Source organism: Salvia hispanica, chromosome 6 (genome assembly GCF_029641045.1).
Source record: "Salvia hispanica isolate PSC_SH4W2 chromosome 6, Shi_PSC_v1, whole genome shotgun sequence".
Lineage (NCBI taxonomy): Eukaryota > Viridiplantae > Streptophyta > Magnoliopsida > Lamiales > Lamiaceae > Salvia > Salvia hispanica.
The window spans coordinates 24,193,756-24,256,439 of NC_142697.1; the positions used below are offsets into that span (position 1 = coordinate 24,193,756).

Here is a 62,684-nt window from a genome sequence, read left to right on the forward strand (position 1 = left end):
TTATGCAGCTTTTTCTAGTATATTTGACTTTTATTTAATACTACTACTACTATTGTTTGTCTTATATATACGTCGAATTATATGGCTCGAATCAATTGACCCACTCTCTTTATATGGTGTATATAAAAAACTTTAATTAATTATTTCATTTATATTCTATAAATATATATACATATAAATTGCCATTATATATATATATATATATATATATATATATACACACACGTACGTATGCTCTAATCGTAGATTCTGACATAAATTTATCCGTTAACAGTGATTTTATTGTTTGATTTTAATAATTATCAATAATTTAAAATTATTAATATTAAAATCTACAAAATAATCAATATTTTCATATTTTTTATTTATACTATTTTTATAGGTGCATCACTCTAATAAATGAGGTAAACTATTTGATATTATTAGACTTCTTTCCCCAAAAAAACAATTATATTAATTAGACTTAGCTGAGATCAAATCGCTATTTCTTTTGAAGAAATAGAACTAGTACATAGTATTATACTTCTTCAAAAAACATGCTCCTATCAGGCTTGTTTCAAATCGAGTGGTTTCTATTAAGAAACGATATAGTAGTAGTACTATTGTAGTAGGACATATAATAATACATTTTCTAATAGATATATTCATCTAATCTAACAGCTAGCTCGATGAGGTAGATACTAATATTTGATACATGTGCACAGACAGAGATGAATTTAATCATTAAAATTGGATAAGCAATTAAATTGGAGTACTAAGTATAACTGAATTATATGATTTTTTTTTTTTGTAAAATGTAATGGTGCTTAACAAACTTATCATAATAAAATTGCCCATGTCAATGTAATCAAATAAAACATATGGAGAGTACTTCATTCACCCACAAATAATTATCCTATTTTTCCATTATGGAATAATCACAATCAATAGTTACTTCTATATTTGTAAGTTTTTAATTATACTGTCTGTTATATAAGATGATGAATCACACTGTCCAGTAATAATATTTCTATCACTTTTTTCTCTGTTCTTTAATTATTTTATCAATTTTATATTAAAACTCGTATAGTCTATTGCCAAGCCAAATGAAAGTATATTGGATTTTTTTTCATTATTTAGCATTATTAACAAGCGAAATATAAATTCTCATTCTATACATTTGGGACGGCAGCTGGGACTTACCCCATGGGTATGTGGTTGATGGAAAAACCAAATTGTAATTAAAATTCAAAACATGAGTTGGATTGATGGAGATGGGTATCAACTTTGTTGAAGCATCGAGCAAATTGACATACAGTTTTAACAAAGAAAAAAAGTAGATACTAGTATATATAATATTGATTGGGGGGTCCAAATAAATTAGCAAGAGTTTGTGATCTCCAAAGAATAGAGATAATGCTCGCCACTTGTTGTACACATTTATTAGTATATTGTCTCCCCGTAGAGATATCATTATCATCTTATCAATTCATCATGGACCATGCATCTTGATATTTACATTCATCACGGATTTAATGGTATTTTGCCAATCATCAAGTTTCTATGGAATTAATTTAATTTGAGGCAACTTTAGATTTAGATTTGATTCCATGTTTTAATAATACATTGTTGGTTTTATAATTCTAGATATATCATTAAATATATATTTTTTATTGAGATCAGAATCCTTTTTTTTGTCATGTTTGGTTGCCACGATTGTATAGGAAAGTAAAATCCTGAAAACAAGGAAGATAGTATAACTTTCCAGCATTCTGAATCCTAACTTTTCTTATGTATTTTTTTCTTAGGATTCTTATATATTTAGGTATTTAATAGAGTGAAATATAATCTTATACAATTATTATTATTAAATAAATATTAAAAAAATAATTTTAAATTATGAATCATACTTTACTTAATTTCATTATAATAAATAACTATAACACACTTTAACTATAATAATAATAATAATAATAATAATAGAATTTTTATTACAATTATTATCTTATTAAATAATTATGATATAATTATTATTAATAAAATATTATTACTATTTTATAAATTAATAATTAATCAATAAAGCCTTAATGAGTTTTGAAATTATAAATCTTATTCAATTATAATGTTAATAAATAATTATAATTTTATACATTTCTTTATGAATATAATAATATAATAGATTAAGAAAATTTTAATTAATTTATTTAAATTATCATTATAATAATAAATAAAATAATACATTATATTATTATGACTATTTTTGAATTAATAATTTATTTAGATAATTTTAATATAATATTAAAATTATTATTATTATTAAATCAAATACAATAAAGTTAAATTCTTGGTATTTTTTCAAACACATGAGAATAAAGTTGTTAGGAATCATATTTCAAGGATTCATTTTCCTAAGAATCATTTTCCCTGCCAACTTTACTTTCTCAGTAATCAAACATGGCTTCTGAGTAAAACAATCTCTTACTTACAAAATATCATTGAATTAAAAGAATGGTGCTAATTAAATAGTCATATTATCACTATTACTAATTCAAAATATGAAAATATTTTATTGTTTTTTATTTTATAAATAAAATTTAATTTTTTATTCTTTAACCTAATGATAATTTAGTATTTTTGCATGTAGGTGCTTTTGGTGGTTATTACGAGGGAAAATAAATTACTAATAGCATAGTACACGTATATCTGTTAATAATTGATGGGAGATGGTGAAATATTTAAATATAAAATCAAAATATAATTATTTTTTTATAAATATAATTAAAAGAATCTTGTGCAATAGTTTTATTGAATAAGAAATTATGAGAAGAGAGACAGTTGTGGGTGAAACTCTTTGTCATACTAGATTTTGTATATTTTTATCAAGTTTAGGTTGTATGACTATGAGAATATATTATTATACCTAGATAAGAAAAATTCGTTAAATGAGGATTTCATTGCCATTAATTAGAAATTATGGGTTGATTTATTTACGAAAAAATAATTGGAGAAATTACTCTTTATATCTTGTTGCAATATGACACAAAAATGATTAAAACATTAAACAATTTTCCATTTAAATTTCGTATATCACATATTCACATAATGAGTATAGATGATTACAAAATGACGTATACTATTACTACCTTGTGGATCACCTGGTTTAGTTATTACAAAACATAGCATATACTAATATAAAACCCCACCATTATGGCGTACATCATATCACGATTGAAATAAAAATGACAATTAATTTAACAAATCATCATAGATTCATTACATCATATTTTTTTTAATAAAATATCATATACTCATTTATATGTATATTAATAGTATTATTAACTGTAAGGATATAAAAGTAGACTGCTTAAAAACTTTCCAAATGTTCTCAGAGCAATACAATTCTAAAATGGGATTCCCACAAACAAAAATTTGACTGATGCTTGATGTGCCATATGGCATATATTTCAATCCATATTATAAAAATCAAGATAAGTTAGATAACTACTCAATTAATATTCTCTGTGTCATGACAATGAAATGAAGAGAAGACAAAAAGATAACATCAATAATTGAATAAAAAAAGGAAAAAGAGAAAAATATAGCATGTGTGTGATGAAACCTATCAACTATGTATATAACCACTCAAGAACATAGCCGCCCATGCCCTAAAAAGCTGTTTCCAGATGTATGTATCAATTAGGGAAAATTTTCGTGATTCTTGTGCTCTTAATAATTTATTTTTTTAAATTATATTTGGCTTCTTTTTTGACCTATGTAGTTTTGCTTTTTTTGGTGGAGATGATTATCAAGTGGGCTCGACTTAATTGAGTGGGAAAGTAATAACAATTTTTTCTTGGATTAGGTATTGGAAGTTTTGAGCCTTTGATTTGGTTAATACAATTTTTCTATGTCGAAGTAAATTTACAAGATAAAAAACATTGGAATATAGCGGGATCATTGATTTCATTTTCTAGTCCTCAATTAAAAAAATTATGTCATAATATACTGTTATTTTCTTAACACTTATAACATTAAAAAGTAGTACGAAATAAATAGAAGTCCGTTTTTAAAAATACAACAAAAACTAGAGATTGGATTAAATAGAAGTCCGTTTTAAAAATTAAAAACTCGATGATAAACAATTTTGGGAAAAAAAATCCGATTTTGTACCGAATAATTTGATGGAGAGTCGCTTCATAGCAAAACAAACGTCTACTACACATTATTGAGACATAGTTGAGGTGACACGTAGGTGTGTTACTCAACAATATCAATCAATTAATAACAACAAAGTAAACCAAAATTAGACGTTTAATTAGTACCCACTATCACACGTCAACTCCAAACTTAGTTTTCCAAATCAAATTTCTAAATATGAACGAGACAGCTTCGGAAAGACTAATAACATCAAATTAAGTCGTAATTTACACGTCCAAATTGGTGTCTATAAATTGGAGCTAAATTTTGGATTACATTCCCAATTTTAAAAACTTAAATATGTAGTAATACCATAAAAACAGCTTTGTACCACACTCCATGTTTGAATTTAATATCTTTACCGTAAATTTCTTGTAGAAAATGAAATATATAATTGTTGCTATGATACTTCGTTTTGTAAAAACCATAGCTATATTAGGATGAATATTAGTCTCTTTCGAAAGATACATACAACGGAATAATGAAAAGATGAAGACTCTTATTGGTCAAAAACTAAGAAAAATAGACAGTATTTAATGAGCAAGGAGCCGTGCCGTAACTGTCATACCTCTAATTTATACCCTCTCCCTCCGCAATTAACAGTCCTGATTTGCCATACTGGTCCGTTCGTTATTAGAAGTCATGATTCTCTTTTACGAGTATATAAAAATGAAATCCATATTTTACCAATTTTTCCTAGACACGTTCATTTATTCTAAAAATATGTGTCCAATGCAACCAGGTCTCCTGATCATGGTAGGATGGAGTCCAAATGTTATTTTGAATATGATCATGGTAGGATGGAGTCCAAATGTTATTTGAATATGTATATTCAAAAACGTAGATTTTGTTTTACATGTATTTTTTGGATGGCCCAACAATTGAAAGTTGAAGAGAGGGTGTAGCCAGCCCAGAAAGCTAAATAATTGTTAATGGGCCGATAAAAACCTCAAGCCCACCTCTTTTTATGATATGGCCACATTTTTAATATTATATGGAAATAAGATCACTAATTGATCCTTGAATCCCTTGAGATAATCTTCTATAATTTGTTTCATATTTTGACATTTTCGTATAGCGTGTGCATTGTATGGTTTTACTTTCGTTTTTATATTGTACACTAGGTTTAGGAAGGTAACATTAATACAAAGATGAGAGCGTTCTCCACACTAGGGTAATATTAATGCAACGATGAAATAGACTAAATTATTAATTATGTTGGCGGCTATGGAATATTTGAATGGAAAACTACCCCATTCTTAAATGGGGAAAAATATATTAAATGTAAATTAATTGTGAGAAACTAAAATGGATTATAAATCTTAAATGCTTAACTTCACAATCGCAAATGAGAAACAAGTAATTAAGCTCATCATCACCAATATATAATATGGCATCATTCTCTCCAAATTCTGAATCACAGCAACCAACAACTAGTAAAATCTATCAATCCATTGCATTAGGTTGATTCTTACTTTTGCCTCAGGTAAACAAAAATTAAAATACATGCACATAATAATTTATTTTGTGGTGACTATTAAACTCTCTAAAATTCTGTCTCACATCGACTTGGTGAAGATTCAATATAATCTATATAAGTGTGGATAACCCTCCCTCTTATAAGGCCTTTTATAGGGTGAGTGGCTCATTTCTAATATGGTATCAGAGCGGGCCCAAGTCGATGATGGTGATCTCTTTATCTCTTATCTACCTCACGAGTGGAAGACCGATGTCCTTTCCGGCCTGCATCGATGATGGTTCTCTTATCTCTTGCATTGCTACCCACGTGATGGAAGACCGATGTCCTTTCCGGCCCACACGTGAGGGAGCGTGTTAAACTGCTACCCACGTGATGGAAGACCGATGTCCTTTCCAGCCCACACGTGAGGAGGCGTGTTAAACTCTGTAAAATTTTGTCCCACATCGACTTGGTTAATAATGACATCAATTTTGGTGAGTGAATTGAATTTTATGGATATATTTTTTGGCGGTTGAAGTTGGAAGAGCTGGAAAATGCCAAAGTGGAGTGGGGGAATGTGGAAATAATATATTTTGTGGTGGATGACTTTCTGGTGAATCATGTTGTCAATATAAGTTTGAATTAAATTATGGGAGTGGAGCCACCTCAACTAGTAGTTCAGTTGTTGGTCCCAAATTGTGTGTTTGTTCACATGATTGTTAGTTTGAGTTTTTTTTAAAGAATAAGAACTAACTTTTCATTTCCCAATTTTTATTTTTCAGCAAAGCAAAGCCAAGAAAAAAAAAATACTCATTTAGATTATGCTCATTAATTCTTTCTCAATACTTTTATTAAGAGGTCGCACCGTACAGGAGCAGGACTCACCTTTATATTGATCTTATTAATAATTACTCCCTCCGTACCACATAATTTTACCCAGTATTCCATTTTGGGACGTCCCACCCATTTTACTTTTACCATTTTTAGTAGTGGACCTCATATTCAACTAATTTATTCCTACTCACATTTTATTATAAAACTAATACTTTAAAAGTAGGACCCACGTCTCACCAACTATTTCAACTCACTTTCTATTACATTTCTTAAAACCCGTGCCGGGTCAAAGTGTGTAAAATGATGTGGGACGGAGGGAGTATAAAACAATTGGTAATTGATAAAATTGTATGCAAATCATAATTATTAGGATATGAAGATTATGATAGATCCTAAATTCTTTGTTAGTATGCTAATAACTAATCTATATCTGTGAACTTCAGTAGAAATTATGAACCCAAATTCTGGCGAAGTGAATCGACGTAGTAAACTCAAGTGTTGCTGATTATGATTAATCGACGAACTCAAAATATGTGTAATAAAAAATAAAATATAAATAAATAAAGCTATGATAACTTTCGGAATATAAATTTCAAAAAGGAAAAAAAAAAGCAGTTGAAATGGAAAAAAGCAAATTGTAGAAACTCAGGTTACAGAAAAGAAATTGGCGAGTAATATAATCCCAATAATATAGAAGGAAAAGTACATTTAAATAAAGAGGGAACATCTTTTTTAGTATATGAACTTTGCCAAAGTATTATTTTAGGTCCGTTAACTTTGAAAATATCATTTTAGGTCTATCAATTATGGGTTAATATCATTTGAAGTACTTTTTTACTATTTCTAAGTTTTTCTGGACGAAAATACCCTCGATACCTTAAAGGATATATATTTTTAATAAACTTATCATATACTTATATTTTTTATAAATATCTTTATAATATATTTTTGACGAATTTTCTAAATATAATTTGACCTTCAATATTATCACTTAATTATGTGACAAGTAAAATTGCTTCTTCAATTTTTATATTAAAGAATTTTAAAATTGAATAAAGAACTTTTCTTTAATAATAAAAAATTTAATAAGGATCTTTTCTTGCATGTCACTTAATTACAAAATTAAGTGATAATATTGAAGGTCAAATTATATTTTAAAAATTCATCAAAAATATATAGTAAAGACATTTATAAAAAATATGAGTATAGGATAAGTTTATTAAAAATATATACCCTTTAAGGTATCAAGGGTATTTTTGTCCAAAAAAACTTGGAAATAGTTAAAAAGTACTTCAAATGATATTAACCCATAGTTGATGGACCTGAAATGATATTTTCAAAGTTCACGGATCTAAAATAATATTTTGGCAAAGTTCGTGGACCAAAAAAGATGTTCCCTCTTAAATAAATTGAATACAAATCGAACATGTTATTGTAACATGAAACGTACGAAATAGTGAAATACTGAGTACAATTAATTATTCTTGACAAACGAGAAGTCCGTTTTAGAACACAAAGACTCGAAACTTTTTTTCTTGACAAACACTTTGAAACAAATCCAATTTTGTAACGAATATTTTGCTGGAAAGTCACTTGATAACTCACGTCTAAAACACATAGATGTTACTCAACTTTATCAATCAATTAAAACAACAAAGTAAACCAAAAGAGTGATACTATTATGGCCAACCACACAGGGTTAATTTAGTCATTTTAGAGGTATAAGAAAATTAGAATTACTAAAATATCCTTCCCTCATTTTTTGATTTTGTTTCCCTCCATCGTGAGTAGGCCTGTTAAATTGGATACCCGCGGGTACCCGATCCCGAATTTCCTAAAATCTAATACCCGATACCCGATCCGAAAATGATTTTGGGTACCCAGATACCCGACTCGGGTATCCAGTCCCGAAAAATCGGGTATCCAATCCCGATTTTGGATTTTAATTTTATTTATTTTTTATTATTTTTAAAGAAAATTAACTATAAACTTTTAATTAAAATTTTAAAATAATAAAATAAATACATAATTTATTAAATTTAATTTAAAAAATCGGGTAATTCGGGTAATTTGGGTATACCCGATAATCCAAAAATCCTATACCCGAACCCGAAAAATCGGATATCCGATATCCAATTACCCGATATTTCGGGTTTGGATATCGGGTATCCAATTCCCGATATCCATTTTGACACCCCTAATCGTGAGAATTTAGCCTCTTTCAAATTTCAAATTTTGAATTAAAGAAGTATTAACTACTACTCCACTTAATTTTAGATTTAATTACTGCAGTAGTATTTAGAACCAAATTGGGAATTGAAGAGAATATTTTGCATCACAGTACAGACTTTTATCTCCCTCTATTCTAACTTGTTATTTTCTACCTATATCATCTCTTTAACATTTTAGTGATGGTACGAGAAACGCCATGTTAGTAAGATTTTTCTTTCTTAGGAGTATTATAAAATTAAATTATACGGAGTACATAACAAAATTTATTTATTAATTTAAAATATATAATGATGCATGACAATATGAATAGTAGTTATAACTTTTTAAAAGGAAATTTTTATAAATATTTGAATTAAAGAAAATCATCCGAATGGAAATGATAATTGAACAATTAAGGTGAAATTTAATTAACAATTCAATAGTGATTAGTGTATAACTTTAATCTAAAATTCATATCTAATAGTGAATTGAAACTAAACACTATTGAATTGTTCAATTTGATCTAAGATTAAATTATATTGAGTAGTATCAACAAAAAAAAATCTAAGTGTCTCAAATTAATCTATGTGCCTTTTATATTCTATTTTTAGTGATTGAGCAATTAAGGTGAATTTTAGATTCAGATTAAAATTAGCATAACATTGTTTTGTAAGTAAGATACTAAATAACACGATTGCTGCATATATGTCAAAAAATGGCAGTAGTATTAAGTTGAGCAAAAATCAAGAAATAGCAATAGTGATAAGTTGAGCAACAAATAATGAACTCAACATTTCATCAAACAAATTCTGTGCTCATATCAATATGCATCTATTCTTCTTTACCTTACAATGAATCTAACCAAGATATTTATAGAACAAAAAAGTTATTATATAGCAAAGTAGAGACTCTTTGTATGCCCAACAATTAATTCTCCTGGAGTACATTTCTTTTGGAATAAACCAAAGTTACTGCATGCTAGTATATTTTTGGTCTTTCTATGTAGATGTATAATTTGTACCTATTTATTTCTTCTAGGGAGACGTTGTATTTAATCTTCAGCATCTGTATTATACATGGTATGACAAATCACATATCATACGCACAAATCTACGGAATTTTTAGTTAAGATATTTCTTTCTTAATAACTTTTTTAATCAAAAAGTTAAATATAAGTGTATTAATAACTCAATTGTTAAAGAAAATTAATTATAATGGGACAAATTAATTTATTATTTTTCTGTATAGGTATGTTTTAAATGTAGTTGAACATTTAGGTGAATTTTAGATTAAAAAATTCAATTGTTACATTTTACTACAATCGAGTGATTATAAATAATGGAATTGTTTGATTTGATCTAAGATTCAATTGAATTGGGAAATAAAATTTAATTTCGGATTCAAATGAACAATTCAAGTAAAGCTAAGCACTATTGAATTGTTCAATGGTTTCTAAGTTCAATTGAATTATTTAGTTACATATTATAATCGAGCGAATATAAAGAGTAGAATTGTTTGATTTGATCTAAGATTCAATTGAATTGAGTAGTATCAGTGAACAAATCTCAAGTGTATCAATTAAATCGATAACATTTTATATACTATGTTTAGATGTAATTGGGCTATAACAGTGAATTTTACATTCAAATGAATCTAAGCACTATTTAGTTGTTCAATTGATTCTAAGTTCAATTAAATTATATAGGTACATCTTATAGTCGATCGAGCGAATCTAAAGAGTAGAATTGTTCGATTTGATCTAAGATTTAATTGAATTGAGTAGTATCAGTGAACAGATTGGATGTGTATCAATTAAATCGATAACATTTTATATACTATGTTTAAATATAATTGGGCTATAACGGTGAATTTTAGATTCAAATGAATCTAGGCACTATTTAGTGATTTTATTTATTTAAAATTGTGGATGATAGATAGCATTTCCCTTCTTTAATCGCAAGAATATGCAAGCATGCTGCCTCAATTAATGGTCTACAAAATCTACATTTAAACTCCCTCTCCTTTTTTCGTTCATTTATTGGTCCATTGTTCAATACAAGCATGCTGCTTCCATTAGTTGTATAATTAGACAAGTATGATATTACTGAAACACGTACACTGAGCAAGTACTCCTCTTCCAGAGAACTACATTTTGTTGTTGAGCATCGGCCTGCTGGGAGCTATTTTGAGTGCAATTGTAAAAAATTTGAGAGCAAGGGTATCTTATGTTGTCATATATTGAAGCTTTTAGTGTAAAAAAAAATTGTTCATGTCAATGAAAGATACATTTTGTGGAGATGGCGGAAGGATGTATATAGGCCACATTCTAGCATATCTTTTGCGGGTGCATATCCACATATGTCCGAAGAGTATAAACAATTTCAAGAGATGGAACGAGGATTTGTCAAATGCAGCGATCTAGCAATTCATTCAGAGGAGAAAATCAATTTTGTCAAAGATAAACTCAAAGAAATTGAAAGAGAGCTTAAGAGATGGACTCCTGCCCGTGCAGCTACTCTTAGACATCAAAATAGTTCTCAAGCAATAGAAGTTGACGCAATTGATACTCCTATTTTAGATCCTGTTGCTGTCACTCGCAAAGGAAGGCCGAAGACCGCTCAGTTTAAAAATCCAGCTGAAAACAGAAAAGGTCATGGTCGTGGTCGTGGTCGGGCCAACGTAGGAGATGTCAGGTCTTAGTACTGCTTTGTGACTTAGTGTTTCTTCATATTATTAGCTTGTGTACTGCTTTGAGCAAGATATGGCAGTAGCATGGAATTTTTCATTTTTCATTCTTCATTTATGTTTTGTGTTTTGTAGGACCTATTTATCCTTGAAGGGTTATCTAGATTATTTGTTTTGTAGGACATATTTATGATGATTATTCGAGTAAACATGAAATTTTCAAACTTGCAAATTTATCTATGTGGATTTTGTCACTGGTAAAGCTGCAAATCTGCACTAACTTGCTTTGGATCCTAGAGAATTTTGTGTTATTTTGTGTATCTTTAACATGTACAGCAGAGACAGAATCTTGGTTTATTTTGTGTTAAATAAGGCAGGCATAGTTGAGATACATCATATGCTAGCAGCAGAAACACTGAGTTCAATGTGTGGATGAGTTAGTGTGTCAGAAATTTGGTGGATGATTTGTAGAAATGGCTGGTTGATGTTTCAGCTTATATGGTTTCTATCTCACATTCTTGCCTCCATAGTAATGTTAGAGCCGGCGACCTCAATTAAAACTGATAACTGCAATTAAGTGTAATTTGTTATACTCCTGACAGAACCTTAGTGTTATCTTCGGGCTTGGTCAGAACTGGACATAAGTTTCTGCTACATTTTGCATGGTAATTCTGATTGCTGTTTGTCATATCATTAAGATTTCTTTTCTGTTGGTCTTTTCTATTGCTGTATGACAAGGAGAAGGCATGACCCTGATGGAATACTTTGGAGATCAACAAAAGGCAGTTGCAATAAGCCAATAAGTAGAGCAACAATAATAAACTCATTCTGACATTTTACCAAACATATAATGTGCTCGTGTCAATATAAATCTATTCTACTTTATCTTACAATGAATCTAACCAAAAACAATAACCAAAATTTACACAAAATCAAAAATACATTCATATAAAAACATTTAAGAAATTCATCCAAATTTTATAGAAAACCAAAAATATCATCGCCACTGTATCGATTGTGAATTTCAGTCAAAACATCAACATTGTCTACTCTTTCTCGACAACTTCTCCACCGATTCAAATTTTGTCTAAACAATGCAAATCGGGTTTTTTGCTACGAACCCTATTCAAAAAAATGTAACTGGGTGACTGAGAGTTGCTGCATATTTCCTTTTTCAATCTCAGTGGCCGATTTGCAAATTGGAGAACTTTTTTTTTCATATTTTTGTGGGAAAGAGAAACTAAAAATGGGCGAGGGTTACATATATTTTCAATCGGCGCTGCTTCATCGATATTTTGTAGAGATGAGAGAGATACTAAACATGGCTCCATATATGGGAGAGTGAAACTAATTCGGCGGGATATGAAATAGAGAAGAGGAAAGAGCGCCAAATTTACCTCTCTAATTATGAAAAGGATATAAAAGTAAAATCAATTACTAACTAAACCGGAAATGTTAAGTTAATCGGTTTTTTTTTACAATTAAACCAGATTATGGCTGGCCATAATGTGGCCATATAGTATTTCCCAAACCAAAATTAGACGTTTAGCTAGTACTACTATCGCACGTCAATTCCAAACATACTTTTCAAACAAATTTCAAATGTTATTGATAAAGCTTCGGAAAAAGAATAACATCCCAAAATAAGTCATAATTCACTCGTCTAAATTGGTGTCTATAAATTTAAGATTCAGTCGAACACGTCCAAATCTTGCTTTAAATTTTCTCGATTTTAATTATGTAATCTAGGGGTGGGAATATGGATATTGGGTATTGGGTTTACCCGTACCCACCCGATATCCGCTGGATATTGGATACTCAATATCCAATTTTATGGGAATCGGGTATGGGATTAGATATTGAAATTTAAGATAAATCGGGTATTGGGTAACCCGAATGGGTATCGGATATTACCCGAATATCCAATTTATTATTTAAAATAGTTTTTAAATTAGGTTTAGCCATTCTAGGCTTCAAGAGTTAGGCTAATTTATTTACTAATTACGACTTACTAAATTAACTTTCTCTAAACTTATATAAATAAATCAATCTCTCTTACTCTAGGTCACGGCTTCTCCAAACTCTCAAGTTTTACGTATTGCTTCTACAATTTAATTAAATGCATAATTTTTATTATTTTACTTACATATTGCATAACCAATCCTCATCAATATAATCATATACTTTAAAATAAAAGTGACCCCTTTTTATAGTTTTATACCACAAAATAAATGCGACATTAAAGATATTAGTCAATTTAAATATTTCTATATTTATATTAATATATAAAATTTGAATTTTTTTATTTAGTTATTAATACATGTAAAGAGTCGGGTATTTGGGTACCCGATACGTCGGGTATGGATACCCGAGGCGGGTATTGGAGTACCCGAAAATATATCAGGTCGAGTTTTGGATAGACATTTAGATGATTTTTAGGTTTGGCTACCCGGTTTTTCAGGTCGGGATACCCGTATTCAATCCCATAAAAACAGCTTTGCACCATACCTCTTGTTCGAATTTGATACCTCATCTCTTTGCACTATAAATACTTAGTTGTTATGAAAACTATTGTTACATTAGGGTGAATATTAGAAGTTAGATCATCTCGAGAGGTATATACAGCGGAATGATGTAAAAATTGGGTGTTACCAGAGCATTTTTAGAAAGTTAATTTATCAACTTGGGCTTGTATCATTTTTTCTTCCAAATCTAGAATTTTATCAAAATGTGAATAGTTAGAAAATTTTGTGATAGGGTTATGTTTAGAGCCCGGAAAGCTCAAGAATTGTTAATGGGCCGATTATATAAGAGCAAAGCGCTGATTTTCAAGTATTATAGGACCATATTTTTTATGCATCACCGATATTATAGTGGAGACTAATAATTGCCCATAAATTTACATCAAATTTAACAAAAATTAACATATTCCCATATGAAATATAGCTGTGATAAATAACAACAATAAAACAGGAGGAGCATTTGAAATGACATCGAATCCCCATCAGCGGTTTAAAAACATGTCTTCTATAACAAGATAAAAATATGCCAAAACTTAAGCAACCGTGAATCAGAATATCTCATGCAAAAATAACACAGATGGAGTTTGCAAAATAGATAAGATATTAAATCTCACTCCTCATCATCCTCATCTCCATCACCCCCAGAGGCCTTCTTTGCAGCTGCCTTCTGGTTCTTTCGCTTCACTCTTCCAGGTCTGCCACCGCCAAATGGACTTGTGAGAGAGAAATCAATGTGCTTCTGGGAATCAACCCTCACAAGGAATGAAGCCACATTAACAACTTGCCTTCCAACTCTGCACAAGTAAATAACATGAATTCAGTGAAACACATGATTTACAATGTTTCTACTGCAGACTTTCCAATAACAAATAGTGAGTGGTTTGGGGTTAGAAATGAATCAACAGAAATTGGCAAAGCAGAGTAGTTTAAACAATACTTTAGCTATGAAGGGTATGTCACCAACATAACTGAAAATCAACTAAAATGCCATACAAAGGCAATGTCAAAGAATATACAAGACATAGGGAAAGAGCTAGATCAAAAATGCCAAAGACCACATGGAAATAAATTCAAATAAGCAAATGAAATAAGATATTCATGCAGAAGATATCAACATGAACTGAATGTGTAGGGAAGTGTTTGAAATTATATTATCATGTCTACCTTATATGCCTCTGCCTGATAAGAACTCTGGCATGATGGATGGACTTGGCCATACCCGCCTTAAAGACAAGAGTTTGCAGACGGCGCTCAAGAAAGTTCTCAACGGTGAGAGACAAGACATAATCAAGCTTGTTCTGGCTCTCATCGAGGAGGCCATACCTGTTCATCCTCCTCAAAAGAGCTTCACCCTCAAAAATACGACGAGGGTCCTTCTCATCAAGGGTCAACAGATTTCTAGCATTGTTCCTGATACGGCTCAAAGCATACTGAACCCTCCACAGCTCCCTCTTACACCTAAGACCGTATTCTCCAACAAGTTTCAACTCAGCATCCAACCGCTCCTTTTCATAGGGACGACGGGGCTTCTTAAAAGTCTTTCCATCTATAAGCATCACATTTAATTATGGCATTAGCTGAAGCATGATAGTGCATAACATTAATCCAATTGTAGAAATACAAGGCTTTTCATGTATGAGCAATTCAAGTTTACACATTAATCCAATTGTAGAAATACAAGGCTTTTCATGTATGAGCAATTCAAGTTTACTGGTGGTTACTGCCTCACATCAGGATTTACTCATATAAACAGGTAAGGCACTAAAAACTACATCTTTGCTAGTATTGTAGATTACTGTAGGTCTTACACATAGAGCAGGTAAACAGCAGGCAATCTGGTTTCATAAACAGGTCGATTAAAGTTCGGAAGACGGATGAATCCTAATACACCAACAATATTTTTTCAAGGGTGCAAAAATTAATCAGATGACAGTGAATCAATATTAAAATAACATCTTCCCACAATCCGCAATAAAAAATCACATTGCATACATCGATGAAATCTTTAATACAGCAGATTGCAGCATAAGAAGAGAAACAGAAACCGAATTGTAAAAAATCAGTCAAAATGTAGAATAAACAAATGTAGGAAGAAACATCCAGGCGTTACCAAATCAGAAAATTTGCAGTGATAGTAAGTGTATGGGAGAAGAAACAACATCAACTTACAGTTGCGGTAAAAGGAAACGTGCACCATCGTATCCCGCTGCGGACGCCCTCACTCCGATCTGCTGATCGAAATTTCAATTGGAAGTCTAGGGTTTAGGCAGAAGATCTCCTGGCCGTTTATATAGCCTCTTTTATGGGCCAAACCCTAATGGAATTCAATTACTCTGAAATGATGGCCTTCTATACATGTTTGTGGGCTCTTGTAACGGCCCAAATCTAATTCAAAGATTTGGCCACAAATTCAGAACTCCAATTATATTACTAGTAATTTTAATCATTTTCTTAAACTATACTTCTCCATCCCATTAAAATAGAGAAAAAAAACTCAGTGTTATTTATATATTATAAGTGGACAAAAGATAAGACGTGGTGAATTTTGTCTTTAGAACTACTACACTAGTGGCATAATAGGACATCAATTATGAACTCTTTCATTTGTGTCTAATTTTGAGTCGATCCATATTTTTTCTTATTAATAAGCATATTATATATGTGTATGTATAAAATTATAAGCAGCTTTGCTGATGAATGTTGAGATATTTCCTAGTGAAAGTCTTGAGATGACCATTTATATAGAACTACCTAGTTTGCAGTCAAAGAAAATGAACTAATGAAGTGAAAGCATACATAATTTAAGCTCATTTGTGAATTTGTCACATTTGGTTTCATCACGTGGTTAAATGCATTTACGGAAAGTTATAGTATATGTAGAAGAAGCAAGATGGTGATATTCTTTTATAGCTTACATGTACATGTCTCTTTCATCTCATTCATATACACGTGTCTCTTCTTATCTTTTCGTGAATTATTTGAATCTATAGTACTACTAGCTAGCATCTATAGTTTGTAAATAACTCATGAAATACTTTTCAAGGCAATATAGAAATTTCAATTTGTGCAATCCAATTAAAACATGTTTTCTAACAAAACCTATTCACTTCCATTAGACTCAAGTTATGGTTATTCAAATACCACCAAACATCAAAATCTATAAATTATGCAATAATCAATAACATCATCCTAAACAATCCTCGAGTATGGCCAATAAAAATCAACTTCGCAATAAACAATCCTCGAGTATGGCCAATAAAAACTTAACATACTTATATTAGTATTTCTTAATCTCCGTGCCCAAAAAAAATTATATTTAGATAAAAAAAATATTACTAGTTTTTATGATTTAGATTAAAACTTTGTTTTGTATACCTTCGAAATCCTTAATATTAGAGCACTAGCCTTCAAAGTACGTATTTATTCAATACTTACACAAGTTTTAATAGGTACTCTCTCCGTCTCAAAAAAATTGAGTCGTATTTCTTTTTAGTCCGTCTCAACAAAGTTGAGTCATTTTCTTTTTTAACAAAAGACAAAACATTTAGTTATTCTTTTTTTATTCCATCATTTACTTTACTCTATCTTGTTTTTCCTAGTTTTTTCATCTCTCTTATTTATCTAATATAAATATAAATTCTTAACCTTCGCGCCCAAAAGTTTTGTCTCAATTTTTATGGGACTGAGGGAGTATTACTTATTATAGAAACGGCAGGAGGCCAACGAGTCCAAATTTATGCTTGGATGCCTTTCTAGTTTCTAGTACTGAATGAGGCATTCAATGTGAGAAAGACTCAAAATTCCTCCAAGGATCAAACATGAATTCAAAATCCCCTGCTTAATTGAAGAGAAGAAAGTACTAAAATTCAAGAAAATGGATACGAGGAACTGCTGCAGTGGATGTGCTGGAGTCGACAACGTGTACTTGTGCTCAAACCCGATTAGGAGGCCGAGTGTCAGCCCTGTTCATACATGCATCGTGCAGCCGGTGAAGAAGGAGGAATCTGTGGTGAAGAAGGAGGAATGGCAAAAGCTACTGTCTTTGTGAAGGCTGTCAAAGTCAATGCTTGATCAATAGCTAATTGAATCTGCTCTTCTAATAAAATTATTTTACTTTTGCCTCTACTTATTTTATGCTAAAAACGATACTACCAAATAAAAGCCTCCTTGAATTGTTATAAACATTGAAAAAATCTTGATTCTCATTTAGTGCTACTACACTAGCAAAGCTGCACAAACTCAGACACCCAAAATCTAGACATTACAAAACCTGGTGTACTTGTCATGTTTTCTAATGGTTTTAGCAAGCTAACATAAAGGCTGCTTGTGATCAAGATACTACGTCGTTCTTATGTTGTGTTGCTTGCATAGCCTCGTCTCGTTTTCAGCCCACCACTTCTCTGCTTGTTCCTCTGTGTACTGTTTCCTACTGTAGAGCACACCATAAATGTTCAGCGTATCATTCCTCAATAGTTCAACCGAAAATCATCATGAAAAACTACCTGAATCGAACTCGTCTGAGTTCATTGGTTCCGTTCTGCAACGGGGCAAGAGTTATGTACACGCCAGGCTCGTCTTGTATAGTCCGCTCTGATTTCTGTGACTGGGCTTCAGTACCATTGGACAGTGGTGCAGACGAACTGCCACTAGGCTCGTTCTTTGGAGAGGTTTTGACAGTCACAACGCTCCCGTTGGATGGACCATTAGAGTCATTGCTTATCTGCTCATCACTATGGCTGCACCCTTGTTTCTTTGGTCCTCTCTCGGCCATATCTTTTAACTGCTCGCGATTTGGATTCTCAGTTTCATTAGACTCTATAGAAATGATATAAGAAAAAGAGAGAAATTGATATTTTATCAGTAGATTCATATCTACTACTACATAGTGAAAACCAACCTGAGCAGTCAGTGACTTGATCACTTCTTTCGCAGCCTGGCTTTTTTCAGCTTCATCGGCTGCCCGTGCAGTCACCTCCTTCAGTTGCTCTGATTTTCTTTCAAGTTCAGATTCTAGAGACTGGGATTTGGTTGAAAGTTTATCCACCTAAAATCCATATCAAGACAAATTATAGTGACCAAAGTTTAAAAAAAAAACAAAAACAAAAAACAGTTGATATCATTGCAAAACGATTTCTTGTTGATCGGTTGGACTAAATTGAAAGCCATAAGAATACACGAAACATGCACCAAATCCACAGTTTCAATTCAAAATTCGATGCTCATAAGGAGTAAGAAGCTTACCTGTTGCCTTAAATCTTTGAGCTCCATGCTTAGGATATCATTGCTACTCTTTAATTCATCGGGAGTTGCTTCAAGTGTTCGAAATGAGAATGATGGAGAGGGTGATGGGGTCGATGACCTCTTCCCTAGTACTGGAGAAGGTGACTGAGAAAATACTCTAGAATCATGCACGATAAATGAGAGAGAGCCCGGTGAAGAGCCGTAGGGGCTAGATGGCGATTTTGAAGAAGTGCTGGGCCTCGGCATATTCCCATTCCGAAGAGGAAACATGCGGTTATCAGCTGATTCAGGCTTCACACTGAACGAGGACGTCCTGTCATACTTGAGTGACTCGGTAAATGATAGTCGGGACATACTTGCTGGCAAACGGGGAATCCCAGGTTCGGGGATATCACTGGCCTTATGTAACGTACTCACACTTTTGACATAAGGAACGCGGGGAACAGATGCATGATCTGAAGTCTTCTGTAATTTGGTGAAACAATCATCACAAACGCGATATGGCTTGTTCATACTGGGAGCTAACGAGGCTTTAACTGACTTCCTAGTGCTGCAAGCTGTGCAGATGCCAAGCCCACAGTTGTAACAGTTGTGGCGTTTCCGCATGAAACTGAAAGGGTTATGACAGCCAGAGCAGACAGAGATATCTGCACTGGATATCCATTTATGAAGGCATATAACAGCAGTGAAATTCGAGCCACACACTATGCTTTTCACATGCTTCTCCTTCAAGAAGGAGACAAGTGTGGGTGTGTTCCTGTCTTCGTTGTCTCCATGCCCGAGTTGGCCATTAGCACCTTTACCCCATGTGTAAACCTCTGCTTTCGACGTCAAAACAGCAATGTGATGTGAGCCACATGCAATCTCTTCCACGCAACAGTTTGCAATGCTACCTTTTATACAAGTTGGAGCCTTTCCATCTTTTCCCATGGTGTATACGTTTCCTGAGGTCGTAAGAGCAACAGTGAGCTTGTTCCCACATGCTACCTGAGAAAAATCAGTGTCAACCAACGAAGATATGCGTTCGGGAACCAGCCTTGGTTTATCATCACCATGCCCTAGCTGCCCGTATTCTCCGTCCCCCCACGTGTAAAGCTTTCCAGCGGAGGAACTGTACAGCCCTTGCCCTGAGGTGGAAGATTTATATACTAGTTTAACCACAGCTGCAGTGTGCCATACACCACAAGCAACGTGCTGCGCATGTAGTCCCTTCAAAGCTTCCACTTCTCGTGGAATGCTGGTTCCACTACGATCACCATGGCCTAATGCACCAAAGGTTCCATCTCCAAATGTAAACATGTGGCCGGTTGAGGTAAGGAGAGCCGTATGCCAAGGTCCACACGAGACGAATGTGATTTGGAAGCCGTCTGTAGGGCCATTGACCCGTTTGGGGATCCAGTGACTCACATCAGTTCCATGCCCAAGCAAGCCACATCCAGAAGATCCATCACCCCAAGTGTAGAGGTCGCCCGAATGTGTAACTGCACAGGTATGATAATCGCCACATGCTACCATTTCAATGGTCTTCCCATTAAAAACTTCAATGAGCTTTGGGTGGAAAATGTCTGTTTCCATGCCATGCCCCAGTCTCCCTCCAGCCTCCTCACCCCAGCTGTACGCCTCCCCTTGTTTTGTGACTAAAATGGCGTGTCTCTGCCCACAAGCAATGCTTTGCACATCAAGTACCCCTGTCGAATCCAAGGCCTTGGGAACTAGAGCATCACTTTTTTTAATAAACGATTCTTTAATTTTAGTAAGACCGCCTCCCATTACTCCGTTTCCAGTGCCTTCTCCCCAGATGAAAACATCACCCAAGTTATCAAAATCCTCATTATACGAACCTTGACTCGATGAACTTAGAGCACTAGAGAGGCTCACCCTGATTGTTTCACTCCCAGAAGTTCGGGCATTTGTGTTTTCTGCGGCTCCAGCTGAATGCGGAGTGAAACAATGCGCAGGAGACTCAGCAAATAGGTGATTCTTGCTTGAACCAGTGAATGACAAAACCTCAGCAAATACTTTTCCTAATCTGCTCTGAGGTGTGCTATCCAATCGTTGGTGGTGCTCGCTCATATCCTGAGCCAACTAAATCAATGAAAATGGAGAGCAATTAGATAAGGACAAAGAATGAGCAGATGGAACACAAGAGGTGGAAAATGGAGCTCACAAATGAACTTGATCGAGAAACCCTCCAAATGCGAGGACTTTCAGATGATGCAGTGTCGCTCCTTGCTTCGTTTCTTACTTTCCTGTGGCTACCACGCTCAATTAGAGCTTTTAAACCAACAAACCAAACCTCAGCTTCGTCCTTGTCTTTACATATCTGTAGAATTTGAAACAACATCTGTATAAATAATTACCCTCATCAAATGCTTAGCATCAAGAGAACAATCAACAACCCAATGAAACTATGCATGGTTTCTACATGTGACAAGATAACAACCTGAAACTCACCAAATCCAAGGATCTGTCATTATATATCAGAGAAAAGGATTGGTATTCCTTCTCTGGCCGAGGATACCGCTGAAATACTGCCTGCAAAGAGAAAAATGTAGATTAGTTCACAATAAGTTATAACTAGAAAACAGATTAGTTCATTTGGGTTGAACAAACTTAAATGCTCCACATTCTGCACATGAGTTATAAGAGTAGAGAAATACTACGGTCGTACTTACAGTCCTCTGCCCGGGAATTATCCGGGAAACATTGCGTAGATCAAGGTGTTTCTCGTCTTTTCCATAATACCATATCAAGGTAGACTCATCCTGAAATATACTCAGACTCAGCTTGACTGAATAAACATGATTAAATGCCAATTAGAAGATCAATATAATCCGACTCAACGGCCTAAATGCAACTAGACTTGCAATGACAAGCAGCCTTCATATATTATGATTACCACAGAAAGCAACAACATACCTCATCTTCACCAAATTCATATGAACAAATGTACAATAATCAAGGAAAGTAGCTCACTGTGGAAAGTCGAAAAGGACAGAACTTTGGCTTCCCTCTCCGACCATACTTCAACAAGTGTGCTCCTTTCTTTAGAGATGTAATGGCCTAAAAAGAAAACACTTTTCCAATATAATTTCACACAAACTTGCAACAATCTCATAAACACAATTATTACATACCTGATCAATGTCTCTTTCAACAACACTAAGCCTCTGCAAATCAGCCATTCACGTTCCAATGTAACTATGTGTAACAGTCCATTTAGACCAAAACCCATTTGAATTATCACAAAATAATGTGCTGTTCCACCTATTCTGCTCCATCACAATCCAATTTCCTCATCTACACAATCAATCCAACACACCAAAAAAAAAGCCCCTCAAAATCAAAATTCCCTCTTCTTGAAATGCAGCTCTAAACAAGTATTTTCTTGATTCATATCACGATTTGCAGCCATGCATAAAATCACAACGGCGAACGAGTGTATTTCTTCTGCAGTGAAACCCAAAATTGTTGTAGGCGTTACAGAAGAAAAGAATAAGGGGTGGTGGGGTTTTCTTGTGTGATGAGCTCAAATCAAATTAAATCAAGAAACAATTTAGGAGATTTCTTGAAATGAAAAGGGTTTTTTTTTTTTGTGAGAAGGGAATTATGGGATTTGGAAAGTGTTGAATTTTCAGGGCGAGAACCCTCAAACAAACGTGCATACATACATTCGTGTTCAATTATCTCTCTGCCCTGCATTTCTAAATCTCAAGAATTCCTATTTTTCCGCGAAACAGCCATGTCAGCAACTGAAAAGTCTGAAAATCAGTTTGTAACTTGGATTCGATGATTGAGATGGATTCACTTTTGTCATTTTCGTTACTCTCTTTATTGTCTTTGACAAATAAAGCCAAAAAAAGCAATTCATTATCCCGATACAACACCTTCAATTTTTGCACTTTGTTTCCATTGTAGGTCATGCTCTGTCTGCTCTAAATAAATTTGTTACTAGTACTATAATTTTAAAAATAAAACTAAATGAGTATTATGAAATTTATTGGTGATGGCACGTTATTTATGGATCCAATCATAGACTGATAGACATGTTTTGGATTGAGTGTGATATAGTTTTACTTGGTCAAAATTAATTGGAATATGGTTGCGAGTTACGAGTGATTTGTTTTTTCTCTAAAATATGAATTGTTTTAACACCTAATTGTAGTTCCCTAAAAAATAAGATAACAACTCATTTTGGTTAAGTTGGGTGTGGATACATTCTACTAGGTTTGGTCAACTGCTATTTGTTTCTATGTTAAATATTCCTATCGAAATGAAAAAAAGCAAGACCATGTTTGGTTGGCAGGATTATGTCTGGGAAAGTAATCTGATTCCTTAAATTTTAAATTCGTGTGTTTGTTTCGGTTTTTTATCAAACTGAGAAAGTAATCGGAATCTGAGAACAAGGAAAGTTCTAACTTTTCTTAGGTATTCTTTTTCCCAGTTTTAGGATTCTTACATATTTAAGCAATATAGTATAATTTTATTAATAATAATATAATAATAATAACAATAATAATAATAATTACAATGTTTTTAAAATAATTTAAAATTATAAATCATACTTAATTTCACTATAATAAATAACTATAATTAAAATTATCATAATTATAACTATATTTTATAATAATTCATAATAGTAATAATTTATTAAATATTTAAAATATAATTATATAATATAAATCTTATAATAAATAATAACTATTTTATTTTATAAATTAACAATTAATCAATAGAGTCATAATGCAATTTTAGTTTATAAAATTTATTCAATTATAATATCCGTAAATATTATAATTATTATATTTATTATTATAATACATGAGTATTGTACTATAATACTCCATGTAACTATAATTATATTATTATATATTATGATGGATAATCCATATTTAAACTATCAATTGTAATAATAAATATAATAATATAATATTATTTTTTTTAATTAATAATTTATTAAAAAATTTATAATATTATTCTTTTTTATAAGTAAAAAAATAATAAGTATATTTTTAGTTTGGTGTTTAAATTAAATATAAATAAGTTGCTTGTTCATATTTAATGACCAAAGATTGCATAAATGACGAATTGTTATTATAATAGTAGTAGTAGCATACATATAGGTAGGCCTGTCAAATTGGGTACCCGCGGATACTCGATCCGAAATTTTCGGGTACCCGATCCCGAAATTCCCAAAATCCAATACCCGATACCCGACCCGAATTTGATTTCGGGTACCCGGATACCCGACTCGGGTATCCAGTCCCGAAAAATCGGGTATCCAGTCCCGATTGTAATTTTTTTTATTTTTGAAAATTAATTACAAACTTTTAGAATTTATTTAATATTATTTAATTCGAATTTAATACAATATTGAAGTAGTTCTAATTTTTAGAAATACTAATTCTTATAGTAGTTCTAATTTAAAAGAAATAACTACAAACTTTGAACAATATAAAATTCATAAGTTATACTTACTACATATTAACATCTTTCATCCATCTACAATAAGTCAATAACCATCAAAATTCATAAGTTTAAACATTCATCCCTTATAAACATCACAATTCAATCATTCATAAGAATCTAGATCTAAAAATAACATCATCAAAGATTCAAAATTCAAAATATTACATGTCAATGAAATTAAAATATAATTAAAAAATTAAATTACATATATTAAACGCTAACTCTTAAGTATTAATTAAAGTATTAAGTATTAATTAAAATATAGTTAAGAAATTAATTATATTTATTTATAATAAAAACATAATTTTTTTAATTTTTTTAAAAAATCGGATAATTCGGGTATACCCGATATCCGATCGGGTAACCCAATACCCGATAACCCAAAATTCTTACTATCCGATCCCGATCCGATACCCGAAAAATCGGGTTTTGGGTATCCAATTATCCGATTTTTTCGGGTTCGGATATCGGGTATCCAATACCCAATATCCATTTTGACAGGCCTACATATAGGTACTCCCTCCGTCCGCCATTAGAAGTCCCATTTATGGACGACACGGGTTTTAAGAAAAATGGGTGAAAAAAAAGTTAGTGGAATAAGAGTCATTTGTATTTATTAGTTTTAAATGAAATGTGAATAGAATGAATTAGTGGAAGGTGAGACCCTATTACCATTTATGGTAAAAGTGAACTGAAACTCCTATTCGCGGACGGACTAAAATAGAAAAACGGGACTTTTATTCGTGGACAGAGGGAGTATTTTGTTGGTAGTTTTTATGTTTTATTTTAAATAATCTGAGATGCTCCTTGCAATTAGGAATATTTTCCACTATTTCCTTTCAAATACGACAATACTATCTTCACACATATATGAAAAATTGAAAAGTGCGTCAATGTAATTAAATTAATAGTAGTATATAGAGTAATTAAGTTAATGTTTATATATTGTACTCAGGTCAAGGCCCAATTTCATGCGGTTGGTTTTGACCCAATCCTTCCTATAAAATTAATAATCATTTATCAAATTTTCACATGGTAAGTTCTTTTTCTATCAGGTCTTAAATCCATATCGATATGATAGAAACAGTCCAAGTAATTTAACAACATTTAAAAATTAATATTACATGCTATAAATGGTTAGTTTATATTAAATGGATATCATAAATTAACATATAGTACTAGTAGTATTTTATTCCACCCTAAATAACATTTACACTAGAGTAATATCATGAATTGAACATCAATAACTAAATACTCCACCCATTCAAAGAAAGTCTTAATAATATTTGCTTATTCGATCGATTCGATTATAGAGAAGAGCTAGAAGGAAGACAGATGTGGAAGCGGCACAAGAATGAGGAGAACGCAGAGGTGGTGCGGCGCGAGAGTAAGAGTCGAGTTAGTGAGAGACAAGATTAGTTAACAGAAAAAATATAGAATTAATTGATTAACAGTTTGCAAATTATAAATAATAAATATTAAATAAAATTTTGGACGTTCACAAAAAAAATTGTCTTATCCTATTTACATTATCCTCGCCTGCATTTCTTTATTTCAGTGTTCCTCCTACCTAGCTAGGACTATTTTGTTGATCGAGAGTATTAATTAACAAACTAAAATCCAATAATATAAATTATATATATGTCATAACTCATAACTGAGAATAATCAGTCATATTTAATTATAAAATTAAACTAAACTAAAACATAAATTGGAATTCCTAAATTCCAATTTTAATACAGATATCGTCAGCAATTAATTAATCCATATCCTTGTTGAGTTTCTAAACTCCAGCTCTCCAATTCACATTAACAAACTACACAAACACTTCCAGTAAATTAACCCAAACATACATGGTGCAACAACTCAAAATTATGTAAAAACCACCAAGTAGGTGCGAAAGAACACAGTTCACACACAACAAATTACAACGGTCAGAATTAGATTAAAAAAAGCTTAATTAATTAAATCAACTCATTAATTAATATTCATAATCATCATGGAAGATCGAGTAGCTGCTCCTCCTGCTCCTCGCTTCTCTGTCAGCCTACTCCAAAAATAATAATCAGATTATTAAATCACACTAACACAACCAATTTAAGAAAATAAAATAAAATAAAAAAATTTACCCTAGCAATGAGCCTTTCAAACGCCTCAGGTCCATTTTCCTGAATATATTTTTCAGCAGCAGACAAAACATCATCTGGCTTGCTAAACACATCCTTTTTTCTTGGGACGTACCACATTTTAATCTGAGGATTTTTGTAGAAAGGTCTGATGAAATTGTCATACACGTAAGCTGCACCGTTGAAGTAGGGCAGCACCAGCCAGCACACGCCCGCCAGCTTCGCGTAAGACCAGATCGGAAACCTGATTCATTGTGTATATATAATAGCTCTATTAAAATAAATAGCTAGGATGAGAAATGTTTGATCATAAATCTTTTATCAATTTACCACTCGATGAGTTTGGAGAATGTGAGCTCGAATAAGGTGATGAGAGAGTAGAGCACCCAATATGTCAGCCATTGCTGATCGTCTATGCGCGATTTAGTCTCGATGGCCTTCACCGAACAATACCTGCCAAATATTTCAATTCATAAATAAAGACAGACCTATTTTGATATTTTTTCAGTTACTTATAGCGATATTTTTTCTATTTACGGACTAATTTTGAAGTTCACTCTATTATACTATAATGGATGTGGAAACAAAGGGAAATGCGACTTACAGAGGATAAACGAGAGAAACCAGAGGCCTGACGAGATCGCACCACGATTATTAGATTGTAAGATAATTAAAGAGAAAAATATAGGTTTGTTGTGAAAGAAAAGTGATACTTACATAGCAAGAACATCAATGTTCTTTGCCACAACAGTGAAGAGATTGTCTCCAGAGCCCATGTTTTGAGATTAATTTCTTGTTGAATTAGGTAGCTTGAGATGGTGAGAGAGATTGAAGAAAGAATAAGTGTAGCAACTATCAAGTGATTGGCTGAGTGTATGGGGCAGTAAAACACAAGAAAAGGTGTGTAATTGCAATCATTTATGCGTGTTTTCTGCATACTAAAGTTTTCAAGTGTGAAAGGAGGGAAAATGTTACTTACAATCCAAATGCAAATTTCTCTATTTTTTTTAAAAATTTTGTTAAACATTTTCGCATGATATATAATTTATTTTAGCACTATGTCTTAAACTTTTCATTTCATCTCCTAATTTTTGTGTTGTTGTTAGTTTCACATGTTTAACTAGTTTAGTACTTGCATGGATAAGAAGAAAAAAGGAAACAAGATCCAAATTTTAAAAAGTGAACTTTGAAACTGCACAAAAAGGTGAAGAAAATGTGGGAGCCAAATTGATGATGGAGAGAATCTTATGCTTCGTCAAGAAAGAGGCACCGAAACTTTGACTTAATGGACACTACAAAGGACTTATGTTGGACTTATTTGGTGTTGTTCGATTGCCATAAGCCCATAATTAATTATCTTAGGTGTCGTTATATTGTCATAACTAATTCATTTTCTGAAAATTTATTTTTTTATGTGTCGCTTCTGTTGCAATAACTAATCATCTTATGATAGATCATCTACAAATTAAGTTATAAGATTATTCTAGTTAGAGGGGGTGACTATGACTAATTATCACATGATTATGAGATTATTCATCTAGGATTAAGTTGTGAATTCAATCTCATAAACCAAACATAATATATGTTTAATCCCGAGATACAATCTTGCTAATTTATCATATCGTTAAGTTAATAGAGAATTTTTTTGGTCATGCATAACTGTTTGCATATTCATATAAGAATATGAAACATTCGTCTAAAGCTGTTAGATTGGGCAAAATGTTCAACGATATATATACTAATAGTAGTTAACTAATAATCTAGCTACCTATATTTAGTAAATGAGTCTCACATTATATGTACTTATTCTCATTCATATTTAATTTGATTATAAAATTAATATTCTCAATCATATTTACTGTAAAATTAAAATATATGAATCTAATTCACAATTCACAACTTTATCACTCATACTATTTCTTTGTATTTTTTAAAATTCATACCAAGCTAAAGAGACGGACTTTAATTGTTGGTAATTAAAATCACAAATTATGTTAATAAGTTAATAATCTATTGGCTTAGAGTTCAAATTGGAACCCCTTCCCATTCCTCAGATTAAAAAATTAATGGACCGAAAAATGCCCATCATTAATTTGTGAGGTAACCCAACATTCTTTTGTAATTCAAATCATGATTTATAACAGAATTATTTATCTATCAATTCAGGATTGTAAACCGGTCAGTATAGATGTATCGCGAAGGAGGAAGAGGCCAAAATATGCTCTTAACAAAACACAAAAGATAATGTGAAGAAGGAAAAAAAATAAAGAGAATATAATTGCTTTATCTTGGAGATCATGATTAATTATTCAACTAAAGAAGAGGCTACTTAAAACATTGTGGGTGAACGGGTTAGGAGAGGACCCTACAAATATAATAGGGAGTAGTATTTTTAATTATTAATGGGTGCCCAAAAAAAGGGAATGCCTAGCAAATTACAATGAATGATGTTTATAGTTCAATTTTATTTAGTGAGTGATAGCGTCACAAAATTAGGAATTTTTGTTAAGCAAATTGGTCCGATTATTGGGTCTCCTACGGAAATTAGTTCACGACTTTGATTACATCTATAATTGTTGTGTTTTTAAATTTGAAGGCGCAATATATCGCAAAAACCTTGTCGTCAAGTAATCTCTCAAGTATTTTAATAAACTAAAAAGAGTAAGTATTTTATTTTCCAAGCACTTGACACAAGTCATCTTCAATTAGATCGAAAAAATTAAAATATATTAAAAAACAAATTATTCTAAAGGTCGCAGAGACTTCGCTCTTCTACGGTTGTCCTTGTACTACATTTGTACCCCTAATTAACTTATTTATATGCACTGCGCAATTAAATTACATATTATTGTCGAATGATGATTAAATCCATTTTAAAATAGGATGAAACGATCTACGAGCCCTAAAATGAGGTAAAGTCAAACAAATGTGTGTTACACAGCATGAGAGAGATTTGTGCTTCCCCTGCGACAAACAATTTTGTTCCCTAAAGCAAAAAAAATAGGTTATTATATTCGTAATGTTCCGTAATTAGTGCTTCTCTTTCTTCTAATGCCCTCCTAATTTACGCAGACCAAGCAAAATGTGTCACTTTTCCATATTTCCTGCGCCAAGCCAAAGGCTAAATCGTACTCGTCAAAATTTTGGAACAAAAAAATCAATTTTGTTTTGTCAACATTGGAAAACGAATATATAAATTGAGACATGGTCCATATTAAAAAAAGACATATATATATATATATATATATATATATATATATATATATAGGGTCTTGTTAGGTTGAGATTTTTAGGCCTAATTGAGAATTGAGATGCAATCTCAGCCACTCATTCACAATTTGCGCGCGATGTCAACTGCGTGTAGTTTATGTCAACAAGAGGGTATTTTTGTCATTTTCGCGCAATGTCAACTACGGAGACATTATGTCAACTACGATGTCAACAACAAACGTTATTTATGTCAACTACGATGTCAACAACAAACTTTATTTATGTCAACTATTATGTCAACAACAACATTTTACAAATAATCAATGTTAACAACAAATATTTTCATGTCAACGACATATTATTTGTGTCAACAACAACGATTTACATATAATTTATGTCAGCAACAAACGTTATTATGTCAACGAGCTATATAATTCATGTCAACGACCTATATAATTCATGTCAACAGCAACGTTTTACATATAATTAATGTCAACAGCAACATTTACGTATAAATAATGTCAATCTATTAGAAAATGCCAAAAATTAGAAACAAATCACAATTGAAGTCTAAATACTAAAATTGAATCTCGTTTCCAATTCAAGAACTGAGAATTCATCTATTCCTAACCTGCGAAGCAGAATGCAATATGATTAAGCTTGATTCCCCAATCGAGTCTCCAACGTGAACTCAACTGATCGTCTTCACCGCATTGACACTCTCTTCTTTTTGTTCTTCCAATTTCTCCATTTCTTAGTGGATTGCATCGATTCCAATCCACAATCTCATTCAACTCACCAATGAGATTTTGATTCCAACTTCACTTCCAATTGAGTTGATTTCTCATCTTCTTTCGGCAAAATCCCCCAATTTTTGAACAAGATAAACCGTCAATTTTCTCACCAGGTCCAAAAGGAGAAGATCTTTTTCCATGGTTCTCATAAGGAGGCAGCAAATCGGGAAGCCAGACGGTGGCTTCTCCTTCACTTGCGATTCTCCGCCGCTGCCCTCCGCCGACAGTTCTTCATCTTCTTCTTCCGCCTCCTCGCTCACCAGTCACCACTAAAGCTATTCGAGCATCTTCGGCGTACAGGGAGTCGTCGCTGTCTTCTGTCTATGAACAGTCGGCTCTCTCTTCTCCGCGCGGTTCTGCTCCTTCCGCTGCTAAGGTGCGATTTTGGCTGATCTGCTCCGAATCTCGCCTCCGCGCCGCCGCTCTGGAGCACAATCTGGGAGAAATCTCACAGAAATCGCCCAAATCGCCAAACACAAGCTGAAAACCCTAATTAAAACATGAAATTACCATTATGCCCTTTCATAATTAATTAATCTAAAAATATTTTGTGTGGCAAAATCTGGACCACTCACTTAATAAAAATGAGTGGCTGATATTGCATCTCATTTCTCAATTACCTTAAAAAATCTCAATTGATTATGGACCTATACAATATATATATATATATATATATATATATATAGATATATAGGGTCTTGTTAGGATGAGATTTTTGGGCATAATTGAGAAATGAGATGCAATCTCAGCCACTAATTCACAAGATTAACTTAATGTCAACAACTATCACATTATGTCAACAAGGGGGTATAATTGTCTTTTTATTAAATTGTATTTGAAATCATTTTATAAAATCCTTTCTAAAACTCTAGCTTCAAATCTTCAAATCTTCAACATTCAAAAATCTTCAAATCTCTTCAACATTCAAATCTTCAAATCTTCAACATTCAAATCTTCAAATCTCTTCAACATTCAAATCTTCAAATCTTCAACATTCAATAAAATAACACTTGTAAAATGTCAACAACTAAAAAATAACACTTACAATTCACATATCAATACCGAGAATATCGAATGTCAACAACTCGTATTAAAATGTCAACAACTAACAAATAACACTTACAATTCACATATCAATACCGAGAATATCGAATGTCAACAACTCGTATTAAAATGTCAACAACTAACAAATAACACTTACTATTCGCATATCAATACCGAGAATATCGAATGTCAACAACTCGTATTAAAATGTCAACAACTAACAAATAACACTTACTATTCGCATATCAATACCGAGAATATCGAATGTCAACAACTCGTATTAAAATGTCAACAACTCGCGCGATGTCAACTACGGAGACATTATGTCAACTACGATGTCAACAGCAAACGTTATTTATGTCAACTACGATGTGAACAACAAACGTTATTTATGTCAACTACGATGACAACAACAAACTTTATTTATGTCAACTATTATGTAAACAACAACATTTTACAAATAATCAATGTCAACAACAAATATTTTCATGTCAACGACATATTATTTGTGTCAACAACAACGATTTACATATAATTTATGTCAACAACAAACGTTATTATGTCAACGAAATATATAATTCATGTCAACGACCTATATAACTAATGTCAACGAACTTGTAAAAATTGGAATTTCCCCCAATTTTCTCTCTCTCTCTCTCTCTCTCTCTCTAGACAACCTAACCATGACTGGTTAATAAAGACAGAGAGTGATGAAAATTGAAAATAGATATCAAAAAATTGCAAAACCAAATTCAGCTCAAAGAATCAAAAGAAGCTCAACTCCTGTTGCAGATTAAGAATTGCAGCTCTAAGTATTAGTGATTCAACTAAATTTGGGGATGTCTCAAATAGATGAATTCGGATTAAAACATGGTAGATGAAATGCAATTAAGCAATTGTAAAATCAACTGAAATAGGGGTAATCAAGGTGAGATGAAATGCAATTGTGCAATTGAGCTATTGCGAAAGCAATTAATCGAATTAGGGCTAACCACTGTAGGTTTGAACTCCTTGATCTTCTGTAATTTCCTGAGCTCAATTTTGAGCTTCTCTTTCTCCGATCTAGAGTCTCGAGCTATTCTCTTTGGCCTTCAACATCTCATCGGTCTGCTCCTTCTCGATCTTCAATTTCTCGAGCTGTTTTTGCATTTCCTGCAGCTGCTTCTCGAAAGAAGACACATTGGAAGGCTGTTGTTTCTCCTTCGTGGCAACAGGAGAGGGCTGCTTCGACACCGCAATGTCGTTCTCGGAGCCGTCGGAGGGGGTCAGCGGAGAGGGCTTGGCGAAGGCCATCTCGACAGAGAAGGCGTCGCCGTCGGACGAGGTCGTGGAGATCGATTTCTGCAGAGCCTTTGTTAGGGTATCGGTTTCCTTGGCGAAGATGTCGGCGATCCAAGCGTCGCCGAATTGGGGGCGGAACATCCATGGCTGCTCCATCGCCATCAAATTATCAAATGCCATTGAAGAGAAACAACTGGATTTGAATTTGCTGCAAACATGTTCAATTATGGCATGAAACAACTGGATTTGAAAATTGAAAAGCGAGATGAGAAAGATTGGGTTACTTTGAGGAGAAAAATTGGGTGAATCTAGAGTGAATAGAGGCGGCAAAAGGAATTACAGAGGAGACGAGAGGCGGATGGGGATAGTAATATGAAATTACCAATCTGCCCTTCCATAATTAATTAATCTAAAAATATTTATTGTGTGGCAAAATCTGGACCACTCATTTAATAAAAATGAGTGGCTGATATTGCATCTCATTTCTCAATTAGCCTAAATAATCTCAATTGATCACAATCCTAGATATATATATATATATAAACGAAGAGTCCTATTAACCACAAATCCACCCTTAAAGACCGAACTAGAGACCAAATTAGGGACACTCATTTTTCTTAATCTAATGGTTATGATTATTTTACAATTAATTTAATATTTTATTAAATAAAAACGTTTTTTTTTAATTTTATTAATTTTTTAAAAAAAAAAATTAAAATTTTTTAAAAATTTTTTTAAATTTTTTTTAAATTTTTTTTTATTTTTTTATTCGATAAAAACTTGCTGGAGTAAATAATGAACTATATTCACTACATAATGAACTAAATGAATGTATATTATGAACTTATTACTTCATTCCGTTAGTTTATTACTTCATTCAGTTATGTTATTACTTCATTTCATTAGTTTACTACTTCATTTTATTAGTTTATTACTTCATTTTATTAGTTTATTACTTCATAATGTGTTATGACATAATTATCTTTCAATTGAAGTAAATTCAGTATATAATGAATGCGAAAAATTACTTCATAACATACATTCATTTAGTTCATTATGTAGTGAATATAGTTCATTATTTACTCCAGCAAGTTTTTATCGAATAAAAAAAATTAAAAAATAAATAAATTAAAAACATTTTTATTTAATAAAATATTAAATTAATTATAAATTAATCATAACCATAAGATAATGAAAAATGAGTGGCCCAAATTTGGTCTCTAGTTCGGTCTTTAAGAAGGGTTCGACATTGATCACAACTCTATAAACGAACGTATAAATATATACTATTTCCTACATGGATAAAATGTTAAAATTCTAATATCTTGTCCCACATCGACTTGGTGGTGATCCTATCTCTTCTATATAAGGGAGGGTTATGAAGGGTTCGACATTGATCACAGCTCTATAAACGAATGTATAAATATATACTATTTCCTACATGGATAAAATGTTAAAATTCTAATATCATGTTCCACATCGGCTTGGTGATGATCATATCTCTTCTATATAAGGATGGATAACCCTCCATATATGGGACATTTTAAGAAATGAGTGGCTCATTTCTAATATAAAACAATTATTTGCGTGTGTGTATAATTGATGTCCGTAATAAATTTGTGAAAAATAATTACACACCCGTCAATTTGTACTCATATTTGACTGACGTTAGAGCTCATTAACAGTTACAACTAATTGACACGTAGATTTTGACCCAATTCTGGAGTAATAAATATCTTATGCCGAAGGTTTTAGATTCAAATATATTATGACATAATAATAATCTTTAAAAATCTGTGTATTAACAAAAATAGATACTACAACCGGCTGGATTAATATCCGTGATGTTAATCCATATATTGCCGCCAGCATTAAGGTATATATTAACTTTATTTTTATCTAGTAGTAGTAGATTATCTATTTTTTTAGGTGAGTGGTGTTGCCACGTACTTATATCATACAGAAATAAATAGACACAAATTATTAAATTAACTATTACTTGTAGAATTCCATGAGAAATCACATCATCAACATCATATAGTAGTATCATTTTCTTCTTTTCCGTGACTCGACATAATAGTACGTAAAATCAAGCCCTATATGTGACACAAATTTTCGAAACATACTAATCATCTCGATTCATAATTCAATTTTGCAAAACAAAAATTCTGATTTCATAAAAAAAGAGATAAAAATGTATATCTCCATGGTTGACGTACACCGGATTCCGCTGCCGGCGGCGCCTATTGATGTCGGCGGTGAAGAATTAATAATGAAGAAAGTAGTAGATTTACAGCTAAGGGCAAATTGGAGACAGCATACATATATAGACAAAGAATCCAAAAAAGCGTACGCTCACATACTATACTAAATAAGTGGAGAAAAGATGCTTCTAAGAAAACTGAGAAAACAAATGGGAGCAGCAAAAAAGAAAGAAAACAGAAATTGATTATTTAGAAGATCATCATCATGATTCAGGACTTAAATGAACGGTCCAGATTGTGGGGCCACTCCCCCTCTAATGGGGGGTGCAGCCTTGTTGTATGAGAAAGTGGAGAAATATATTTGAAATTGGGAGTCTACTGTAACTAAATAAGCCTCAGTTTTGGGGAATTTCTCATACCTCTAAACAGAATGTGGGCTCCTTATCCCACTACTATATGCATTCAATCTTTTCTCTTCTAATTCAGATATTTCTGTAATCATAAGACTTGTACATGTTCATTACTACAATATCACAATATAATTATATAGCCACTAGTAATGAGTTGTTTGATAGGAAGATAGATAGGGCAAAATAAATTTTAATTTTATGGTGATTTTAGAGGGGTGATACCGGTGCCATATTTAATTAATTTGAGTGTAACTTTTGGAATATTTGGATGATGGACCTATAGGAAAAATGTTCATGCTTCATGCTGGATTTTTATTTGGCAACAATCATAGGCAGTAGGTGGGGGATGCAGTCTTCCAAGAGCCCTACATAGTGCATATGTCACATGTTATTTCTGATCAAATTTGCGAACTATATTTAATGCATTTTGTCATGCAATTGCACAATTTCACTACACACATAAATATATGTACTATTATTTAACTAATTTACCAATGACCCATATTGAATTATTTGCAATAAAAGTTTAATATTTTGTTATTAGTAAGTAGGGCTGAAAACATGGTTCATGCTATTAGTATCTGGTCCACAGATGAAGATCTTTCCCAAATATAATAGTATTGGTCAATGTTAATAACCTTGAGAAATTGAAGTTCTTTTTCCCAAACTAGTAGAGTAAAAAAAGCAAACAAATCAAACTCGATATTCACGCATAAGAAGAGGATGAGCAAACAAACCCTAATAGAACTAAGCTAATTTCTCAAACTAACCATTCATTATATAGATATATAACGCACACATTTATATATATAGATTCAAATTTGATGAAATCCATTCAAGTGTGATTACTGCTTGCAATATGCCGCTCATCCGCGGCGCCGTCGTAGCCGTTTCCCTGAGCCTCCATTCCTCCGCCGCCAGGCATATACCTATACGCATTAAGCGCCGCCAGCATGCCTAAATTCCCTTCACCAACCGCTCCGCCGCCGCCATGCGCCGGCAAGAGCGACATTGCCGTCGGAAAATTCATAAAATGCAGCCCACTGCTTGCCACCGCCGCACTCCCTCTATACACGCCGGAATTCGCAATCGACGGAAAACTCCACAGAGATTCGCTGCCGGAATTTGTGGAATTGAGAAAAGCCGACGCCGGGATCTGGCCCTGGCTCGCCGGAATTGTCCCGGAGCTGGACTGCATCATGTAATTCCCCATCTGATTTTGCACCGCCGACCGCAGATCCTCCTCCGACGCCCTCTTCCGCCCCGCGCTCCCCTCACCGTCGCGCGATTCCTGCTTATTGAGATAGCTCGCCGCATTCTCTCCGTGGAAGAAAATCCTCCTCTGCGAAGAATCCCCAAAATTCTGCCCAAAATAGGCGCCGTTGCTCAAGCTCAAATGCGACGGCGCCGAGAACGTCGAGCCCGAGCTTCTCACCGATATATTCAGCGAGGTGAAATTCGCCGGAATCGTTCCGGTGCCGGTGGCGGCGATCACCGACGGCTCCGCCTGCTGCAGCAGCCACTCAATCGTCTCGCCATCCGATTTGTGACCTAATTCCTTCGTGAGCTGGAAAACCCTCGCTGCGCACGTGGCAGGCATCCTAATTCGACGGCCGCGCCCGTCCACCTTCGTGTGTCGATCCTTGGTCGAAGCTCGCTTCGGCGGAACCTTCTTCTCAGTGGGTTTTGATATCGCCTCGGTCGATTGTTGTTGTTGCTGCTGCTGATCGTAGTCGTCTCGTTTCTCTAAGAGTTGTAAAGGGAAATTAGGTTTTTGCATAGGGTTTCCGTTGCCGCCATTCATGATGAACAAATATAATATGTTAGGCTACTCTAGTACATGACCCTCATTTTGTGGGACTCTCCCTTTTTTTTTTTTTTTTGGAAGATTTTAGGAGAGAGAAGAAAAAGGGTATGAAGAGATAAGGGAAGTGATGAAAGAATGAGAGAGATAGAGAGAGCAAGCTTTAAGCAACAAACATAATGAGTGGGAATTATATGGGTGGTGGGCTAGGGCAAATTAACCTATCTTTTCTTTATTCAAATATCTTTTTTGCTTTTTCTTAGTATAAATTTTCAATCTTTACTGTATATATATGAATGCAGTAAAAAGTGAAGGTAGTGAAACATATTTGTATGATCATCTAGTACGATACATATACAGAGGGGGTGAAAACTAAAACTCAGAAAAAAAGTTTGAATTCAAGTGTACTTTTATTTGAAATTTATGATATAAGGCATTTACAAATGAGGGATTGACAGTTTCTTGATTCAGACTCCACGTGCATTGCCCTTTATCATTCAATTAATCTACAAAGAGACAATGAACTGGACTGGGACCCTACATTTTAAGCCAGGAATTAAGCCTGAGAAAAATAAATGTATAGTAGTAGTAATTAATATCAAACCATTATCTCATAAATGCAATCATTGTCACTTCTAACTCCCTGTTAACTATATAGTTGAGAAGATTTATTAATGGCTTTGAAATATATTCGTGATTGTTCTAGTGTCACGAATGCACTCTTGTTTTCCCTTTTTTCTTTTTGGATTATTTGGCCCATTATATTAATTAATAATATTTAAATCACATAAGACATGAATATTAGTATGAAAACATGCATATTGAAGGGGGCCGTGGGATGGAGATTAAGACATTAATTATTAATGAGATATTTGTAGACTAACTAAAGATGATTACACGACAGTTAGTCATGATCAAGCTCCTAACATTATATGCTACTAATCACACTCGTTCAACATAATAATCCATGATTTCATGGCACGTAGAAGACAAATAATTAGGACATTCACCATTCACCAACTTAATTGTCTAGATTTGATTGTTAAACTAGAGAAAAAGATCTGCTGCATAATGAATATGGGCGACTGTGAGCGACTAAATCACACGTAGGCCACTTTCCTTATTTTTAGAAATTTACTAACAGAATATAATTCTCTTTCATCTATCTCCATGTGAGCAATATTATTTATTTTCTTTTTTAACTTTCCTTTTTTCTCTTTTTAGTTATCGTATCTTTGTTTGTTTTATATACTACATGTTTTCTCCTAGGTTTTTATTTCTCCACAACTTTCAAAGTGCCGTCTCTCTCGAAGAGTGCTAGCATAAGGTTAGTTTTAAGCCTTGATCTTCATATATGCTTGGAATTTCTTACATAATTTACATGTTTTTTAGTTTTACTTGTTTATATTATATGCTTGATTAATTTTTTAAAATAATTTCGTGTTTTAATTGTCTCTTGACTGAATCTATACTTGTAATAATACCAATTAGGAACCTCCAATTAAGAACCTCCGGCTTATCATAAAATTATCAATTTGTGTTTTTTAATTATTTCTATTATTCTGTTTGCTTACATTAATATTTTGAATGTATTTTCTTAGTGTTTTGAGTGAAAATATGAACGATCAATTATATATTCCTGAAGTTGCAAATGACCGAAAGCCGGAAATTGGAATGAAATTTGGATCAATAGATGATGCGTTTGAATTCTACAATCAGTATGCACGTGAAGCTGGTTTTAGTGCAAGATATAGCAATAGTAGAAAGAATAAGATGACAAACGAAGTTGTTTGGAAACAATTTGTATGCTTTAAAGCTGGTCAAACTGATGAAGCTCGTTCAAAAAATCGAGCACCACCTGGTGGTCCAATTCAGATAAGAGCTCGTGGTGAAGTTAGAACTAATTGTAAGGCAAAGATCTCCATTGTCAAGCAACAAACTGGATCTGACTGGAGTGTTAGCGTCTTTATGGAAGGTCATAATCATGGACTCTCTACTCCGTCAAAGGTGCATTTACTCCGATCACACCGTAGTGTTTCTGCTGTGAAGAGAGTGTTGACTCAACAATTTTCAGAAGCTAATATACCAACCTGTCAACAAATGCAACTATTGGAGATGGAGTCTGGGGGGCCCGAAAGTGTAGGTTGCACAGAAAGAGATATCAGGAATTTAGAGAGAGAATTAAGGGATGAACAAAAGGGGATTGATGCTGAAACTCTTATAGAATTCTTTACTTCCGAGAAGGAGAAAAATTCATCATTTTTCTTTGACTATGAGACAGATTCAGAGAATATATTCAAAAGATGTTTTTGGGCAGATCCTAAATCAAGGAGGGCTTATGGAGCATTTGGTGATGTTGTTGTGTTTGATTCCACTTATAACACTAATAAGTACGGAATGATTTTTACGCCTTTCGTAGGGGTTAATCATCATCATCAAACGATAGTTTTTGGATGTGGATTTCTAAGTGACGAGAAGACAGAATCGTATATTTGGTTGCTTAATAAGTTTATGGAAGCTATGCCAAGTGATGCACCAAAAGCAATCATTACTGATCAAGATCCTGCTATGACGAAAGCACTTGCACAAGTTCTGCCAGAAACAGTGCATCGTTATTGTTTGTGGCACATATTGAACAAATTTCCAGAGAAGATTTCTCCAGTGACTTTCCGAGATCATTATCAGAGCATAAGGAATGTTATTAAAAATTCAACATCTCCAGAGGAATTTGAGAATGGATGGAAAGAGGTTATTAGATGTGCTAACTTGGAACAAAATAGTTGGATATTGTTGATGTATGGGCTGCGACATAAGTGGGTTCCGACATATTTTAGTCATGTTTTTTTTGCAGGGATGTCAAGTAGTCAGAGATCAGAGAGTTCGCATTCATTTTTTAAAAAGTATGTCTCTCACAAGAACTCATTGATGGATTTTATCACACGATTCAATCGGGCACTAAGACGTCAAAGACACAATGAGTTAGTTGCAGACCATGTTGACATGAATGAGCAACCAAAAATCAAAACAAATTGGCCGATGGAAGCTCAAATGGTTAAAGTGTACACGAAAAAAAAATGGACGGAATTTCAAGATGAAATGAGTCGAAGTCATGGTTACTTTGTGCAACAGACCTCTATCAGAGATGATATTGTGATTTACAATGTGATGAGTTTCCAAAGTAGTTCGTCCTCAAAACCAAGGCTACTGATGCATGATAAAAATAGTGACCATATCTCATGTAATTGTGGGAAATTTGAGTTTGATGGTATTCCGTGCAGACATATGCTAGCTTTCTTCCGTGTCAACCAAATATTTGAACTACCTGACAAGTATATCCTTAAGCGATGGACACGAGAAGCAAAGAGTGGTGTTGCTTATATATTAGATGATGAAAACTGCAATGATGATCCAACAAGATTTTTGATCTCACGACGAGCCAAGTTATCTTATAAGGCCTCAACACTAATTGATTATGCATCTTTGACTGACGAGGGGACAAAGTTTTTGGATGAACAACTTGATTACATACATGGTAAAATCAAGGAGATGGGTATTAGTCCAACAACTATGCACGGAAGTCAAACAAGGAAGAGCTTAGATAAAACCAAAAACATTGGTGATCCTTCTAAGATAAGATCAAAAGGATGTGGTAAGCGAATGTTATCATCAAAAGAGAAGTCAATTTTAAAGACTAGGGCTTGTCGTGGCTGTGGACTACGTGGTGCATCACATGATAAACGTAATTGCCCAAAGTTGCAAGACAGGTGTGTAAATTATTGTTGGGATCCATTATTTACATTGTTTAGTTGTTTTAATGACCAATAAATTTAATTTACTGTTTTTGCTCTCATCTTTATATTTCAGATCAGTTGCAGATGACCATCACGACATCAACGAATATGCAAATGAAAAAGCTTGATGTCCATAGCTAGTGATTTTTTTAATTCTGTTCGCTTAGTGTTGCTAAGACAATATTTAATCTTTTGATGGTTTTATTGTATTGAAACAGATTTTATAAGAATACATCTTATCTTTTCATAATACTTCATGCATCTAATTAATTTCATCCTTTCAAAGCCTAATGTATTCAAAATCTGAGTTGAGTCCTTAATGATTTTTATTCCAAAACTTTTGCAATACTAGTTAAAAGTAATTGGAAACGTAGTTTTACATTGAGAAATTAAATCTCATTTAAATCATTAAATTGAAAAAATGTAGCACTATTTTTTAAGATCATCAAAACTAAAGAGTAAAACAAAAAAAAAACGATGCTATTTTATTTGAACAGAAACTAACCATGAAATAGTCTAGTTTAGGTGAAGAAGAAAGTTAATTAGGAGCAGTATTCATGCGCTGGTAGAAAGATAAATAATTAAAAAGGACAAATCCATAAAGGAAAGCTATTAAAGAAAATAAATAATTTTGCTGACATGGAAATAGATGAAAGGGAATTATATTTTATTAGTAAATTTCTAAAAATAAGGAAAGTACCGTACGTGTGTACGTGTGATTTAGTCGCTCACAGTAGCCCATATTTATTATGCAGCATATCTTTTCTCTGTTAAACTAAATATCTTGCTTATAAATTAGCTATAATCGTCGTTAATTAATGGCCTCATTTTCTGATTCGATGATTGTTATTCATCACAATATATATGTTTAATATTTCATTAGGAATCCATGAAGCACTAAATTAAGAAGATTTTTTGACGGTGCTTTATATCTCCATTATTTCAATAATTCGTTGCTCCATATTCTTCTTATCATTTAAATATTTAGTGTCATATAACCTATGTAAAGACACACACTTGAAGGAAACAGTACTATTAATTGATGGCACAATCTTATCCACAAATTCATAATTTGAACGACAAGTGAGATTATTATCTAGATTAGGAATATGGCGCCATCATGTGAAATAGTTAATTGAAAACCTTGAGAAAAAACAATATTTTGCTTTCATATACAGTTTCAATATTCATTCACTAATGGAGAAATACAAATCCTAATTATATTTGCTACTACTATTGTTTACATTATGTGTGTGTGGATATCATCAAAAAATGATGATAAACACTACAAACATAAAAACACTAGCTAGTTCAATTTAGTGTTACCTTTTTCGGCCTAAAACTAGTGCGAGAAGTTGCTAAATCTACCAGCCGTTTTCTCTCAAAATTACTCCTAATTTATTGGGTTGATTTTGAGGGAAAACTTATTTGTGGAGATATAAATATATATGGATGAATTGATGGGGGGCATGGAGATTAGGTCAATGATGGTTGTTGGGAGATAATCACGTGCCATGACTTGTCCTATACAGATGATCAAGATGGCTTACCATCCTCTAACTAATTTATCTAATCATGCACAACTATTTGTCGGAATTAATGCATATCTTCTTCATTTTACCCATCTCTTTCCTTTCCTAAATCTATTTACTTTCACAATGTATTTTGGTCTTTTATTTCTCAAAAGTCTCGTGTTACATTCAAATTTAATGTAAAGCAAGAAAAAGATGAACTTTCAATTTAATTAATGACTAGCTTGACTTATTAGCATTCCCTTTTCAAATTTCAAATACTAGTATTTTTGCCAATTTTAACATGATTTATAAATTTGGGCAACATAATATTCAATTTAAAAGCTGTATTTTCTAACACCTTAATTTCGATGGCAAATTGATATCCAAGCTTGGTACAAAGGGTTCAGTTGTACTATTTCAAAAGTCAAATCCGACTCCAACTCTAAATATAATCAATTCCAACAAATAATCTTAAGACCATTTTGTATTTTACATGTAATGAGTTGACACTAGTATTTTTTGTCCAATGAAAAAAATCATACAGCTCAAGAACACAATATTGAGAACATGGGTTGATGGCTAAAGGGCCCTTTCATTATTTATTACCGACAAGGTTACAGTTGGGCAAAACTTTGAGCTTATTATAAATTAATAACTTCTTCCCGTTCCATTTTTACTAATCATGATATATGAATGAATAACGTGGTAGTATAACTTTGCCTAAACATATTAATTAGTCGCATATTACACATTGCAGCATCGACGAAATCGCCCCCACACATATTTTACATAAAGTTTGAATATAAATGACGGATGAAGATTTGATGAAAGGTTGTAGTGCGTTGTGTACGTGTACAAATACTAGCAATTATTGAATTGATGTGAATTGACTACCTATGTACACAAACAGTTGCACTAGACTTTATTGTATGAAAACAACTCAAATATATTACACTAACAATTTTTTTCAAACACCATCACTTATTACCTATTGATATGAATAGGAAAAAGATTCAAGCTTTTCCAATTCTGACTTTGAACTATAAAAAGTGTCTGACATCAATCTATCATTTTCGCCGGCTTAAGAGAATTTCCATATCCTTGACTATTGATCAGTGTACATTTATATTATTGTTCAAAGATTAATACTCCATATAAAACACTATTATCTTGGATACTTTTTCTTCGTAAAGACAAACATGTATCGAAATGCCGACGATTCTAGATAAAAGACAAACAGCGGAAACTGTAACGTAAGCAAGATGCCTAGCTCAAGCCACGGCACCAAAAAGACTCCAGTCATTCACCTTGAAACTAGAGATGGCACCTCTGAAGACCTCCTCCATCGGCATGCATCCGGACTGTGCAGCAGGCACGGCTAAGCCGGCACCGACGGTTGCAGCACTCTCACTCAAAGGGCTGCAAGAAGGGATGCAGAAGATGAGCCAGGAAGAAGAGCAGATACTAGAAAGCAGTTGGCACCTGAGAGAGAATCAATATGTGCAATTGGGCGGGAGTAGTAAAGAATCTACTTACTTTATCATCACGGGCTCGTATGCAGTAATCAGAACATCAGTACCAACATCCTTGAGGCGCAAATTAGCCAGATAAACCTGGAAATAACGTATATTAAGGTCCCAACCAAATATCTTGAGATAATTCTCCTCGGAAGATGAAATGGCGAGTTTACCTTAACTAGGTTTTGAGCATCTCTTCCCTGTCTACCTTTAGATATGGCCTGAAAATGGAGCGTAGCAAAAATGAAGTTTGCTGATAAATTATTATAGGAATTAAACACCAAACACACAATGTCAACCTCAATATCCTTGAATCTCTTGCTAGATATTTAATGGTTGTACACTTGTACTACCTAGCCACTAAGAAACAACTCGCACTAGTTCAAGGATCTATATCAGGTTAGCAGAACTTGAATGTCAGCAAGCAGCAGAAGCAGAGGGCTTAATTGATGGCAATCTTGAATTGTTGGCAAGAAATCCAGTACTGAAAATGTTTTCGATAGACATGTTCCAGAAGTAGGGAGATAATAAATGGGGTGTGTAACTACTAACACAGGATCATGCAAGCAAATAATATATGAAATGATTATCTGAGGTTCGAGGAGAAGTGCGTTTTAACACAGTACATTTTTCTTTTAGGGATAGGCTCCAGAGGGTTGAGTGGGCTGGTTAAGTTCTTTATATCACAAACTAGATACATTATGATATCACTCTTAATGCATACAAAATAGTACTAGTACCAATTAGTAAAAGACTGTACATACCATCTGACCAACTGCAGTTGTAATAACAGCAGGACTGTCTCTAAATCGTAGTGCATCAGCCTCAAATACACCTGATTGTTCAAGCACCTGGTTTATAGAACAAGCCGATGCAACTATTATGAAGGAAACTCAAGATTTTAAACTTATCAGCTATACATTTAATGTTTTTTATACAACAACATAAATTGTCAGCAAATAAGATCTAGAAAATAATTTATAGAGTGAAAATTTTCATCTCTGTCAATAAATTACATGATGACCGTGTTGTGTTACACGAACACAAAAGTTGAAAATAATAGAATTACAGATGCAGGATCATAACATCATTAACTTCAGTTCTCAGAATTATGTTCTTCCTGAATGAAAAGAAATTAATAGAAATAGGCCTTTAAATGAGCAAAATCTACATTACGAACTAAAGAACAGAGAAAATCTGTCATCAGCTAGTAAATGACAATGGTAATCAGATCTAAACTTAATTCCACTACAACAACCTGGCTTCAAAGTTAAACCTGTATAAATTTTAGATATATTTCATCTCTAAATCCTCAAGGACAAACTAAAATCTTGAAAGACTCTGTCTACAATTTCTTTAGGATAAAATTGAAACTCACAAAACTTGGATTCCCTGATAGCTTTCCACAAAAGGAGTCATATCATACTCAAGAAAAAGTTTTTATCGTGAAGTTCATAGAGTCATATAAGACAAACTTCCATCACCACAACCTGAGGCTACATTTAGAGTTAGGGATTTGAAATGCAAAATGGAGGATGATATCTACAACCAAATAACTCAAAAAACTACTCGAAAACACCATCGTACTGGAAAACTTTGTTCTGATGTGACCTGAGGTTGCATTTGGATTTGGAGCTATGGATTTAAAGAAAGGCTAGAAAATAATTGAAATCCCATCCAAGTAACTTTAGAACAAAGAAATTTAAAACACAAAATAATACTACAAATCAGAAACATTTCCCAATCCAAACAACCACCAGAGTTGATATAATGGAATCCAAATCTAACCGAAGTACTTTAAGCCCAAAATAAGGCCGTAAAGATAACCTCTCTATCACCATCATTTAAACCAGTGCTATCACCAAAACAGCTAATTCGAAGCTAGCATCGACCATGATAATGACAAACTTCTCTGACAAAGTATTAAATAACTAGTCATCAAACAACTGGCGATTAACATCAAAGAGAAAGTTCAAATGTGGTAGGGAATGGATCGACAGTGAACTAAAACAACAAAATAACTTGATATTATCGACTTCCTAAACTTCACTAATTCGTTGGAGTAGCATGAGATGCAAACAATTGGTCCAATTGAGCCACGTAGCAGCATGAAACTCGAAATCTTTACAGAAATTATAAGAAAAAAGAGGTGAGATAAAGAACTCTGATTGTACCGTTGCTCCTTCAGCATCTTGCTCATTAGCCAGGTCTTGAAGAAACCACGTGGCACTTCCGTGATCCGCCACATCTGTCTTCAAGTCGAGGAGCTCAAATATTAAGCTCTCGTCGCGCGCTGGATCAACAAAAACCTCCTACAGCAGCAATTTGATTAATAAAATACAAAAGAAAACAACGAAATCGGAGGAAAGGCAAATTAATCATTCAGGAAGTCTCTGACCTGATGATCAGGAACTTGGCGCATGTTGCTTACGTCCTGCATAAACAGTAAATTGAAACTTCATTAAATCGAACAAATTAATTGTTTTTTTAAAAAAGCAGTACAGAAGGGGAAATTAAACATCAAAAGAAAAAAAAATACTCCACCAATATAAACCTGGAAGCGAAGCGGAAAGGTGGAGGAGATGGCGCCACCGAAGAGTGGGCGTTGAGTGCATAAATCCGCAGGCATTTTATTCTGCTGCTTCAATCGCGGAGAAATTTGTAGAATTTTCTGCGCGCGAATTCGAAATTGGGGAGTGGAAGAGTGTGGGAGCTCAGAAGAAGAAGGGGGATTTAGGTAGCGTTTGTTTTACACGGTACGGTGACTGGGTTTGAAAATTTATGTTTTAAATGAGTTTTAAGTCAATTAAATAGTACTCCGTACTACTATTTCTTCCCTTGCACGGTTAAGGTGTTTTTTTTAGCCCTCAATTTAATTAAAAAGTGTAAATTAAGGAATTTAATTAAATGAAGAATTAAAAAATGAAAATGGTGGAGATATGAAAAGAGAATAAAATACTGTATAAGAGAAAGTAGAATAAATGAGAAGCAATGTATTCATTTTTTACTAAAAATAGAAATGACTCTACTATGTAATATAGCAAAATGGCAAAATAAGTAAATAACTCTACTACTATGAAAGAAGGGAAGCCGCGTAGGCGCCGCGGCGGTGGGAAGACAGCCAAGAACCCGGCTGCGCCGGGTTGGATGGTGGCAGTCGCGCGGCGGAGCCGCAGTGGCCTATTGTTAGCCGTGAGACTGCCACGACGGTCAATTTTGTTTTTTTTTTTTTTTAATTCTTTAATTTTTATCTATAAAATACCTATCCCCTATTCATTTTTATCATTCCATTTCAATCTTAAATTTTTCTCAAATCCATTGACCGAATTAAAATATGTCAACAAGTTTTATGTGGCTGAGGCATGATTGTGATGACTAAGCAAAGAAGTTCTTTTTGTGGTTGTGACGTGACTGTTCTACTATTATGGACACGCTAAGGAAGGCTTTGTAAAAATGTTTAAAAATTGTAGCTTAACGATGACGCTGTGATAGAAAAAAAAATAGATGAAAAATGTTTATGAAGTATAAAAACATTATTCCCATATGTGCATTAATACTAATTTCACAATAAACACACTTATAGTTATAGATGTTTAAACATTTTGGTAATTATTTTTTATTTTACAACATATAAAAAAAATTTAAGTTAAAAGAAAAACAAAGGTTCTCATCCCAAAACTTTGACCATTCACTTGTGTTGTCACGACTTCATCTTAATTAATCAATATCCATTTGCTCATTGGAGGCCATTGATGTGGGCAATTATGAGGAGCAACGTCATCACAGTTATAACTTATAATCCAAGAGCTAGCTTTATCTTCAAAATTTGTTGTTCACTTACAATTTCATGGGCGAGTTTCAAAGGAGATTTTGAGGATTTGAAGATGGACTTCAAAATCACTAATGTTTCGTCCTTCACTGTTTATATCGTCCAAAGTCTGCGTTAGAATCATCGCAATATCTAACGCAGATAAAATTTCTAACATCGTAAAAATTCGAAGGCCCAGCCAATTCTTAGAAAAATATAAACTTAGAACATCACAATACCTATCACAAATGAAATTCTAATATTATAAACATTCAAAAGTTGTCAATTCGTAACAAAATATGAACAAACTCGTAGTAATTTTTAAGATCCAAAACTAATAAATTAAGTAATATTACATGCAAAAATTATGAAATTTGGACATATTTTATTCTCAAAGACTTATTCTTATAAAATTAATAACAATGAATATAAGATTGAATACTCAGGCCTTGGATGGTAGGCTTGAAAAGCCTTGGAAAGACACTGTTTACAGCCTTTAACTTGTGTTTGGTAGCTTTGAAACACATTCCCACGACCTGATAAAAACATTCAGGTTGTAGGCTTCCAGCTACTACTATTCTTATAGGTTGTGTAACTCTATCACAGGCAGTATAAGGATTGATCCTTTTCTCCCTCCTCCTGAAAACAAACACTTATCCCAAATTTATCCTCGTCCCTCTCCAAATTCAAGCAACTATTCACACAATCGTCATCCTCGTCGTTCTAATTTCACTCCTTTGCCAAATTGGACTTGATCTCTGCATCAGGTTTCAGCGAAATCCTAATTTATTTGGGCAAAATCATAATTCATTTGTTGAATTCAATTTGTTCGCGTCAAGGATGCCGATTCCGTGAACAATCAACCCACTCAGTCTCGCCCATGGAACAATCAACCCACTCAATTTCCATGAACAATTGATAAGGCTAATTTCATGCATTGGTTATAGGGATAAATTTTGTGCTTTCCTGGGTCTAACAAGATTTTATAAGCCAGGTGTGTAGAGAAATCGCCAGCCCCAGGAAGAAGACGAAGATTGCCTGGAAGAAGAAGCTGGCGGGAAAAGTGAGCGGAAGAAGGAAGAGTTACTAGACTAAGGAGCATCCAATTAGAGGGAAAAATGGGAATTACAAGAACAGTCTAGAAGCTCTACCTACTATAAATAAGAGCACGCGATCAACATGAAGATATCTCTTTTTCCACATCGGCTCTTAGCTTAGTTTTTCCATTTTTCTCTACACACACTTGAGGGGAATCATTCTGGGGAGTTCACGTTTCGGATCTAGTTGTGGTGTAACACCATCTCTACGGAGGCGAAGATACAATCGTTATTTGCTTTCAGTTTATATTCCGTATTTTCCCGAGTCTTCGTTGTTCGAAGCTCGGTTGTGTTTTGTTATTCTCTCGTTGGATACTTTGTATCTTGCTATGGAGATTTCTATTTTGGTTTCAGTTATGATATTGTCCTTTTATTTGTTTGCTTTGATGGATATTGTTGGTTGATTTGAGTTTTGAGTTTGAGTTGCTTGGAGGTTGTGGTTGATCGGTTGAATATAGTTGAATCTGTGAAGATCGGAGATGGAAATGGTGTTTGATTGTTGTGGATGGCTTGGATCCGGAGTGGATGAAGCATCCGACGTATATATCTGTCGCATTTGCATGGTTATGACGTTTTGAATTCTATTTACTTGTTTGCCTCGTCTAGTAGTCATGGATCTGTGTTAGTTATAGTCGTTCTTTGTGTCCATCGGTTTGATTTCGTCTGCCCTGTTTTGATCTTTGTTTGCTCTGTTTTTCACCGGTTGTTTTGTGATAAAAGTTAGAGAAGATGGTGTCGCTGTTAGTTAGTCCTTTAGTTAGTTAATTTGCAACTTTTTCCGTCGTACTATGCCGTTTTAGGAAATGGTCCCCACGTTTCGCTTTTCGTCTGTCTAGGCTAGTTCAGGAAGTCGTTTACCCAGTCAAGTAGTCATTTCAATTACTTTCAGTCATCATGCATGTCCCTACCTAGATCTAGCTGTTAGAATAGAATATTATATTTACTCAGTCTAGGAATTAAAGCTCAACCCCGAAAATTGCGTGGCCGCAGCCAAAAATAGCTTCCAGGTCTTTGGGCATGTTTACTTACACATCTGTCTCTGTGGATTCGATCCCTACTTCCCTGTACTAATCTTTTTAGCTATAGCGGGTTGAGGGTTTTGAAGGGCGAAGGAAGTGATTGTGTGCCCAACGATAGGTTACCCAAGGATTCTCTGAGTTCCTAGACCCGGTGTCTAGTGGATTCTCTGGATCGGGAGATTTAATTTCAAACACACCTCGCTGACTTTTCGCGACTCTTCAACAATCAACCCACTCCTTCATCCGCTTCACACCTTAATCTCCAGCAACAATTACCTCCGATTTCCATGGCAGAAACTCAATCAACCCACTCCACCGAACCCAAAATCGGCTACTGCTATGCAACCAGAATCTACCACAGCCCCCACCCCCATCCCATCCCCCGTCATCAATGCCCCTCTCCATCTCCTCACACACCCTCTCCTCTACTCCCCTGCCACTCCGACCTCCGCCGCCCTCTCCACCACTATATTCCTCATCGTCGAATTAGGACTTGATCTTTGCCAAATTAAGCCATTCGCCCAAATTAGAACTGATGACTTTAAGTCATTCCAAACTCAACCGAGGGGCAGTTTAGGCATTTCATAATTATTTTCACAAACTTAGGCTTTCAACCAAACAACTAGCCGCGGGCTTTCAGGGATATACGGTTTGCACCAAACACAATATAATCACCAAAAAGACTGTCCATATGCATGTGAAAAGCCCACTATCTAGGAAACCATTAAAATTACTTCCATGGTACCAACCGCCCTCTTAGGAAATTATAACAAGAAAAAAAAATGTAATTACACAAAAAACATGGGAAGCTACATCCCCATCCCCCCCGTCATCAATGCCCCTCTCCATCTCCTCACACACCTTCTCCTCTACTCCCCTGCCACTCCGACCTCCGCCGCCCTCTCCACCACTATATTCCTCATCGTCGAATTAGGACTTGATCTTTGCCAAATTAAGCCATTCGCCCAAATTAGAACTGATGACTTTAAGTCATTCCAAACTCAACTGAGGGGCAGTTTAGGCATTTCATAATTATTTTCACAAACTTAGGCTTTCAACCAAACAACTAGCCGCGGGCTTTCAGGGATATACGGTTTGCACCAAACACAATATAATCACCAAAAAGACTGTCCATATGCATGTGAAAAGCCCACTATCTAGGAAACTATAAAAATTACTTCCATGGGTACCAACCGCCCTCTTAGGAAATTATAACAAGAAAAAAAAAATGTAATTACACAAAAAACATAGGAAGCTACATCTGATTTATCAGAGCCAGGTTTCGATCCTGGGACCTGTGGGTTATGGGCCCACCACGCTTCCGCTGCGCCACTCTGATTGATGTTATATTTATATAATAAATAACTATAGTATTACTTCCTCCGCCGCATAAAAAATATGGACATTTGAAAGGGTACGAAAATTAATGTACGAAAATATGGTAGACTAAGGGAGATGAGGAGAAAAGTAATTAAAGTAGTGTTAATGGATAGTGAGACTCATGTTATTATTGTGTTAATGGGTTGTAATGGTGGATCATAGTGGTATAAGTTATAAATAAATTGATTTATATGGATAATGATTTGAGGACAACTTTTTATAAATGCAAATACCCATATTTTTATGGGTCAAACGAAAATAGAAATACACATATTTTTATGAGACGGAGATGATACTCTCTCCATCTCATAGAAATAGGTCATTTGGGGTCGACACGAGTTTTAATGTGTAATTGATAAAGTAAGAGCATACAAAAAAAAAGTAGTTGAAATTGTGTAGTGGATTGTGGGGCCCATAAATGATAAAGGAAAAAGAAGGAGAAAAAGATTTCCATAAATAGATGTGGACTATTTTTATGGGACGGACGAAAAAGAAAATATGGTCTATTTTTATGAGACGGGGGTATATTTTAGTCTTTTGTCTTTTTACTCATTTAATATGACTACGTATGACAGATTGAGGATATAACGAATACATAGATGGCTTGATTACAATATTTTAGTTGCTTGTAATATACATATAGTCAGCACTTATTTTTTATTCTATTACAACTTTAGCACCCACAACAAATTAAGCCTTCATTTTTTTCTTATACAATTTTTTTTTTCAATCTTATACCATTTGTAAACTCAAATATTTGTTTGTAACCTTTTTTCAATTATTTTAGAGCCAATACAAATTTAAAATAAATTTTAAAAAATTGCTAGAACCAAGTGAAAAGCCCGCGAAGAAAAAAGAAAATTGCTTTTGATGCATGCATGGTAAAAAATACTCAGATGATTTCTCTTATCACGCATGTGTTATGCACATATTAATATCTAATTTTAAATTAATTAAATAAATTAGAATTAATATTAATAATGAACAATATGCGTAACAATTTTAGTTATATGAGAATAAAAAATCTATACAAATAATATTGAAGCATAATAAATTTGAAATATATCATATAATATAATGTTTGAACAACAAATCATGGAGTAGGAAGATAAAATCTATCACAATAAAGAATTAAATACAATGGATAATTACTCATCATTTTTAAAACTTCTTTATACACTACATTAACTTTAAAATTAACTAAATATATATATATATAGGATTGTGATCAATTGAGATTTTTTTATGCTAATTGAGAAATGAGATGCAATATCAGCCACTCATTTTTATTAAATGAGTGGTCCAGATTTTTCCACATGGAAAATATCTTTAGATTAATTAATTATGAAAGGGCAGAATGGTAATATCATAGTAATTTTTATTCAATAAATATTTTTTTAATTTTTAATTTTAATTTTTTATTAATTTTTTTAAAAATTTTTTAAATTAATTTTTTTTATTTTTTTTATTTTTTTTTATTTTTTTTATTTTTAAATTTATTTTTTGTTTTTTTTTAAATTTATTTATTTATTTATTTATTTCAACTATATATACAATTCATGTCAACTACACACATATAATGTCAACTATGTGTACAATCCATGTCAACTACATATACAATTCATGTTAACTACACAATATAATGTCAACTACATGTACAATTCATGTTAAATAGTATTTATTGAATAAAGTTGTTGACATTTGATGTGTAGTTGACATGAATAGTATATGTAGTTGAAAAAAAATTAAAAAAATAATAATATAAAAACAAAAAAAAATTTAAAAAATTTAAAAAAAATAAAATAAAAAAATTAATAAAATTACAATTATACCCCTCTGTTGACATAAACTACATGCTGTTGACATTTCACAAATATTTTGGATGAATGACTGAGATTGCATCTCAATTCTCAATTAGGTTGATAAATCTCAACCTAACAAGACCCTATATATATATATATATAGAGTCCTATTATCCACAAATCCACTCTTAAAGACCGAACTAGAGACCAAATTAGGACCCTTAGATTTAGTTTTTAATGGATGAGATTAGACAATACTTTAATAATTTCACTCCTTCATTAAGTAATTAATTTACTTCAATCCAGGGGTATTTTGGTCAAAATACATGTAGGGTAAAAAAATTTGAATAGATGAATTTTACTTCACGCGGTTTGCATTCACGGATTGTTTGTCTTCACTTCTCTCTCTATTTCTTCTCCGTCTTCACTTCTCTCTCTATTTCTTCTCCAAATCGACGAAGCTCTTCTCCAAATCGACGCTGATTTCTATCTCCAAATCGACGTTGATTTGTTTATCTAAATTGACGGTCATCTTCTACTCCAAATAGACGATTCAAAGCTATTCATCTGGAAAAATCGAAATGGTTGACACAAGGAAGTCCTCGGGCGATAGTGGACGCCAGCTGCGTCACACCAGAACTTCCGATGAAGGTAATACACTTTTAAGCTTTCCAGATATTTAATCTTAATTTACTTCATTATATTCTGAAATTTGTTTCCGATTTTAATCGAAACAGATGTAGGACTAAAATATCATCGCAAGAAGACAGCTACTGGAAGAAAAATTCCTGAGGAAAAAGGTATAAAAAATATTTGTTATGAAGTAGTAATTTGATAAAATGAAGTTAAAGCACTAATATATTATCCTGTGAAGTAGTAAATTCGTAAAATGAGGTAATAAAGCATTGTAATGAAGTAATAGACACTAAATATGAACTATCTATATACTGTGTTGTATGGGTTTAGGATTTTAGGATTAAACTTAACTGATGTGTGGTTTCCAGATTAAAATGAAGTACATATTCTTTTTAATGAAGTAGTAAATTGATAAGATAAAGTAATAAGTTATGATAATGAAGTAATATAAATAATCTGCTTATACAATAGGTTTTTATTACTAAAATGAAGTAATAAAACATTATAATGAAGTAAATGACTCTAAAAATGAAGTAATAAACTATTATAATGAAGTAACATGTTTAACTGATGTGTTGTTTGCACATTAAATGAAGTAACATAGTATTCTTAGTGAAGGAAATACCGAATTTCAAATGGGAACATGTGGACACGGTACAAGCATCATTCTGAAGTATCTTAATTTTTTATAAAGTAGTAATTTGAAAAAATGAAGTTATTTACTGTTTTGTACTCAGCTGCTGTGTTGTTTCATATTCTTCAGATATTTAACAATACTTCATTCTCCCAGTTTTTTACTTCATTCGAGTGATCTTTTACTTCATTACATAGGTCTTTTTCCCCATATGTGCGAATGAGCATTATTATGGTATTTGCTTTTGCTTCAAAAGAAATGGAATTGCTGTACTAGATAACTCTGAAAATGGCGACGACAATGATCTCACAACCAATTATAGTGACATTCCAGAGACGCTGGTTTGTATTCTTCACATATGATTTAATTTTATTACACTTACATATGATACACAACTAAAAATAACATATATTTTATTATACATGCAGAGATCATATTTTTGTCAATTCCTCACCAACATTGGTCTTCACAAACAATGCAAGACAATATCCAATGCTAAAATACAGAGATTCAAAATGCCATGGAGAACTTTTGAAAATGTTGAAGACTGTGGAGTATTTCTAATGCGCCACATAGAAACATACAAGGGTGAGCGCGAAGGTTGTTGGAACTGTGGTTTAAAAAAATCAAGTTCAGGTGTTCTCCAAAGCTTGAGGGCCAAGTATTGCTCTGCATTGATGTTAGCAAATAACAGCCATACAAGCTTCAACAACAAACAAGTTACCGAAGCATACTATAAGGAGGAAAGCAATAGCCATGTAATAGATGTTGAGAAAATGATTGCAGCATATTTAAAGAAAAAATGAAGATTTTAGCAGATTATGTTTTGATATATACATATATCTATTTTGAGCAATTCAAAATAAAGTACTTCGCTTATTAATGTTGTTCTATATTAGATTTAAATGTTGCATTGGATAATAGATATAGTTCATTGGGTAGTTAATTTGTACAATGAAGTAATAAATTATAATAATGAAGTGGAAATCTATAATAATGAAGTATCAGGCTTTTATTATGAAGTATCTATTTACTGCGTTGTATGGGTTTATGGTTTAAATTTAACTGTTGTGATCAAAGTTCAGTGTTACCTTGCCTTTTATTAACTCTATTTGAAGTAATTTTTCAGTATTATGAAGTAATTGTCGTAATGAATGAACAAGTTTTACATTATTAACTCTGTTTGAAGTAATATTTCAATATAATGAAGTAAATGTCGTACTGAATGAACTATTTTTTACCTTGCATTTTATTAACTCTGTTTGAAGTAATATTTAAGTATGATGAAGTAACTGTCATACTGTATGAACTGTTTTTTATATAATACTACTAACAGCTGTGTTATTTGCTCATATAAATGAACTAAATATTCTATTTAATGATATAATAAACTCATATCAATCAATAATTTGCTCATATAAATGAACTAAATATTCTATTTAATGATATAATAAACTCATATCAATCAATAAGCTAATGATCTGTTTTCATAAAAAGTTTAAACTAATTCAAATTCAAATTTTAAATGAAATAAGAAACTACGGGTCTGAAGTACTAAACTTAAAAAATGAAGAACAAAACATATACCACTGAAGTAATAAACGACAAAACATAACTATTGTTAGAGAAAAGAACAACAAGCATCAACATTGTTGTTTCCTCTTTTTCTTTTTCTTCAACTCCTGTATCTTGTCACAATTCCTTGAATCATGCTGACCAATCTCGCCACATTTACCACATTTCCTTCTAGGCTTCGACAACTCTCTTATTTCTTTCTCAAGGCGTGAAAGACGTCGACCAGAACCCTTGGTGCTGACAACATCAGGTGGATGAACTTCTATTTCACTAGGGACTTCTGAGCCATAAAAATTCTCAATCATCTGTCTCTTTTCACTTATAGACAATACATTTCCCTCACCAAGTACTTCTTTTTTCCCTTCAGCCATAATATGTCTAAATGCACGAATTTTATCACCATCTCCCTCTATAAGCCGTGCGATATCATAAAAATCTGCATGCATATCCTTGTATTCCTGCTTCGTCTCATCCACAGCAATAAATGACTCAATATTATTATCAAAACCAAAATGCACAGCCTTGACAAATTTAGACTTCAACCAGCGTCGTCCATGTAACTCATCAGGGACTAACTTCATTTTAACAGTGATTTAGTTCATTATTATGAATTATTACTTCATTTTAGTAATAAAACCTAACTGTATAAACAAATCAATGATATTACTTCATTATTATAATTTATTACTTTATCTTATCATTTATTACTTCATTAAAAAGAATATGTAGTTCATTTTAATGTGCAAACAAGTCAGCATATACACTACAATAATATCAGCATTTAATATTCAATAAGAACAGAAGTTCAGTTTTAATGATTATTACTTCAGGATAACTTAACTTTACTTCATTATAACAACAATTTAGTCGAATTGATGGCATACTTTAATATGCAAACAACACATCAGTTAAAGATGTTACTTCATGATAATATTTTATTAATTCATTTTAACAGTGATTTACTTCATTATTATGAATTATTACTTCATTTTAGTAATAAAACCTACTGTGTAAACAGATCATTTATATTACTTAATTATCATAACTTATTACTTCATTTTATGAATTCAATACTTCATACTAACTAGATTATAATTAAAAGGAAAACATATCATTTATATTACAGAATCTTATCAGTTTATTACTTCATTCTCATGTTTTATTACTTCATTTTGGTAATAAACCTAACTGTATAAACAAATCAATGATATTACTTCATTATTATAATTTATTACTTCATCTTATCAATTTATTACTTCATTAAAAAGAATATGTAGTTCATTTTAATGTGCAAACAAGTCAGCATATATACTACAATAATATCAACATTTAATATTCAATAAGAACAGAAGTTCAGTTTTACTAGTTATTACTTCAGGATAACTTAACTTTACTTCATTATGAGTACAAATCGCATATACACTACAATAATATCAGCATTTAATATTCAACAAGAACAAAAGTTCAGTTTTACTTGTTATTAGTTCAGGATAACCAAAGTGTAGTTCATCATGAGTACAAATCGCATATACACTACAAACATGAAAAAAATTTGTTTTACTTCATTAGTTTTAAGCTCATGGATCAGCGTTCCAACGTTGCAACGTAGTTTTTAGCTCATTTTTCCGACCATTTACTTCATTATTAATATGATTACACTACAAACATGAAAAACATCAAAAATAACACATTACTCAACTGGAAAAAGTCATGAACCTTCAACTGTGGTATTATCTGATTCTGGCTCTACATCTGAATCAGAATCCGTATCAAAAAGAGATCCTCCTGGATTAGTAGGATCATCCATAATCGATCCAACATTGTTCGATGTAGATCCAGTTGAAGTAGATCCTAATCCGTCTTCAACCGCGGAATTTGTTGATGTAGATCCTAATCCGTCGATATTCTCCATGAGAGTCAGAATATTGCCAAATTGAAGAAGAATTCGTGAATTAAGGCTCAGCGCCACCGAATTTGTCAAGTGCGCTGCCGCCGCCGCCGCGGATTGATCCCCTCCAGCAGCTTTTGATGAGCCCGAAACGAATGAAACACAAATTGAATTACGAAAATGGATTGAACGTGGAATGAACGCAGATCGTGGATGGCAGATTGAAGAGATCGACGCACAGATCGTGAATTGCGAGAGAAACACGTTATGTATGTGTTATGTATGTGTTAAGAATTGATTTCCTAAAATACCCCTCAGCAAGTTTTTATTGATTTAAATATTAAGTTAATTGCAAATTAATCCTAACCACAAGATAAAAAAAATGAAGGGCCCTAATTTGGTCTCTAGTTCGGCCCTTAAGAATGGTTCGACATTGATCACAACTCTCTCTCTCTCTCTCTATATATATATATATATGATTATCACAATAGACATGGTGATGTTATGATCCAAACACAAGTGTTATCCGATCTTCTTTACATATATACAGTCAAATAAAGATTGATTTTTTCTTCAACATGATAATGATCAAATTTACTTCCTCAAATCAATAACGATGGAAGAAAATCCACAGTGCAATATGTTTGATCATAAATTTGTGATTACCAAATACAGTGAACAATAGCATAAGTGGAAATGGAAAAGCTACACAATCCATCTAAAATCAACATAATCAAATGTGCTATGATGAAACTATGAATATCAAATTCGATCATTAAAAGCTATCAATATCAAAAGAGTAACTTTACCGCAGTAACAACCGGTGACGATAGCGAAATTCGAAGCATATATAGCTGAAATCGCTGAAAGACCGAGATTATTTATGTGTTTTGACATCAATCCTACAGATCCTCTAGCAATCCCTAGTTTTTGCACAAAAACAATTCTCTAAATCAGACGACGATCATCTAAAAACAATTCAGAAAGCAAGAGAGAGAGAAAAAAAAAACCTGCGAGCACAGTGGGGATTAGAATGCGCTGCTTCCGGTGGTCTGGATTCGATGAAGGCAAATTCAAGGAAGAAGATAATAGAGAATTTCGTGTGATTTGATCCGCACTTTTTTCGTTCGAAGCCATTTGAGCTGAGGGGTTGAATCAAATTATCTTTGCTTTGCTAACTTCCCACTCGCTCACTCACTCACGTATATATGAAACATGGGAAACTAATCTCCACTAATAAAAAAAAAACATGGGAAACCAACTAAGTAGGATTATATATTTATTAGAATTAATTTCTGAATTTTATATTAATTGCATTTACATCCCTCAGCATAAAATGATTATACAAAACCTCTCAAAACTCCCCTTTTAGATATTGTATAGATTAGGATTTTCCAATGTTTAAGTTTTGGTATTTATTTATTTTCTTATTTGATTAAAATAAATAAAGAGAAAAGTGTTGACCAATATTAATTGGTCTTGATATTTTTTTATGAGAAATTACACCACATATATAAAAAATTTCACCAACGTTTGATTCAGTACAAAAAATTTTAAGTTTACATATTCCATACAAAAAAGTTTAATACTAATATATTCCGACCAAAATTCCTCTAACACCGTTACTTTTCTGATTTTTTCATCCTTTTTTTTTTAAAAAAAATCGTCATATTCACACTTACTTGATTCCCTGCACAATTTCTATTTTTATACATTGAATAAAAAAAATTCAAACACCATGAGTTTTCAACTATCGTTTGAATCCACCATTGACAAAATATCGTCGAGCTCTCTCCCAAATTTGAAATTAAACCCTTCACCTATTCACGTCAATCGTTGCTTTGCTGCCTCGAGCTTCGCAGGTCCCTGAAACTTTTACAAATTAATAATCCCTCCGTTCCACAAAAGATGTCACACTTTCCTTTTTAGTTTGTCCCACGAAAGATATCTCTTTTTGGAAAAAGTTCTCTCACACATGAATATAAAATTTATATTTTCTCTCTTCATTTAACGCACAAAATAAAACTTTCTAAAATCATGTGTCGTCCCACAAGTGTGACATTTTTTGTAGGACGGATGGAATAGTAATTTTCAATTTTTCATGGCTTCGAAGAGCTATTTATTTCTGAATTAGTACTGGTGCAAGATTAATTAAAGGCAAGTTTGAATTAAATGCATAAATTGTCAACCTGAATAAGATAATTGTCATGTATGTATGTATTGTTCCGAAAGATTAGTGCTTGAGCAGTGAAGATCAACTATGTAAACAACACTTATTACCTCCCGTCATCCATCTCTATTTTTCATACTGGGATCTTCTACAGGTGAATACAATTATAAAATACTACCCCCTCCTCCGTCAATTACGTAAACGATACGAATTTTAATGTAAAATTGGTAAAATAAGAGAGGTAGAGATAAAAAGTAATTATTTTATTGTTAGAGATAATGAGTCCTACGTCTAATGAGAGAAAAAACTTTACAAAATTAGAAAGTGCATATTCTTGTGGGATGGAGGGAGTACTCTATACGAAGAGTAACAGTGTGTTATTTAGATTTAGACGGAATGTATTAACTTGAAACACTAATTAAACTTTTGGTATAAAATGTGTAAACTTAAAACCTTTTATATTAAATTGAAATATCGGTTAACTTTTTTGTACGTAAAGCGTAATTTCTTTTTTTACTTTTTTTTTTTTTTACAAAACAGTGTTTCATTTTGGTTCATTTTAGCTCATTTCCTTTAAGTTTTACTACTAGTATTTTTTATTTGTATATATAAATGTCTCATTAATTGTGTATATAAATGTCTCATTAAGGCTAAAATGACACACTTTTCTAGTTCATTTCCTTTGCCTACATTTTTCCTCTTGTGTTATCTCTTAAATTTTTAATTAATTAAAATTTTTATTATGACTTATCAAATGAATGTTTACACTTATCTGTGGTACCGTTCACTCTATATGATAACTTATCAATGGTTATATCATACCCATTGTGGCGTTATTTACCTCATTGATCGGCGTTAATTGCTTGCCTCCTCCTTGTGGCTAGAGCCAATAAGAACATCCACAATAGGGTGGACACTTTGGCCGGACACTTTTACGTTTTTTGTTCATAGCCACTTTTTATTTGTCTACAGCCAAAAAAAAAAGTTTTCGCAGCAATAGTGGACACTTTTTTTAGCCACATTTCACTTTATTTTATATGTTGTATATTTTAATTCATTTACAATTAAAATTATCGGACTGAAAATAATTAGATAAAAACGGCTAATAAAACAAATTAAAATTGAAAACTAAATTTTCGTCGGATTAAAGTAAGGGGAAAATTACAACGAAAATTTGATCTACGGAAAATCACACATGTTCTTCACGCTACGCCGCCTCCCCTACGTGCCCAGACCTCTTCAATCAAATCGACCTGGAGTTGGTCATGTGCTGTGCTCCTGCGTATATCAGCGAAACATTGGATCAGATATTCATTACTACGTGGTACACCCATCTGTATCGGCGCGGAGGCAACGCCGTGACTTGTACTTGCACCATCTTCCGGTGCCCAACGTTCTGCAGCAAATCCTTCATCTTCTATTATCATATTGTGCAATATGATACATGCTACCATAATATTCGCGACATCATCTTCGTGCCAAACTCGTGCCGGGCAGCGAATAATGGCCCATCGCGCTTGGAGCACACCAAAAGCTCGCTCAACATCTTTCCTAGCGGCCTCTTGTTTTCGCGCAAAATATTGTCTCCTCGCTCCAACCGGTTGGCGAAGTGTCTTAACGAATACGGGCCAACGAGGGTATATTCCATCTGCCAAATAGTATCCCCTGCGATACTGCGTGCCGTTTGCTACGAAACTGATCTCTGGACCCTCTCCCCGGCACTCATCATTGAAGAGAGGCGACAACTGCAGAACGTTGATGTCGTTGTTCGAACTTGCAACGCCGAAATACGCATGCCAGATCCGCAAACGGTAGTCAGCAACGGCTTCCAGTATCATCGAAGGATGTTTGCTTTTGAAACCAGTAGTGAACTGGCCTTTCCACGCCACCGGGCAGTTTTTCCACTCCCAATGCATGCAATCAATGCTGCCCAACATCCCTGGGAAACTGTGCACCGCACCGTGCATATCTAGCAGTCTCTGGCACTCATCAGGGGTTGGCTTTCGTAGGAACTCCGGACCAAAGACTTCCCGCATGCCCTTACAAAATTGCCGGAGCACCTCTAGACTAGTCGTCTCACCCATCTGTAGGTATTCGTCGAACATATCAGCCGGTCCGGCATAGGCAAGCTGCCTTATTGCAGAGGTGCATTTCTGAAAAGTAGATAGTCCGATCCGGCCAGTGCAATCACTCCGGAGGTTGAAGCAACCGTACCGGTCCGCCAATGTCGTCGCTATATGGGTGAAGAGCGGTCGCGACATTTCTGAAACGCCGACGGAAAATCTCAGCTGGGTAACGGGGGGTTAGCGCTAAAGTAGTCTGCCATAAGCCGCTCAGCCGCTCCGACATGGTCTCGTGGGATTGTCCGACGATGACGAATCTC

At 33.2% G+C, this 62,684-nt stretch overlaps 8 protein-coding genes, 1 long non-coding RNA gene and 1 other non-coding gene across 10 annotated transcripts; 3 read left to right on the forward strand and 7 right to left on the reverse strand.

Annotated features, from left to right (window-relative positions):
• Positions 1-14,299: 14,299 nt before the first annotated feature.
• LOC125207703 (small ribosomal subunit protein uS4y-like) lies at positions 14,300-16,212 on the reverse strand. Its single transcript, XM_048107160.2, has 3 exons — positions 16,057-16,212; positions 15,052-15,433; positions 14,300-14,681 (listed from the first exon to the last, which is right to left on the reverse strand). The coding sequence occupies exons 1-3, from the start codon at positions 16,082-16,084 to the stop codon at positions 14,498-14,500; spliced, it is 594 nt and encodes a 197-aa protein (XP_047963117.1). The 5' UTR covers positions 16,085-16,212; the 3' UTR covers positions 14,300-14,497.
• Positions 16,213-18,036: 1,824 nt separating this feature from the next.
• On the reverse strand, positions 18,037-22,832 carry LOC125204600 (PH, RCC1 and FYVE domains-containing protein 1-like). Its single transcript, XM_048103303.2, has 9 exons — positions 22,266-22,832; positions 22,105-22,191; positions 21,804-21,893; positions 21,583-21,663; positions 21,296-21,451; positions 19,129-21,213; positions 18,785-18,931; positions 18,390-18,667; positions 18,037-18,316 (listed from the first exon to the last, which is right to left on the reverse strand). Exons 1-9 carry the CDS (start codon positions 22,311-22,313, stop codon positions 18,226-18,228), a joined length of 3,063 nt encoding a protein of 1,020 aa, XP_047959260.1. The 5' UTR covers positions 22,314-22,832; the 3' UTR covers positions 18,037-18,225.
• A 3,573-nt stretch (positions 22,833-26,405) lies between these two features.
• Positions 26,406-27,607, reverse strand: LOC125208461 (HVA22-like protein a). Its single transcript, XM_048108088.2, has 5 exons — positions 27,441-27,607; positions 27,328-27,354; positions 27,054-27,176; positions 26,727-26,967; positions 26,406-26,644 (listed from the first exon to the last, which is right to left on the reverse strand). Exons 1-5 carry the CDS (start codon positions 27,497-27,499, stop codon positions 26,579-26,581), a joined length of 516 nt encoding a protein of 171 aa, XP_047964045.1. The 5' UTR covers positions 27,500-27,607; the 3' UTR covers positions 26,406-26,578.
• A 5,173-nt stretch (positions 27,608-32,780) lies between these two features.
• On the reverse strand, positions 32,781-33,232 carry LOC125198414 (uncharacterized). Its single transcript, XM_048096762.2, has one exon. The coding sequence runs from the start codon at positions 33,230-33,232 to the stop codon at positions 32,834-32,836; it is 399 nt and encodes a 132-aa protein (XP_047952719.2). The 3' UTR covers positions 32,781-32,833.
• A 3,027-nt stretch (positions 33,233-36,259) lies between these two features.
• On the reverse strand, positions 36,260-37,617 carry LOC125198413 (transcription factor TCP15-like). Its single transcript, XM_048096761.2, has one exon. The coding sequence runs from the start codon at positions 37,468-37,470 to the stop codon at positions 36,502-36,504; it is 969 nt and encodes a 322-aa protein (XP_047952718.1). The 5' UTR covers positions 37,471-37,617; the 3' UTR covers positions 36,260-36,501.
• A 1,806-nt stretch (positions 37,618-39,423) lies between these two features.
• On the forward strand, positions 39,424-41,389 carry LOC125198415 (protein FAR1-RELATED SEQUENCE 5-like). Its single transcript, XM_089061481.1, has 2 exons — positions 39,424-41,234; positions 41,335-41,389. Exons 1-2 carry the CDS (start codon positions 39,439-39,441, stop codon positions 41,387-41,389), a joined length of 1,851 nt encoding a protein of 616 aa, XP_088917607.1. The 5' UTR covers positions 39,424-39,438.
• Positions 41,390-43,856: 2,467 nt separating this feature from the next.
• On the reverse strand, positions 43,857-47,056 carry LOC125204613 (uncharacterized). Its single transcript, XM_048103321.1, has 7 exons — positions 46,847-47,056; positions 46,691-46,726; positions 46,467-46,604; positions 45,057-45,143; positions 44,466-44,513; positions 44,312-44,388; positions 43,857-44,194 (listed from the first exon to the last, which is right to left on the reverse strand). The coding sequence occupies exons 1-7, from the start codon at positions 46,919-46,921 to the stop codon at positions 44,047-44,049; spliced, it is 609 nt and encodes a 202-aa protein (XP_047959278.1). The 5' UTR covers positions 46,922-47,056; the 3' UTR covers positions 43,857-44,046.
• A 1,556-nt stretch (positions 47,057-48,612) lies between these two features.
• Positions 48,613-49,582, forward strand: LOC125203094 (uncharacterized). The gene is made up of 2 exons (XR_007173296.2): positions 48,613-48,867; positions 48,940-49,582. It is a non-coding gene; the product is annotated as an uncharacterized LOC125203094 (long non-coding RNA).
• A 1,901-nt stretch (positions 49,583-51,483) lies between these two features.
• TRNAM-CAU (transfer RNA methionine (anticodon CAU)) lies at positions 51,484-51,555 on the reverse strand. Its single transcript has one exon. It is a non-coding gene; the product is annotated as a tRNA-Met (tRNA).
• Positions 51,556-53,979: 2,424 nt separating this feature from the next.
• On the forward strand, positions 53,980-55,474 carry LOC148923401 (uncharacterized). The gene is made up of 4 exons (XM_089061482.1): positions 53,980-54,049; positions 54,146-54,198; positions 54,866-55,009; positions 55,097-55,474. Exons 1-4 carry the CDS (start codon positions 53,980-53,982, stop codon positions 55,472-55,474), a joined length of 645 nt encoding a protein of 214 aa, XP_088917608.1.
• Positions 55,475-62,684: the final 7,210 nt, after the last annotated feature.

Bases quoted from the DNA above. Each gene is read 5' to 3' on its own strand.
- LOC125207703 (XM_048107160.2), bottom strand. From the start codon at position 16,084: ATGGTGCACGTTTCCTTTTACCGCAACT. The intron at 15,434-16,056 runs GTAAGTTGATGT...TGATGCTTATAG, and splicing joins CGTTTCCTTTTACCGCAACT to ATGGAAAGACTTTTAAGAAG. The intron at 14,682-15,051 runs GTAGACATGATA...TTACTTGTGCAG, and splicing joins ATCAGGCAGAGGCATATAAG to AGTTGGAAGGCAAGTTGTTA.
- LOC125204600 (XM_048103303.2), bottom strand. From the start codon at position 22,313: ATGGCTGATTTGCAGAGGCTTAGTGTTGTTGAAAGAGACATTGATCAG. The intron at 21,894-22,104 runs GTGAGCTACTTT...AGTATATTTCAG, and splicing joins GTCCTTTTCGACTTTCCACA to GATGAGTCTACCTTGATATG. The intron at 21,452-21,582 runs GTGAGTTTCAGG...CAAATTCTACAG, and splicing joins ATGACAGATCCTTGGATTTG to ATATGTAAAGACAAGGACGA.
- LOC125208461 (XM_048108088.2), bottom strand. From the start codon at position 27,499: ATGGGCTCTGGAGACAATCTCTTCACTGTTGTGGCAAAGAACATTGAT. The intron at 27,177-27,327 runs GTAAGTCGCATT...AATATTTGGCAG, and splicing joins GTTTCTCTCGTTTATCCTCT to GTATTGTTCGGTGAAGGCCA. The intron at 26,968-27,053 runs GTAAATTGATAA...ACAATGAATCAG, and splicing joins TTCTCCAAACTCATCGAGTG to GTTTCCGATCTGGTCTTACG.
- LOC125198414 (XM_048096762.2), bottom strand. From the start codon at position 33,232: ATGGCATTTGATAATTTGATGGCGATGGAGCAGCCATGGATGTTCCGC.
- LOC125198413 (XM_048096761.2), bottom strand. From the start codon at position 37,470: ATGAATGGCGGCAACGGAAACCCTATGCAAAAACCTAATTTCCCTTTA.
- LOC125198415 (XM_089061481.1), top strand. From the start codon at position 39,439: ATGGAAGGTCATAATCATGGACTCTCTACTCCGTCAAAGGTGCATTTA. The intron at 41,235-41,334 runs GTGTGTAAATTA...TTTATATTTCAG, and splicing joins TGCCCAAAGTTGCAAGACAG to ATCAGTTGCAGATGACCATC.
- LOC125204613 (XM_048103321.1), bottom strand. From the start codon at position 46,921: ATGCCTGCGGATTTATGCACTCAACGCCCACTCTTCGGTGGCGCCATC. The intron at 45,144-46,466 runs GTACAATCAGAG...TCTATAAACCAG, and splicing joins AAGATGCTGAAGGAGCAACG to GTGCTTGAACAATCAGGTGT. The intron at 44,195-44,311 runs GTAAGTAGATTC...CCCTTCTTGCAG, and splicing joins TACGAGCCCGTGATGATAAA to CCCTTTGAGTGAGAGTGCTG.
- LOC148923401 (XM_089061482.1), top strand. From the start codon at position 53,980: ATGGTTGACACAAGGAAGTCCTCGGGCGATAGTGGACGCCAGCTGCGT. The intron at 54,050-54,145 runs GTAATACACTTT...AGATGTAGGACT, and splicing joins CACCAGAACTTCCGATGAAG to AAAATATCATCGCAAGAAGA. The intron at 55,010-55,096 runs GTTTGTATTCTT...TTATACATGCAG, and splicing joins GTGACATTCCAGAGACGCTG to AGATCATATTTTTGTCAATT.